The 60,948-nt window shown below is 38.0% G+C and overlaps 4 protein-coding genes and 1 long non-coding RNA gene across 7 annotated transcripts in view; 3 read left to right on the top strand and 2 right to left on the bottom strand.

The window, feature by feature from the left end:
- The first annotated feature begins 20,819 nt into the window (after positions 1 to 20,819).
- Positions 20,820 to 21,627, top strand: LOC133716182 (dnaJ protein P58IPK homolog B-like). The gene is made up of 2 exons (XM_062142903.1): positions 20,820 to 21,369; positions 21,614 to 21,627. Exons 1-2 carry the CDS (start codon positions 20,820 to 20,822, stop codon positions 21,625 to 21,627), a joined length of 564 nt encoding a protein of 187 aa, XP_061998887.1.
- Positions 21,628 to 23,827: 2,200 nt separating this feature from the next.
- On the bottom strand, positions 23,828 to 25,975 carry LOC133716181 (dynamin-related protein 4C-like). Its single transcript, XM_062142902.1, has one exon. The coding sequence runs from the start codon at positions 25,973 to 25,975 to the stop codon at positions 23,828 to 23,830; it is 2,148 nt and encodes a 715-aa protein (XP_061998886.1).
- A 17,170-nt stretch (positions 25,976 to 43,145) lies between these two features.
- Positions 43,146 to 45,394, top strand: LOC133717289 (uncharacterized). Of its 2 annotated transcripts, XR_009849506.1 has the most exons (4): positions 43,146 to 43,292; positions 43,450 to 43,487; positions 44,051 to 44,612; positions 44,707 to 45,394. It is a non-coding gene; the product is annotated as an uncharacterized LOC133717289 (long non-coding RNA). The 2 variants fall into 2 exon arrangements; XR_009849505.1 differs by having other exon boundaries at positions 44,051 to 45,394.
- A 12,759-nt stretch (positions 45,395 to 58,153) lies between these two features.
- LOC133716180 (uncharacterized) lies at positions 58,154 to 58,675 on the top strand. Its single transcript, XM_062142901.1, has one exon. The coding sequence runs from the start codon at positions 58,154 to 58,156 to the stop codon at positions 58,673 to 58,675; it is 522 nt and encodes a 173-aa protein (XP_061998885.1).
- Positions 58,676 to 59,565: 890 nt separating this feature from the next.
- LOC133715655 (thioredoxin-like protein CITRX, chloroplastic) overlaps positions 59,566 to 60,948 on the bottom strand; it is a 2,582-nt gene continuing 1,199 nt past the window's right edge. For both annotated transcript variants that reach the window (XM_062142253.1, XM_062142251.1), the window contains exons 3-4: positions 60,349 to 60,429; positions 59,566 to 59,971 (exon numbers count right to left, since the gene is read on the bottom strand). In XM_062142253.1, the coding sequence (XP_061998237.1) occupies positions 59,855 to 59,971; positions 60,349 to 60,429 (198 nt within the window). In that variant the 3' untranslated portion in view covers positions 59,566 to 59,854. The remainder of the gene's footprint in view (positions 59,972 to 60,348; positions 60,430 to 60,948) is intronic.

Genomic DNA, 60,948 nt, shown 5'->3' with positions numbered 1-60,948 from the left:
CTTGAGCAGCGACAAACAGACCACTCAACATGCCGTGAACATCACATCTGAGTTCACAACCTTACGCGAGGAAGGTTCCAGCTTGGCTAATTCGCAGCAAGGCGAATTGGGACGTCAAAAACCTGCTCGCGAAGAGGTCGTTTCTGAGACTAACTTGCCTATAGGTGGCAATCAACCTAAGGGTCTCACTGGTGAGTCACAGCCTTACACAGAGGTTGTGCATGGAAAAGGTCATCAACAAGATTGTTCTTCTGACAATACATGTCAGGACCCACCCCGGAATTTCCCTCCTAACTCCGAGATGGACCTGCGGGGCCCACTTTTCGGGAAAATTCGACAGAACCTCCCCTAAAAATGGACAACCCTAAACCTGCTGAAAACACTCCAAGTATAACAATTTCTATGCTTGAAGCCACCCTGCTACCAAGCAACAATCCGCAATTTCCAAGTGTAAACATCGAACTACTTATATAGATTACAACCCAGCAAATCAAGTCATTCAACTTCCTCCAATATTATACAACTCTCATACACACATAATTATACAAATGTATAAATCCACCCTTTTAAGTAATCAGAGCAATCTAAAGATCATACTCGAAATATAATACATAAAGTAGGTTAATAAATAACCTACTGAGGATAGATGGCAAAGGTGGTGCTAGCCTCCACTCCTAAGCCGGTCAGCAACGCTGCGATCTGGGCAATTGAAACCAAAGGGCCCAGGGGGAAAGTACATAAAAACGTTAGCGTGAGTGGACAAAATAAATAAGTATAAAGGAAGATAAGTTTATACTTTCCCACAAATTTAAATTATAAAATCTCGATGCATGCAACATTAATAAAACGTATTTCTTTAAATTTAAACTCGTGAAAAACATACCAGCCCCGCTGGTTAAAAGAAATCGGACTAGCCCCGCTAGTCAAGTAATGGTAAAATATGGGGAAGAAATTTCACCATACGAAAGAAGGGAGCCTTCCAGGCTCGGGTCGGAGTGTCCCACACTCTGGAGCATCCCATGCTCTGCTCTTACTCACCCACAAACACATAGTAAGCAGGGAGGAGTACTAATAGGCTAGCTAGCAATAAAATATAACGACCCAGGTATGGCGGGTAAAAACTATTAAAATCCAATAAATCCTTAAGGCTTCCCCATGTCCCACGAATAAAGAAAACACGGGTACGATTCCCAACCGTACCCAGAAATTCTCGTAGAATCGTATAAATTAACAGCGCGTCCCACACGCTAAAGGAATAAGTAGATGGTCAATGAGGCATTCCCAATGCCAAAATCGATAATCAATAAATAAACATGGAGATTTACTCCAACCAAATTCAATTTGCAAATAAAGTCTCGAATCAACGAATATAAATATAATATAAATAATATAAATCCGGAAATCACATCGAAAACAATTCGTCGAAAGTCCACATCAAATATAAATTCGAATCCGAGTATAACAACTTAATAACCGAAACTCACAACCGGTATAAATCATAATACTTCACAAAAATCATCATTGGAAACAAATCCACGAGATAAATCGTAATCAAATTCCAAAAATCAATTCATATGCTCGGAAAATAATAGGTTAATTAAATAGAAAATACTTTAGTAAAATAAATGCATGCATCACTTATTTAAAACAAAAGTCCACTCACAGTGTACAGCTAAGCCTGTCGTCGATCCGAACCCTCCTCGAGGGAATCCTCCTCACGTCCTGTACAATATAACGCTCGTAAATCCATAATTACTGGATGGAAAACTAAATTACGATAAGTAAAACCAAACCCTAACATTAAATATATTTGCCCAAAACCTCCCAATCTTCTTCACTAATGTTATTCCCTTAATGTATGGGCTTTAGGGCCGAATCGAGGAAATCCGATGGATGGATTCCTCGCAATTCAATTAACAATTCCACCATTGAACAACATCAAAATCCATGTTCATTCCATCTCCAATTCTATCCCAAAGCTGCAATTATGAAACTAAATGTATAATTAACTATTTAGCTCAACAACAGAAGTTAAAGACTGGCCAAACACAGTCTCACGTGCCACCAACAGTGGCGGCGCGTGGCACCCACGCGCCGGTACCAACCTCCACCACCGGCTACCAAATTCCATGTATAGCTACAACTCAACCCACTGATTAATTTCTTCAACTACAACACATCCAAATAACAATTAAAAACGGCCGAAATCATTTGATGAACACAAACCCAGAAATTCCTAAGAACCCTAGAATTTCATTTCGTCAATTCGACTCCTACACAATAAATCACGATACAAGGCCATAGGGGAAATGATCAGTGATGAAAACCGAACCTTCGACGCCGGTTTGGTGGCCGGAGATGGCCAGTATCGCCGGAAATCGCCGAAAAACCAAAACTGCTACAGTGATCTTCTTGGTTCAGTTCCGAGCTCCTCCGGTCGAGACACCGTGAAATACCACCATGGGTGTGACCAGAAGGAAGAGGCGAGCCTAGGGTGTCTGGGTTTCGTCGTGGGGTGGCCGGAAACGGAGGAATTCGGAGGAGGAAGGATCGGGCCGAAAGGGGGAGGAAGAATCGGGGGAAGAAGAAGAAAGAGTTACCGGGGCTAGGTAGATTTCCGAAAATGGAAATCTACCAACAGTAACTTCCATTTATATATTAATTACCATGAACAGTAACTCTTACATTTTCGGCCATAACTTTCACATACTAAGTCCAATTTTTACGCACCACATATGCACGCGCTCGGTTTAACGTCCCCTACAACTTTCATGATGAACATTTCTTCAAATTTTGACCCGAACAAAAAGTCAACTTTTAGGGCCACTAAATATCGATAAAAAGAAAAGAAAATTGAAAGTATTCGACAATTACCGTCCAAATAGTGCGTAAACCGTTAATTCTAGGTTCGGGACGTAACAATCTCCCCCCCTTAAGAAAATTTCGACCTCGAAATTAACATACCTGCTAGCAAAAAGGTGTGGATACTGCTGTCTCATTTGCTCTTCCGGCTCCCAAGTAGCTTCTTCTACCATATGATTACTCCAAAGCACCTTGACTAAGGGTATTGTCTTGTTCCTGAGTATCTGCTCTCTCCTATCAAGTATTTGAACCGGTTTTTCTTCATATGTCAAGTCTTCCCTCAATCGGATAGGTTGCTCTTGTAGAACATGAGAGGGATCAGCAACATACTTGCGAAGCATGGAGACATGGAAGACATCATGAACTCTGGATAATCTTGGAGGTAGTGCTAAACGATAAGCAACTGCACCAATCCGCTCCGTGATCTCATACGGTCCGATGTATCTAGGGCTAAGCTTTCCGCGTTTCCCAAATCTTACAATACCCTTCCATGGAGATAGCTTCAAGAATACCCAATCACCTACTTGAAACTCCAAATCTTTCCTTCTGTTATCTGCATAACTCTTTTGTCTACTCTGAGCCGTTTTAAGTTTTTCCTTGATCACTTCAACCTTTTCAGTCGTAATTTGTACCAATTCTGGACCAATAAGTTTCCTTTCCCCTACCTCATTCCAACATAGAGGGGTACGACATTGTTTGCCATAAAGGGCTTCATAAGGAGCCATGCCAATGCTGGAGTGATAACTGTTATTATACGCAAACTCTATCAATGCGACATGATTATCCCAATTCCCCTTGAATTGCAAAACACAAGCTCTCAACATGTCTTCCAGTGTTTGAATGGTCCTTTCCGTCTGTCCGTCTGTTTGCGGGTGAAATGCGGTGCTAAACTGAGACTGAGTGCCCAAAGCCTCCATCAGCTCACGCCAAAACTTTGAAGTGAAGCGAGGATCTCGGTCAGAAGTAATAGAGACGGGTGTGCCGTGGAGTTTCACTATCTCATTCATGTATAATTCTGCATATTTATCCATTTTATAAGTCTTGCTGACCGGTAAGAAATGTGCTGATTTAGTAAGCCGGTCCACAATTACCCAAATGCTATCATGACCATTACGACTACGTGGTAACCCTGACACGAAGTCCATAGTAATGTGCTCCCACTTCCATTCTGGTATCGGCAATGGCTGTAATAAACCTGAGGGCTTTTGTCTTTCTGCTTTCACCTGTTGACACACTAGACATCTTCTTACATAAGCTGCAATTTCCCTCTTCATGTTAGGCCACCAATAGTATTCCTTAAGAGTCCGATACATTTTGGTTCCACCAGGATGCATGGCATAAGCAGAACTATGAGCCTCCTCTAGTATTTCCTGTTTAAGATCATCCTGATCGGGTACACAAATTCTATTCCCGAACATCAAAGCTCCATCCCCTCTGACAATGAAGTCTTCTCTAGCTCCATTCTCCACTGCCTCTCTCAATTCTTGTAGAGCTTCATCATGCGGTTGCGCCTCTCGTACTTTGTCAATAAGGGTTGGCCTCACATGGAAACTGGCTATTAAGGCTGCAGATTCGTTAGTCCCTTCCAAATTAACTCCTGTAGTGCGCAATTCATAAAGAAGTGGAACTCGGACTGTTCTCAAATGTGACAAGGAAGGGGAGGGTAACAGGGAAGGATATGATTTCCTACTAAGAGCATCAGCTACCACATTGGCCCTTCCTGGATGATACTCGATCGTACAATCATAATCCTTAATCAACTCCAACCATCTTCTTTGCCTCAGATTTATCTCTTTTTGTGTAAGTAAATATTGAAGACTCTTGTGATCCGTGAAGATTTGACATCGAGCTCCATATAAATAGTGTCTCCAAAGTTTAAGTGCAAGTACTACCGCAGCTAATTCAAGATCATGTGTCGGATAATTTAACTCATGCGGCTTCAATTGTCTAGAAGCATAGGCAATCACTTTTCCATGTTGCATCAGAACACAACCCAAGCCTTGCCTTGAGGCGTCACTGTATACCACATACTCCCCACTATCATCAGGCAAAGCTAGGACCGGAGCACTAGTTAAACGCCTCTTGAGCTCTTGAAAACTTTGCTCACACTCTTCTGACCAAACAAATTTCACACCCTTTCTAGTCAGCCTAGTAAGAGGAGTTGCAATCCTTGAGAAATCTTGTACGAATCGCCGGTAATAACCTGCCAAACCCAAGAAACTGCGAATCTCTGTCACGGTAGTAGGTCTTTCCCAATTTAACACCGCTTCTATCTTCTGAGGGTCCACACTAATACCTTCTGCAGAAACAATATGACCTAAGAACCCTATACTGTTAAGCCAAAATTCACACTTATTGAACTTCGCATACAGCTGGGCCTCCCTCAAGGTTCGCAATACAATTCTTAGATGTTTGGCATGTTGACTATCGTCCTTAGAGTACACCAAGATATCATCAATGAACACAATCACGAAACGATCAAGGTAAGGACGGAACACTCGATTCATGAGGTCCATAAAAGCTGCAGGAGCATTAGTTAACCCAAACGGCATTACTCTGAATTCATAGTGGCCATAACGTGATCGAAAAGCAGTCTTGGGTATATCAGACTCCCTTATCCGCAACTGATGATAACCCGATCTCAAATCGATTTTAGAAAAGACCTTGGCTCCCCTCAACTGATCAAATAGATCATCAATACGAGGCAAAGGGTATTTATTCTTCACGGTAACCCTATTCAACTTCCGATAATCAATGCACAACCTTAAAGAGCCATCCTTCTTCTTAACAAATAAAACCGGGGCACCCCAAGGAGACACACTAGATTGGATAAATCCTTTATCCACTAGTTCTTGTAACTGAGTCTTCAACTCTTTTAATTCAGCTGGGGCCATCCGGTATGGTGCCAAAGATATGGGTGTGGTGCCAGGGAGCAAATCGATAGTAAAATCTATCTCCCTAACAGGGGGTAAACCAGGTAATTCGTCAGGAAATACATCTGGAAATTTCCTAACCACCGGTATCTCTCTAATACTCAACTCCTCCCTGTTGGTATCCACCACATGTGCCAAATAAGCCTGACTCCCTTTGTTCAAAAGCTTCTCAGCGGTCAAAGTGGAAATCATACAAGAAGCTAGAACATTCCGATCACCCTGAAAGGTAATTATTGGCTTCCCTGGACTTTGAAAGACCACAATCTTACGAAAGCAATCAATATTGGCCCGGTGAGTAGCTAAAAACTCCATCCCCAAGATTACATCAAATTCAACAAGATCTAAAGGAATTAAATCGACTTCCAAATTAACACCCTCAATCAAACACCACAACCTCTAAAAACCCACTCTATCTTAAGTGACGCTCCCGCAGGCAATAATACATACCACTCACCAATAAGGAGCGATGATGGCACATTCGCAAAGCATGCAAATCTACTCGACATAAAAGAATGTGAAGCACCAGGATCAATTAAAGTATAAGCAGGCTGACCAAAAACAGACAACGTACCAATAATAACATCTGGTGAGTCGCGACCCTCCTGCTGAGTCATGGCATGTAACCTAGCATGAGTGGTGGGACGTCCTCTCTGACCCCTACCCCGCTGCGGGCTGCCACGAGCTGCTGAATTGATACGGGCACCGCTAGTAGAAGCAACGGTACCACCAGTAGATGTACCGGCAAATGACTGACCAGCGGTCTGAAAAGGGGTAGATGCAACTCTCTGGGTCAATAGAGGGCAATCCCTCCTAAAGTGGCCCTGCTGTCCACACTCAAAGCACCCAACTGGCTGGTATTGCCCAAACTGGGCTGGTTGACTAGCTGGAGTCCTGTGCTGACTACTAGAACCAGCCCTGCTCTGCCCAAACTGGCGTCCACCAAACTGTCCCCGAGTGAATCTCCTGATACGCCCCCCGCGTCTAAAACGAGATCCGGCACTAGATCCACTACTCTGTCCACTGCCTACTGAAGATCCGGACCCAGAGGTAGAAGCAGCCTTCTTGGATGGACCCTGACTGGGACCACCCAAATCTCGAGGTCGGACACCAGACAGATACATGGTCTCAAGTCGCAGAGCAGCATTAACTGCATCAGAATAATTATCAAATGGCACTCCTGTCAACTGCTCACGATACTTACCCCCCAATCCATCAACAAACCTATAGATCCGCTCTCTCTCAGTGCCAACTAGATCAGGCACAAACTGGGCTAGCTGGGTGAACCGCTGCTCAAACTCCATCACAGTCTTGTCCCCTTTCTCTAGATGTAAGAACTCATACTTCATCCTGTCACGGATAGCTGTACCATAATACCGCTCAGTAAAATGTCCCTTGAACTGTTCCCAAGTGATTGGGCCATCATTCTCTAAATCCCTGCTAATCATATTCCACCAATCAAAAGCCACACCATCAAGAAAATCCACTGCTAAACCCACCTTTCGGTCCTCTGGGCAATGAATCTGAGTAAAGACCCTCTCCATTTTGTTCAACCAATTTTGGGCATCCAAAGCATCAGGAGCATGGGAGAAGCTATAAGCTCCATGCTTCTTCGCTCGCTCCATGGTAAAATCGGTTCTGGAGCCCGGCAGCGCTGCAGTCAACTGTTGAACAATACGACCCAAGGCTTCCGCTATTCCTCCAGGAACATTCTCATCTCCTGGAATGGGAGGGGTCTCCCCGCGATTTCGGCGTCTAAGAGGCATAGCACCTGAGATTGAAAAAGAATTAGATAGCTCACATCAAAGACACTAAGATAACTACCCTATACACTTGAAGAACATACTAGCATCGAAGAGCACATGATGGGGATCCGCCGCGGTCGGGCCATCACTCGGAAGATACTAGACGTCCTCAAATATATAAAGTAGTATAATTGACAGGAAACGGAAAACCTAATGCTCTGATACCAACTGTCAGGACCCACCCCGGAATTTCCCTCCTAACTCCGAGATGGACCTGCGGGGCCCACTTTTCGGGAAAATTCGACAGAACCTCCCCTAAAAATGGACAACCCTAAACCTGCTGAAAACACTCCAAGTATAACAATTTCTATGCTTGAAGCCACCCTGCTACCAAGCAACAATCCGCAATTTCCAAGTGTAAACATCGAACTACTTATATAGATTACAACCCAGCAAATCAAGTCATTCAACTTCCTCCAATATTATACAACTCTCATACACACATAATTATACAAATGTATAAATCCACCCTTTTAAGTAATCAGAGCAATCTAAAGATCATACTCGAAATATAATACATAAAGTAGGTTAATAAATAACCTACTGAGGATAGATGGCAAAGGTGGTGCTAGCCTCCACTCCTAAGCCGGTCAGCAACGCTGCGATCTGGGCAATTGAAACCAAAGGGCCCAGGGGGAAAGTACATAAAAACGTTAGCGTGAGTGGACAAAATAAATAAGTATAAAGGAAGATAAGTTTATACTTTCCCACAAATTTAAATTATAAAATCTCGATGCATGCAACATTAATAAAACGTATTTCTTTAAATTTAAACTCGTGAAAAACATACCAGCCCCGCTGGTTAAAAGAAATCGGACTAGCCCCGCTAGTCAAGTAATGGTAAAATATGGGGAAGAAATTTCACCATACGAAAGAAGGGAGCCTTCCAGGCTCGGGTCGGAGTGTCCCACACTCTGGAGCATCCCATGCTCTGCTCTTACTCACCCACAAACACATAGTAAGCAGGGAGGAGTACTAATAGGCTAGCTAGCAATAAAATATAACGACCCAGGTATGGCGGGTAAAAACTATTAAAATCCAATAAATCCTTAAGGCTTCCCCATGTCCCACGAATAAAGAAAACACGGGTACGATTCCCAACCGTACCCAGAAATTCTCGTAGAATCGTATAAATTAACAGCGCGTCCCACACGCTAAAGGAATAAGTAGATGGTCAATGAGGCATTCCCAATGCCAAAATCGATAATCAATAAATAAACATGGAGATTTACTCCAACCAAATTCAATTTGCAAATAAAGTCTCGAATCAACGAATATAAATATAATATAAATAATATAAATCCGGAAATCACATCGAAAACAATTCGTCGAAAGTCCACATCAAATATAAATTCGAATCCGAGTATAACAACTTAATAACCGAAACTCACAACCGGTATAAATCATAATACTTCACAAAAATCATCATTGGAAACAAATCCACGAGATAAATCGTAATCAAATTCCAAAAATCAATTCATATGCTCGGAAAATAATAGGTTAATTAAATAGAAAATACTTTAGTAAAATAAATGCATGCATCACTTATTTAAAACAAAAGTCCACTCACAGTGTACAGCTAAGCCTGTCGTCGATCCGAACCCTCCTCGAGGGAATCCTCCTCACGTCCTGTACAATATAACGCTCGTAAATCCATAATTACTGGATGGAAAACTAAATTACGATAAGTAAAACCAAACCCTAACATTAAATATATTTGCCCAAAACCTCCCAATCTTCTTCACTAATGTTATTCCCTTAATGTATGGGCTTTAGGGCCGAATCGAGGAAATCCGATGGATGGATTCCTCGCAATTCAATTAACAATTCCACCATTGAACAACATCAAAATCCATGTTCATTCCATCTCCAATTCTATCCCAAAGCTGCAATTATGAAACTAAATGTATAATTAACTATTTAGCTCAACAACAGAAGTTAAAGACTGGCCAAACACAGTCTCACGTGCCACCAACAGTGGCGGCGCGTGGCACCCACGCGCCGGTACCAACCTCCACCACCGGCTACCAAATTCCATGTATAGCTACAACTCAACCCACTGATTAATTTCTTCAACTACAACACATCCAAATAACAATTAAAAACGGCCGAAATCATTTGATGAACACAAACCCAGAAATTCCTAAGAACCCTAGAATTTCATTTCGTCAATTCGACTCCTACACAATAAATCACGATACAAGGCCATAGGGGAAATGATCAGTGATGAAAACCGAACCTTCGACGCCGGTTTGGTGGCCGGAGATGGCCAGTATCGCCGGAAATCGCCGAAAAACCAAAACTGCTACAGTGATCTTCTTGGTTCAGTTCCGAGCTCCTCCGGTCGAGACACCGTGAAATACCACCATGGGTGTGACCAGAAGGAAGAGGCGAGCCTAGGGTGTCTGGGTTTCGTCGTGGGGTGGCCGGAAACGGAGGAATTCGGAGGAGGAAGGATCGGGCCGAAAGGGGGAGGAAGAATCGGGGGAAGAAGAAGAAAGAGTTACCGGGGCTAGGTAGATTTCCGAAAATGGAAATCTACCAACAGTAACTTCCATTTATATATTAATTACCATGAACAGTAACTCTTACATTTTCGGCCATAACTTTCACATACTAAGTCCAATTTTTACGCACCACATATGCACGCGCTCGGTTTAACGTCCCCTACAACTTTCATGATGAACATTTCTTCAAATTTTGACCCGAACAAAAAGTCAACTTTTAGGGCCACTAAATATCGATAAAAAGAAAAGAAAATTGAAAGTATTCGACAATTACCGTCCAAATAGTGCGTAAACCGTTAATTCTAGGTTCGGGACGTAACAATACAATTGGGCAAATTCTACAAAATGTTAACGTATGACATGCATACAATTGCCTTAAAAGTGGTAATTTGAGTCCTCAAAATAGTAATATTAGTCCTCAAAGTGGTAACATGAGTCCTTAAAGTGATAAATTTTCTTAGTTACCACATGAGTCCTCAAAATAGTAATATTAGTCCTCAAAGTGGTAACATGAGTCCTTAAAGTGGTAAATTTGCTTAGTTTACCATATGAGTCCTCAAAATAGTAATATTAGTCCTCAAAGTGGTAACATGAGTCCTTAAAGTGATAAAAATAGTTGATGTATGAGAACTGTTAACATACTATAGCTTTACCCATACAATTGTCTCTGAACAAATATCTGATTTCTCCACTGATCAAGCCAAATACGTGGCTACTGATCAGATGCATGGGGGGCAAGATATGACCCATGATCATCCCTTTGATCAAGAGAAGTTGGCGACAGTTGGCGACAAAGCCGATCTTGGGACACCGTCATCTCCCAAATTACAATTGAAGATCATGCCTCGTCAACCAACAAAGATACTTGGGGGGCAAGATGACTCCTCTCACGAGCCAAATTCCTCCAAATTCTTCAACGAGAAGTATCTTTGTTCTTTTCCTACAAGCTCTCACAGGAGGGATTTTTACCCTACCAATTTTGATACATCGGAGCTTGGAATGAAGCATAGATGGCCTCCCCCGTGGTCTTCTAGAGGTTAGCCAAACATGGTGCTGCTAGCTTCTTTCTTTCTTTGCTTTTAATTTTCTGTTAATTTTTTCGTTTCTAGTTTTCTTTTCATTAAAAAAAAAAATCAGTTAAAAAAAAAAAAAAAAAAATTTGAATTTGGTAAGGGGTTGTGAATCATAACGGAATAGGTGAAGTCTCTTTTGTTAATATTGGCCTAAACTCCTTATTGGTGCCTAGTTCAGGTCCCTTAAGGTTAAGGGCGGCTTTTATTAACACTTGTTGAACTGTCTTCACACTTATGACATTTCTCATCTTAGTAAGTATAGCCTATGTGAAATGATGTCTAGAAAGGGGACAACGTTCATGATAGGTTCTTGAATCCAGAAGTGCGTGCAAATGGGCCTAAACCACTATGTGGGAGTAGCTCATGCCAAAATGGATTCTGCCTCTCTTGTTCGCCCTCCCCCACCTGGCCATTTCAGTAAGGTTGCCCAAAGGATTTGAAAGAAAATTTGTGTCTAGACGACTATACTTGGGCCGCATGTCTAAACCTTGATTCACAATGTCTTATTAAAATTAAAAAAAAAAAAAAATACAAAAATACAAAAAGAGTTTCAAATTTGTGCGTCGCGGAGGATGCAAAAAATTGTGTTCTTGCCTAATAGTGGCTGGAACTTGCTAATATACTTCAGAGGCCGTTGGTATTGGTCTGGGCACATATACAAGAGGCATTTAATATGCCTAGTATGGTATTAGCAGTGGAGGAGGTCAAATCAATATTTTTGCCAATAATTGTGGCGAAAGCTGGGTTGCGAATTGTTGGCAGCGAAGTGGTTTTAATTACATGGCCTCGCAAAGGATGGTTCGCGAAGGAAGACTGGCGATTAATATATGTATGCTCACTATGTATAATTAAGAGGGAGAGAGGCTACTGTTCAAGTAATTTTAGTCAAGCCAATACAAGTGGCTTTGGAGCAACGACATTATAAGAGGAGTGCTGATTCAAGACCTCTTTAGTCAAGACGAGGACCTTTGACTTCGAGGTCTGGGGGGCAATGTTTGGACCCAAAATGAACATTTTGGCCTGACAAGGCATGTGTTGGAGAAATTGAGCCAATGTCAGTGGCTCAAGCTATATATTGTCGACAAGCTCGAAATATATATTTAGAGGCTAAATAAAGCCTACTATGGAAGCATGGAAGCATGAAAAGTTAACTTTAGCACATTTTCCTACTTCGGCTAGGAGAAACCGAGCTAAACAAGGAAGGAGGGGTGGCAGACTAACCAAATGAAATCGAAATGTGCTGAAACTTTCCAGATCCATTCTAGACAGACCAAGGATCATTTCTTATGAAGAGTGCAAGAGCGTTTTTTGAGTGGAAGGCCTTCAAACAATCAGCCCAATTTTCTACAGAAGCAAAACTGGAAAACTGGACCTGTAAGAGGTCCAGCAGTATTTTCGGCCCAAAAACATGGAATAAAAATCTGAAAATTTGTCAGGATGATCTACACTCATAGTGGAACATTTCATATGAAGAAGTCGAAGGCATATAATGAATTCTTGTTAGAGAAATAATTGAAGGAATAAAGGGGCAAAAACTGACCTAAAACCAGCTCAATATTCACATGTTCATGTTTCCTACCCACATGAAGAAAGCTAGATGCTTTTCTCTTTTTCCTTGGATATATTTTTCTTCTACAATATCTTTAATAGATCATCACCACTTCCATGTTGCTGCACCTTCATGCTTTGCTTTCATTTTATCTTTTCTCTATCTTTTCCATATTTTACAAGTGAACTTAGATCTACTTTCATTATTTTTCTTCCACTCATCATTTCACTCTTCTTTTTCTTCCCTATATAAACACCTTCTTCTCTCATTCTAAGACACACATTCACATTCAACAACAACATCTCTAAGATGATCTAAGTTCTCTCTAGAGAAAACCTCTCTAAGAGCAACTCCTCTCCCTCTCTTTCTCTTTCTCTTACCGGTGATCACACTCCTAGTCCTAGTCTTCTCAGAAGCCGACTTTCAGTGCCACCAAACCCTCTGTCAACGTGCTTCGGTCCTAGTCTCCTCGGGAGCCGACGGTAATGCCGCGACCACAATGGTTACAGAACCAGCCAAGCAAGGGTAACGCCCTAGCAACCCAGCCAAGCTAAAGTCACGCTTTAGCAAGTTCTCCTCACTTCCCAGTGGTTCTCGCTCTGCTCGATCTACAACATCGAGTATCGATTGTGATTTTCAAGAAGCTCAGCAAAAGTCCTCGCCACGTGGCACAAAGAATCCCACGACGAGGTTGGTGCTCTCCTCGTCCACAATTGCTTGAAAGAAGTCAGGTCAAGGGACACCCCCGACGACCGCACCCGAACGGTGCTGGCACGCCCGCGCAGAAAAGAGACTGTTGACCAGCTGCAGCAAAATTGGAGCCAAACACCTAGCATTAATTACTTGATAGTTCAAATGCAGGATGTCCTTTCAATTTCTCTTCAGAGTTTAGAAGGAAGAAGACGAGAGGTGGAGAGGGTTAAAAAAATATTATAAAATAAAAAGATAAAGAGAAATTTTATTCACACACATCTAGATACTAAATACACATCCTTTTTTCCATACATCCAACATCAGATTTTATGGGTACATCAAATTACCAAAAGAGCCATTTATATCAAAACTAAAGAAACATAGTTGGATTTTACTAGCTCGCTTTAGCGTTTTCTTCTCCACTACATGAATGAAGATGCAAACTTAGAGCCCTAGTTACAAATAGTTAACAACTCATCTACAACACCATACAAACATAATCAAATGAATTCTGAGTTTTTGATCTCTAAAGCACTTATGCATAACATTGGGTCCTTCTCTTTCTTCACCATCTGCTCATGGTAGAAGAATCATGAAAGTTGTAGATGTGGAGAGCTTAATTGATTTTCGTTTCCAAATTGTTTTTCCTCTTATGCCCATATGACCATAACTATCATCTGGGTTGTTGGAGTTTGCTTGAAATCAAGACTACTTTATTTGTGATATCATAGATTTGGGGTTTCATGGATTGAAAATAGTCAAATAGAGAAGTATACATATTGCTCGTCTCATTCCATGGAAGATTGCTCATGACCGCTCACGATCCATGTTGTTTGATATTTGATAGTGGATCATGGAGTAGATGGGACAGAGGACGACCTTGATGGAGGAAAAACATAGTTCTTTTAATTAAGAAGTTTAATTTCATAAGAAAAAGAAAAGGTGTCGATAATTGATTAGGAATGTGGGACACAAGATTTGAACCTGTGTATTTACAGAATATGTATGGTGTATTGTGAATGAGGATAGTTTAGGAAGTTTGGGGTTGTGCTTCTAGTAAAATTTTAAAATAAAAAAGTTAATAGGTGGTGTGTTAAGTAGGGGATGTGTATCTAGTATTTAGCAATGTGTGAATTAAATTTTCCCAGTGTTCAAGTAAATCCAGAATATGTGTTTGGCTAACCACTGCAAGTGGCCTAGTGGTTCTTGCCTAGTTGGGTGTGCTCCCCAACCTAGGTTCGAACCCCAAAGCTGTCAAAGTGGCAAGGCACTGTGCTGCAATGCACAGTTGGAGCATTTCACATGCGCCGAAGAGGTTTATCTTGGGCCTAGGAAGCCTTTGGGTTCCCCTTGACAAAATCAAAAAAAAAAGAATATGTGTTTGGCTCAAACTCGAGGTTACTTGCTCTAGTTGAAATAAGGTTTATATTAGAGATATTCTCGGAGAATTTTAGGAGATATCCAATCAATGTACGATTATGTTTCCATGTACAACTCTATCCCTATGCTTGTAATCCTCTATATAAAGAGGCCCCTATTATCAATGAAAGCACGACTCAATTTTCTCCCAATTTCTGATTCCCTAAAACAGCACGAAGCCCTAACCTTGAAACAAATAGCCAAACCCTGATTCAAGAAGCAAAAACCCTAAATTCGAATACAAAACCTTGAAGCCTTTTCTGCCTCCACCTCATACCTTAAAGAGCTTGATCCCAGGAGTCCAGAAACCGGCGGCGCCACCTCAAGAACCGGCCAAAAACTTCCGAACCGGCCACCGGAAGCTCCAAACCACCCTTAGCAAATATTCCACCGGTTCACCACATTCAAGACCTCCAATTGCTACCAACTTTTTCCACAAGTAGCGTCTCAATCCCAGAGTCCGGGAACCGAAAATTTTTTCCCCGAAACCGGCCTAAAAAGACGTGAACCGGCCACCTGAGCAGCTGCATCTTGAACCGGCAGAAAAGAAGAAAAGAAAAAGAAAAAGAGAAGAAAGGAAGCCCAGCCCAGAAAAAAAGAAAGAAAAGGGGAAGTCAAAGCCCAAAGGTCAACGGCCTAGAATGAGTCAAAGCCCACTGACATCAGATCCGCCATGTCATCAGCCACGTCAGCACGGAGCTCACTGCCACGTCAGCACGGAGCTCACTGGCACGTCAACTTTCTGGTAACTCTTCCGGCGACTTTTTCGGTCACTATTCCGACAATTTTTCGGTCACTATTCTGGCGACTTTTTCGGTCACTTTTCCGATCACTATTCCGGCGACATTTCCAGCCAATTTTTCCGGCGACCTATTTCGAGGTATTTTTTACTAAAAGTTCCCGTTTTCGAGTTTTTATTCAATTTCTCTTATTTTTCTCGGGGACTTGCAACCTCCCTTCTTCTACCCCCCTTTCTTCTTCATAGGGGAGACCAACAAAAGTCGAACTGTGGGGGTTCGTGCTCACTCCAAGCTTGGAGCTTGTAGAGTCCTCCAACAAAAGTCTTCGATTTCAATTGTTCTTAATATTTTATTAGTGAATTAGTGTTCGAAATGTGGTTGATTTGATTATCGGAGTCGGGCGGAGTGAAATGGCCACCAATCTGATTTTGTCTTTGATTTTTGGTGCATTGCAATTACAGAGCTTTGTTTTGTATAGACCTTGAAATCATTTAGATATTATATGTGCCTTATCTTCTTCCACTGAACATTTGTAGTTTACATTTTATTCATGATTTGCCTTTCTTTTTGTTTTAGTGTTTACTGTTTGCTATTCATGGACATTTATAGTTTATATTCTATTCAAGTTATCCATGTCTAAATGTGTATCAACTTAAACGGAGCAGCTTCCTGTGTGTTACTTAAGTAGCTTTTCTCTGACTTGGTTGATTTATATTGATTCTCAATGTAGATTTGGAAAGGAAAAGGACATAGTATTAGATTAGGCATGCATTCGCTTTGATTAGCATTTCCAAATCATTATTATCTTATCAGTAGCATTATTGGGTTGATAAATGATGGTTTGAAGGAAGAAAGGCTAGTACATTGAGAGTAGGTTTTGGTGTTAGTGAGAGTAGATTTCGTTGTTAGTGACAGTAGCTTTTTAATGTTGGTGAGAGTAGTTTTCGGTGTTGGTTAAAGCAACTTTTGGCATTTTGATGAGTAACTTTTAGTTTTGGTGATAGTAGCTTTTGGTGTTAGTGACAGTAGATTTTCGGTGTTGATGACAGAAGCATTTGTTGTTAGTGAGAGTAGCATTTGTTGTTGGTGATGAGAGTAGCTATAAGTGTTAGTAGGAGTAGCTGTTGTTGTAGGTGACAGTAGCTTTTGTGACCTCACCGAAGGCTGTCGGAAATCTTACAGGAGTAGCTTTTGTTGTTAGTGAATAGTTTTTAGTGTTGGTGGTAGTAGCTTTTGTTGTTAGTGATTGTAGTTTTTGTGACCTTGCTGGAGGCTGCTGATATCTCACCGGATTAGCTTTCATTGTTGGTGACATTAGTTATTGGTGTTAGTGGGAGTAGCTTTTGTTGTTGGTGATAGTAACTTTTAGTTTTGATGACAATAGTTTTTGTGACCTCATCGAAGACTACTGGAAATCTTATAGGAGTAGTTTTTGTTGTTGATGAGAGTAGCTTTTAGTGCTTGTGGCAGTAGTTTTTGTTACCATGCTGGAGGCTGCGGAAATCTCACTGGATTAGCTTTTGTTATTGGTGACAGTAGCTTTTGTGACCTCGCCGGAGATTGCCGGAAATCTCACCAGAGTAGCTTTTGTTGCTAGTGACAGTAGCTTTTGTTTCTAGTGATAGTAGCTTTTGTGACCTCGCCGGAGGTTGCCGGAAATTTTATCAGAGTAGCTTTTGTTGCAAGCTACAGTAGCTTTTGCTGTTAGTGACAGTAGCTTTTGTAGTCGCCGGAGTTGACCGGAAGTTGGCCGGAGACCCACCGGAGTTGACCGGAGACCTCGCCGGAGAGGAGAGAGAGAATGACTGTTGATTTTGTACTCTAGTGGTATTTATGTAAATATATTAGTTTTTAACATCCAAAATATAACACATTTTTTAATCTAGTGGCCTTATGAGGGAAAAAAAACTAGTTGGTGGCCTTATGGCTAAAAAAACATTCAAATATGCACTTATATGTAATTAACCCAAAAAGAAATAGGTCGACAACCGTCTACTCTAAAGAAGAAAAAGAAGAACCGCGTTGGAGAAAAAAAAGGACTATAGTTTACTTTCTTATGGGATTTTATTTTTATTTTTTAATGCCATTACCCTGATTTAATGCCACTAATTTAGTATAGAAAAAGAAAAAAGAGCATCAGTTTTAGGTTTCTCAATGCTATTATCCTGAATTTTCAACAATCTCATCTGGACCAATGATACTACTTGGTAATAATGGCAACAAAAAGGTAATGAGTTCCTAGCAATTGTATTATTTCTAAAAATCATATGTACTATTGCTAAAAAGCAGATCCTTAAGATCAGTAGAACAAAGTTCAAGACAGTGCTTGGAGTGGCATTGTCAATGGCTTTTAAAAAAATGTTAAATTGAAAGACTATGATTTTTGACATGAAATGATTTTAACAAATAAAACATCAGATTGCAAAACAAAACTTTTAGCCTAATTGAAATCAAATGCAGATCAATACATAGCTGAAATAATTTCAAGGGTTAAATACTATTTACTCCCTGAACTTTTATCCAAAAAACACTTCCGTCACTGTCCTTCTAATTTCACATAATGTTTACTCATTGTACTCTCAATTTTAGACCAATAGGACCATTCTGTTACTCTTCGTCCAAAAACTCTGTTAAATTGTTGACGTGGCAATTCTTTCACTTCAAAAAGTCTATTATACCCTCGGTTCATCTTTTTTTGTTTTCTTAATTATTATTATTATTTTTTAATCTCTTCTTCCAGCTATCTCTCTCTCTCTCGAATACAAGTTTATCCCTCATCACTCTCCATAACCTGCTCAATCTTCATCACTTCCGCTTCATCTTAATTAAGAAGACAAAGATAACTTTGCCAGATAAAATGAAAACGATGAACAATTTTATATTCTCTTCAACAATAGCATGGCTGACGCGCAGCGGCGTAAACCTGCAAGTTAAAAAGGAAGCAGCAAAACAGCGAAGACCCAAAAATCATGAGCTGGTGGTGGGCTGGAGCTATTGGCGCTGGTAAGGTCACATTAATTTTCATTTATATTTACTTATAGCTATTCTCTCAAGACACCCAATTAACCAAATTTTAACTCAAAAATTTACAGAAAAAGTACGAAGAAGTTGAAGTGCCACAAACACCAAAGAGCGTTGGGTTAGTGACCGGTGTGATAGGCCAAGTGGGCAATAGCCTCGCCGAAATCCTATCAGTCTCAGACACACTCGGCGGTCCATGGAAGGTCTACGGCGTCGCGTGCCGTCGCCGTCCAAACTAGGACGTCGACCACCCAGTCTAGTGCGTCTGGTGCGACATCTCCGACGCCGAAGACGTCAAGACCAAGATTTCTTCTTTGACTGACGTCACCCACATCTTCTACGTCACCTAGACCAGCCGATCCCCTAAGGCCGAGAGTTTCTTGGTCAACGGCGCTGAGGGGTTGCCATTGAGATTTTCAGGGAGGAGAGAGGGTTGGGAATCTTATTCGTTTCGGATACGGATCTGATAGAAGAGCAGCAAATCTGGGCGGCGGTTGACCCGTATGCGTGGAACGAAGCATTTAGCATCAACAATAGGGACGTGTTCAAGTGGAAACATATGTGGAAGGTGCTGGCGGAGCAGTATGAGATTGAGGAGTATGGTTTTGATCAGGATTTCAGCTTGGTGGAGATGATGAAGGATAAAGGTAGCGTGTGGGATGAGATAGTGAAGGAGAATCAGCTGCGGCCGACGAACTTGGAGGAGGTGGGAATGTGGCCCGAAGAGGTGGAAGAAGAAGAGATTAAAAAAAAATTTAATTAAGAAAAAGAAAACAGATGAACTGAGGGTATAATAGACTTTTTGAAGAAAAAGAATTGCCACGTCAGCAATTTAACGGAATTTTTGGACGGAGAGTAACGGAATGGACCTATTGGTCCAAAATTGAGAGTACAAGGAGTAAACATGTGAAATTAGAAGGACAGGGACTGAAGTGTTTTTTGAGTAAAAGTTCATGGAGTAAACAGTATTTAACCCTAATTTCAATCAACTACTTAGAAACATTGGACCTTGAATTAGCTATGCAAAAGAAAACCTAGCAAGAATTTCAATCAACAAAGTTGAACAAATCCAAATCTACACGAATACTAGACTACCATTCTCAGTCAAAAGAACACCCTGAAGATCGATTATCTCCCTCAATTTACAAAAAAATCCAAGCGCATGCAACAATGAATCAAGCCCTAACCATAACAAATTAGCAATCAAATAACAAATAACATAACAAAATTAAAGATCCAAAAAGATATAGATCATGTATATCATACCTAGAAGTGAGTAGACTCAGAGGCAGAGCTACATGCAATTGAGAGCGAGGGAAAGGAAAAAATTCGAGCACATGCTGATGATGGGTTTTTATGTCTAGAGTGAATGACAGGCAGTAATTAAAAGAAGAAAGGAGGACAAAAACGTCTTTTCAGCACCGACTTGGCTCGAGCCGGCACTGTTACTAAGCCGATGTTGTAAGGTGATCTGTTTTATATTTTCTCTTAATTAAAATATTATTATATGCATCCAGACAATAGACACGTGGTGGTTCGGATCAATCTTATTGGCTCATTTGTCTACAATTTTACTTTCATTGTGCCACATCTCTACTAATATAAAGGGAAGCCAAAGTTTTGTGTCAAATGCTTCACCAAATTTTGAAATATTTATAATAACCTTTAGAATAAAAATAAAAGTTCATTATAAAATTATCTAAAAGAGTTATTATGGTAAATTCAAAAATTCAAAAACATAAAAGACATAAAAAGAATTAGATGAGAAGAAAACTCCCACGTTATTTCAGGAATAATAATGCGTGCATCGCAAGGATATGAAGCTAGAATATTTAAGTTATTCATTTTTTTCACTAAATGTACAAAATATTATACACTTACTCACCCGGGATTAATTGAGACCACCACATGTTTATGCTCCAGGACAGTAAAATAATTTAGCTTCCACAACTCAAATTTCTAACCAGCGGAAAATAATTGGGTTAAAAAAAAGAAGAAAGAAATTAAAGATGTGTCCTTGATCCAATTACGTTTTGGGCAAGTTTTCATTTTCTTTTCTTCATTAGATGTGTAACGTATTGCTCAAGTTTCAGTCAAGGGTTAGTATAAATAGGGTTAGTGGTCCACAATATCTAGCGTCAAATCCCCAATTTCTTGTCGGTTACTAATTTTCATTACCATCCTCTTCTTCCAAATTCATCGATCAAGAGTAGTACTATCATGGCCAGCAGTAGCACTTACCCGTTTCCTCATGATCCCCTCGTTAACCTCGCCAAGATGGCTGCTGTGAAGGCACGAGATACTGCAGAAGCGTTTTTCAAGCTTCAATACTTCGAGTTGGCGATCAAGCAGGCTATGGTAGCCAAACAATTCGACCCGGATTTGCAAGACGTCGATCACTTCATCCTAGCATACCAGATTCATAAAGCTGTGTCAGAGAAGAAAGATTGGTATCATGTTCTTGGCTTCCAACAGGTTACTGACTATGTAACCATCAAGAAACAATACAAAGAATTGGCGCGCTTTGTGCACCCAGACAAGAATAGCTCTGCTGCTGCAGAAGGGGCTTTCAAGCATGTCAAAGCGGCATTGGACTTTCTCTCTGACTCTGCCAAAAAGAAGGCTTACGACAAGTTGTTAAGTACTGGGCAGTTTCAAGGGTCTAAGGTCAAGAACACTCGCAAGAGGGCTTGCCCACAGGCTAAGACCAGTAGAGATGATCGGGATGTTTTCAAGAAGACTATCAAGATAATGAGGAAAACGAACCCAGGTCAAAAGACATGTTGTATGAGGATTTCTGTATGTAGGGTTGCTTGATTGATCTTTCAGTTTTCTGTACGTACGTAGTTAATTAATTATTGCCTCCATCAGTTTTTGAGTACGTGCTTTTTAATTAAGTAATAACCTACGAATCATCTCAAGGTTCCCTACTTCTAAATTGTATGTAAATCATTATCAAACTCGAATTTGTTCCTCAGTTCAACTTTAAAAGTTTCTCCTGTTTTTACGTGCAGTATCTGAATTATAGACAAATTAATTAATTCTCTGCACTCTGCGGTTGTGCTTAGGGTTTGTACTCGCTATTATATCAGAAAAGGAAGTTTTTGTTTACAATTACAATTAATTAACATCAACATAGATTGAATTGTAGTAGATTCGAACTCAGATTAACAGAGGGAGCTTGGGGTCAGTGTACTACAATCTATCAATTTCAAAGAATGGTTACTAGAACAGGCTATGCACCTCAAATTGGAAATTTTTAAAAGGTTAATTATGATCTTATGGGCTTTATATATAGAATATATAATCAACACAACAAGTTATGTTACATATCTGTATACACAGATCTGTGTATATGGTTATGGAGAATACGGTAGCGGAATTGGAAGAATCCGAGGCGAGATCCGGAATGTTGTTGCTAATGAGATCCGGATCGTTGTTGCTCCTATTTAAGATCGGCCACCTATTGGTTTCAGAATAACAAAAGCAGTCAAAGAAGGAGTTGCAAAAAATACAGAAAGTAGGAGAGTACACAAGAATGAACTCGAATATTTTCTTTGACAACTTCATTAATTATTTGGATCCAGTTGCAAGGCTGCATGAGTAAAATCCCCCAGTTAGTATGAATATGGTTACTACCACCTTCGTTTAATAGATTTGCTTCCCATTTTTCAGTACACTATATAAGCTTTGCATTGGGATGTTGCTCAAAAGAGATTTCGTTACTAACCTTTCTTAAATCCCATATCAAAAGAGATGCCTTGCTATAGTTTTGGCCGATCCCTATACATTTAAGGCAATCTATGACTGCTTCAGAATATATGTGTATCTGAGTGTAAGCAGCTACCCTGAAGTATATACATCAGAAGTTGAAGTTTTTAGACAGTACCCCCGGGATCTTTTCTCTTGTCATTAGCTATGGTAACTTTAAGTGGACATAAGCGTCCTGCTGCAGTTGCAATGGTCAGATCGAGTAAGAAGATGCTTGCTTTGCAACTCCGGCTTTTGTTGTGAACGATGAAATGGCTTTGGCCATTCCTCAAAAGAATGGGAGGCTAGACAATTTCACCTCATAACAAGAAACTTGGAAAACCGAAGAGAGTAAAGAACAAACCTAAGATAGAATAGGAACTTCTCAAGCTAAGACAAAAGAGACTCGACTTAAACTCAAAGGAAGAAAGCAGTTTCTTAAATTGTTGGAGGATAAGGTTATTTCTGGGGAGGAATCTCCATTTGGTCAAGGAAGCTGCGGCTTCTACCATTTTTTCATGAGAGTGAAAAAGATCAACATGCAAAGAAGATAGAAGTTCCATTATTTCATTTATTCCTCTTCAGAGCTCTAATTTTCTTTGTTTTAGGTGTAATCCTAAAAGGTAGTAATGACTCTTTTTTAACAATCCTCAGAGGCAAAGGTAGTAATGACTCTTTTTTAACAATCCTCAGAGGCAAGACATTATTATACTGCTGATTGAATTGTATAATAGATACCCTTTTCAACTCAAAAAAAAAAAAACAGTTCCCAATAATTATTGCAAGTTTAATGAAATAGTGCATTAGTAGAATGTAGACCACCAGCTTGAATCATAAAACTTCAATTGTGGAATTCAGCTTAATCACACCTTGCCAAATCTTTTCTTTTTGTGGTCAAAAGACTCAAAACAAGTGACTTGTTAAATTGCACTTTTCGGTGTTTGAGGGCAAGATCGAAGCTCCATTTTGATGCTACCAGCAATTATGTACGGACGGATATGATAAAGAAGACATGCGATTGTTATAGTTTGCATTTCAATTGTGCCACATGATGCCATTAATGATGCAGAGAACACAGTCAAATACTTGCTCGCAAGAAGAAAATTACTTTTCTTGTGGAATCAATTACTGAAGCTAGTTGATACTAACATCGGCCGGTGTACTTGATGGATTATATTTTCACGCATAACATCAGCTATCAAGAATTCAAGATTATGAAAAATAACAAGATAATCTAATCAATTGAAGAAAGATTATTCGTAAAAAAAAAAAAAAACCATTCTCAAGTAAGTAGTTGGAAACAGATACTATACATACCATCCAGATCATACATGATACACAAAATGCCTTGCCTAACTAGCTGGAAACAGGCTACATTACCAAAGTTCTTTTTCACACAAGTACTTTCAATTAGAAATAGGCCATAAACAAAATGCTTTGTCTAGAAACGGCCTTATCAAAAACCATCACACAAGTACTTAATCACCATACGTGATAATGCCATCCATAATCTTACCCACAACCTCCTTGGATTCTTTAAGCTTGTTGATGCTCTTTTTCAGCTTCTCACGCTTCAATGCTACTGCCGGAGACTCTTCCAGCATCTTCTCAATTCCACCTGCATTATTCGGTCCCATTAATTCTGTAACAATCTTCATCTCCATGTCCTTGTTCACAAGATTGGCAATACTTAGCTGCAAATGCAATGCCATGGAATCAACGAGCCTTCTCAGAACGACCTTCCAATATGCAATCATCCGCATTTTCAAGTCAAAAGCTTCAGATAAAAGATCCCGCGGGTACTGCCTAAAAACTTCAACTTCAACCATGCCAATATCGTCCACAACAAAGCTAGGAGGTTTATGCTCATCCCCCAGGACTCCATGGAGAAATCCACCCAGATTATTCATAAGCTTTTGCCATTCAGTAACATACTCCGGATTACATGTATAATCAGTTTGCTTCTCCATTTCTACAATCTCCATCATCCACTTAACTGATCTTTCTTTCATCTTGGCGATCAAATTATGACCAGCTCTTTTAGCACACAACTGAAGCTGAAGATAATTTTCTGAATGTTTCATTAACACAGATATCATCACATCCTCGATGTAGCCCCATATCTTCTCAACAAATCGAATTGGAATACTCGAAATTCCCTTCACTTTTCCCTGCAAAATAACCAGAAAAGCACTGCGGGGAAGAAAATTTGGAAGACTCATACGTTTTGCCTCCCCTAAAACCCTAATCTCCTGCATCAAGAAATTACTTGCGACATCAGTTCCATCACACTCGTGCAGTTCTTCAGAATACTGATTAAGCAATTCAACCAGTCTAGCGGTCCCATGCTTGTGCTTCTCTTCTGGGTACTCATCAAATTCTCCTCTCACAAGAATTTTACTAAGCGATTCTTTCGACGATCCAATTATCTGCATGAAAGCCGTTATCGCCTCAGCAAAAGATGAAAGACCTTTAGGCAGTTTGTTCAGCTCCGAAAGACAAAAATTCAGCTTGTCATCTATCTTCTTCACGATCTCAGGTAAGCTCCTGGCTATACTTGTAGCTTGAATTTGCACCAACTTCTGTGCTAAAACATGAACTCCAACCATGGATTTATCAATTTTAGAAAGCAGAGGATGAGTTTGGAATAGTTGGTCAGAGAAAGCCCTTGCCTCCTCATAGGTTTCCTCTCCAATCCTATTCCTGACACAGACATAGCCAAGCCCTATGTTGACATCATCACCTGTTACTTTCTCTACAAGTCCCTCCGGTGCCTTGTCAACTTTTGTAACCACAGCAAGAGTCCTCTCACCAGTTTTGTCCACACTCTGTGACATCCTAATTGATTCACAAGTGGTAAAATCGACAGTAGCCGATAATACATTCAGAATGATACTCTGTTCAGGATTTATATATTCCATGATCATATCTTTGATCTGGTCATAGATATTCTCAGGCTGACCATGAACAGGAACTCTGGTGATTCCAGGGAGATCCACCATTGTTAAATCCGGAACACCATTCTTCTTCACTAACAGAGTTAAAGGCGTGTTAGAGATACCCTTACCTCCACCTGCGATATCATCAGTCGCTTTAACAATATCTTCAGCAACTCTGGCCTCATCAGTGCGCTCAACTTTACCATTGTATTCCAAGGAAAGCTCCGGTTCTGAACTTGAATGGTGTTGAAGCCTCATTATAAGAGGCACCCTGGTGCAGATACCTTGTCCACGTGGCAAGCTGATGCTCGCGAGGGATTCCAGGACGCTAGACTTTCCAGATGATTGGTCTCCGACGACGACAATAGTGGGGAGCTGGATCCCTTCTTCCATAACCATCAGGTTACGGAGCTTGTCAACGGCATCTAGGAGGGGACGGATTTTGTCGTTGTAGGAAGACACAATCGGTGCCTCTTTGACGTTGAGACTCTTGAGAGATACGGCATGTTGTTGTTGGTCTGCTTCATTACGTGCTCGTGGTGCAAGTGAAACTGATGATGATGATTCTTCTTCAAATTTTGCGAAGACGGTGCTTGATGGTTTGACGCCTAAATCAGTTTGAGCATGCTTTCCTCCCATTTCTGAACTACTACTGCTGGTGTTTGATTTGTTTTTGTTCTTTCCCATTTTGTGATGTTGAGAAAAGTAGTATGGGCTTGTGAGGAAGGAGGAGAGACCGAGAGACTATATGATACGGTTTAAGAGGGATAGAGTATACAGTTTCAGAAGATGCTCTGGACGTATGTGCTTTGGACCTCAAACATTTATCAAATGGAGTGGAATACTTGATAAAAGTGAAGCAGTCATTGCTCATTAATGTTAACTGACAACACAATGGCTAAGGCCATCTTCTCAAACCTGAGTGATGTCTTCGACATGACGATGCCTACAGTAGCCTACAACCCTCTGTGACACCAGCCTAAATTAATTTTTATATGTTAGGTTTTTGTTTTAGGGGAAATGACCTTATGTCACGCCCCGAATTTTGAATAGCAAATTTAAATCCGAAACATGAATTAAATAACTTAAACAAATAAACGTTCTGAATTTTTTTTTCTCAGAAACAACCTCGCCACTCACGCTCAAATTCAAAACTCGCAGACCTCGAGTTAATTATTACAACTCACTCGTACAAAGTAAATTGTAAAGCTCTAATGAGCATAACAAACCTCACAACTGAAAATCAGAGTATTACAAAGCAGCTACTCTACACGGTTCGATCACCTTCCTGAATTCTCCAGTCCTGTAGGATTATCCGCTACACCGTTTGAATAGTGTACCAGGATTGCAACAACACAAAACCCGGTAAGCTTTTGACAGCCAGTATGAGTAAAAGAAAGAATGGTTGATTTATTATAACACAGTACTTTTAACTCAAGTAACAACCAACAATTTCAACATCCACAAAGAAAACCACAATCTCGATAATCGATCACCAAAATCATTAACTCCAAATCATTTGAAATCACACACAAAGAAATCAAATGAATCACTCATCTCTACTCTTAACAAGATGTCTTTATCCCCACAATACGGAATAATATTTCTCAACTTTCTACAAGTCTCATCCATCACTGCACTTCCCAATTAAACTAATAAGAACATTAATCATGAATAGAAAATTAATTCAGGAAATAACCAACACGCATAAAATCAGAAGTCATAGTAATCCCTGCATATAATTTAGTTCAGGAGATTACATTAAAATCAAACAATAAAATGAAAACGAGAAATAAACGGGAAATCGAACCATAGAAATGATCAAGGAAATAAATAGAGATAATAAACAATATAACCGAAAAAGAAGAAAAGAGAAAAAGAATAGAAATTTAAACAAAAGAATTAACAAGGAAATTAATTAAAAACATCATCAACTCACACTAATAAATCCATCCAAAACTCAACACCTTTTACCAAAAGGACTCTTACAAGTCACATCGTGACAAAATCATAGGAAATGTTAACCTAACAAATCATTATGAAAATCCGGTCCAACCTGGACACGTTGGCAGACAGACTAGAGCTCTAACTGATCGAAATCACTAACCGGGCCAAAGGCGTAATTACGATATATTGCCTGAGGATGCAACCTGCAAACCCCGGATCTTTAGGCCAACCTGACCCTTAGATCAAAACATTTAAGCGAGTCGCACTGGACCCAAAATGTTAAAACAAATCAAACGGAGAAATCACAACCTGTGACTCTATCCTCAGACCACCGGTCGTCAGATTAAAACATTTAAAATGGTCATACCGGATCTGAAAATGTTTCCCAACCCAAAAGGAGAAATCACAACCTGCAACTCCCCAAATCCTCAAACACTTTTCAAAACAATAGAAATACCATTTCCTACGACATATTGTTTCCCGAAAAGTCATACCCAAAAACAATATATGAACTCACTCACAAATATTGTTTGCATCACAACAATTCTACCAATACATATATGTTTCCGACATATGTAAATATTCAATTCAATAATCCACATACCACAATGCCACACCATCCATATATATATTCCACATAAATATATATATACGTAATTATCCGCTCAGGGATAATCACTAATACCAACTATAGTCCACACAATAAAATCGTGAAATTCATTTTTATAGTTTAAATACATTTTACTTACCTATGGACCGTAGTTGATCAAGCCCATATGATTTAAAACAAATATTTATTTCATAAATATTTTCACACAATTACGACAAAATAAAGTAATTAAATTTATTCGGTTCGTAATATGAACCACGTGAGGTTTACTCACCTCTGATCCAGCTGCGTCTTCTTAACAGCTCAATTAACAATCTCACGAATCGTCCGCCAAATAAATCCATCGATCACCTAATCCAATAATGATCTTAACTTAGCCAACAACTCAAAAGCACACATATACGGGAATCTGACGGTCGGATTCTAACTTATATAAAAATCCGACGGATGGATTCTCACAAATCGCCTCCCGAATCACCATTTCTCAATTATACGAAGATCCAACGGTCGGATCTTCGTCCGTGACCACACAAAGTCATCGGGACAGTCATACGATCAACATATCAAATCTACAATTCCATCAGACGGTCTGATCTTCACAGATCACAAATCGAACGATCGAAATCGATCGAAACTTAAAAATTCATAACTTAATCATACGATATCCAAAAATTACGTGTAATATACCAAAATGATCGTATTGAAATATAGAATCTGAAAATGTACAGAAACCATATTTTTGATCCCCGGAGGTGGCTGGAAAGGGCCGCCGGAGTTAGTGGCAGAGCCGCCGCCGACCACCGCCAATGGTGTCGGGGCCGGGCTGCTCTTCTTCCTCTCATCATGCTTAACAAAAAACTCTAAAGGCTTGCTATCAGAAAACATCAAGAAGAGGTCGAAAATTACCAAACTCAGTCACGGTGGCCGGAATTTTTCCAGAATCCGGCGAGAGCTCCGATCAGCGTGAAAACGTCCACCACTCGCTTCGATTCCTTCTGGAGTCTGGTTCAGAATCTCAAGGCGAGTTCATCAAGCCAAGAATCACAAAGAAAGGTGGCCGGAAACTCAAGATATCGGCGTTGACTCAAAATCGGGCTTAAATCGGAACAAGCTTTCCGCCGCCGCTACAGGCCGCGCCGCCATGAAAGGCTGCCACAGACAGGTGCGCAAGGACCATACGAAGCCAATGGAAGAAGTTTGGTGAGGATCGGTGGCCGGAGGAGGAAGATATGGCCGGACGAAAAATCAAGGCGATTTCCGGCCGAGAGCGTTTTCTGCAGCAGATTTTCCATTTTTGGAAAATCTGTTTTTATTTTTGGAAATTTCCAAAAATGGAAGCTTTATACCAAATTGGAAACTTTTTCAAAAAAATCATAACTAATTCATACGAACTCCGATTTTTGCGTTCCACATATACACGCGATCGTATCGACGAGCTCTACAACTTTCATGAAGGAAGTTTTCCCAAATTCTGTATGTATAAAAAGTCACTTTTTGAGACCCCCTAAATAACGTTCGTTTTCGAAAATTAAATCGTTCGAACTAATTCCACAACTTCTTCAAGCCTCGTACTCGCTCCCACAATGGTGAAATCATTTCTAAAAATCCACGGAATTAAATTTGAATTTTTTTCGGGGTATTACACCTTAGGAATCCCATCTCAACACACACACACAGGGCCGGTCCTGAAAATTAAGAGGCCTAGTGCAAAAATTTAAATAATGTCTTATTAATCACGATCTCAATTAGCATAACTAGGAAAAAATGTTTGGTGTAAATAGGATAAAAAATGGTGGAGGCCCAGGGCCGGTCCTGACATTGTAGAGGTCTGAGGCGAATAAATAAAATGTGGCCTCATGAATAGTGTTCGATCAACCAAATTTGTTTTATTCAATAATAAAATTTAATTTTCATATAGTATTTTGTTACATCTATATTTATTTTCTTAAATTATATTAGCAACAAAGAAAAGGAATTAAAGGTGATTATACCAAAAGAAACCAAAAAAATAAAAAATAAAAGAGTAGTAAGGTAAACCAGAAAAAAGAATAAAAATAAAAAAAGCAAAGTGAATTGAACAAGCTCAAAAATCGAACTTGGGTGGGGTGGCTCATAAATGTAAGCCACTAGATTACCTACCAACTGAACTACAATGGCCCATCAATGTAACTAGTGCGAAGCAAAATATATAACCTTTGTTGAAATCTATATTTATATATATAAAAAAAAAACTGACGGAGGCCCACCGGAGGCCGGTGGCCTGAGGCAGCCGCCTCAGTCGGCAGCCCTCAGGGCCGGCCTTATGGAGGCCTAAAAACATAAACAAGGAAGGAAAAATAGAAAGAAAGAAAAAAAGAAGAAAGTCAATAAACATAACACAAGATCGAAGAAGAAAGTAGAGAGGTCTTAGGAATGAAAAGAACAAAAAAAAAATATTAAAAGAAGATAGAAGATCACAAAAAAGGCAAAGGAAAAATTAAATAGAGCTAAGCACCCATGGGTTTTGAACCCGAGACCAATCAAGCCTGACAATTTAAGATAGAGTTGTCAACTGAACTAAACAACAATTATATAAGTTTCAGCATTCTTAACATATATATTTATCTAAAGCCATTATAAAATTGAATTAAGAGCCTTCGAAAACCGGAGGCCTTGTGCAGCTGCTCAATTTGAACACCCCCAGGGCCGCCCTTGCACACACATGTATTATATATAATCCTTCCAAATAATGTATATGTTTTTTTTTTCTTGAATCGTAACTGGTCAGCTCGATTTTATAATTCAGTAAATAGTACCAAACTACACTTTTAAAGAGCTGTCATTTAAGACTTACAAAAATCATATTTTTGACAAATAGAACTCCGCAATCCAGAGTACACCCACCTTTTAGGAATTCCACGCACCATTATTCTAACAAAAACTTAGATACTCAGAAGTAATGAAATGAAATAAAGAGACCAACCGAGTATCTGGTTTTTGCGATCTCTCTTCACTCAAAGGAAGAAAAAAGTAGTCATAACTTCTTTCAAAAAAGAAAGATGAGAGACTAAAATTAAAATGTAAAATAAAATAAACAAAGCCCAAAACAGCCCAGTCCAGCCTAAGCCCAAAGCCCGAAGTGGAGCCCAACATTGCAACTTTCCTGAAACCCTAGCAGCCGACAGGAACACTCCGCAGCCGCCGCCGACGTCTTTACTGCCCTACACGGACGGGTCAACGTCTTCTTCCCTACCATGTCAGACGCCGACGCTCGCCATCCAGCCTGATTTTGAACTGAGAAGCTTCCCCGCCAAACCACGAAATTGAATGGACTCTGCTAGCAGCCATCCAGTAAGACAAGGCACCACCGTATCTGCAGGGAAGATGAAAACCTTCCTCGTCCCAAGCCTTGGCTGTCGTCTCTGCCCATCCCAAAGTCTTGACCCCAACGCCGCCACCAAGAGTAGGATCTTTTACATCTCCACAAAACCAGATCCGGTCACATCTTAGATCACTCACACCGCCACCAAGATTGACCATCACCGCAAAGGGGAGAAGGTAGACAAACGCCTGAAAGCATGGAGCGTTCAAGGAGGAGCCCACCATCACCACCAAGATTTGGACCATAGAGAAGGGCGATCCCTTCTTTTCTGATCGAATGTACATCGCCGCCAGCGAGAAAACTTTCTCTCTCTCAAGAGAAAGGCATAGGTTTTTTTTTTTTTTTTTAAATGTATATGTATAATTCGTCCAAAAAAAATTATACACACACACATATGAGATGCAAAATTAATACGGTCACAGATCCTTTTCCTTTTCTTTTCGAGATCTTCTTTCAAAATCTGTATGTATCCATTAACAGCATGCAAGTTTTTCATCATCAATATATATATATAATATAATTTGATCTAAGTCCAAAACTCACACCCTGTATTGGATCTAATCCAGATGAATTTTTTTTTGTTAATTGCGGTCCTATGACTCAGCTGCTACATTGAATTTATTTCATTTTCTATCTTGCTGACTCAACACCTAAATTTTTCATACCTAACATACCCTTATTTAGTATATTTTACACAATAAACAGTAAAAATCAATATATTAATTGTAATCCTAAATTATTGTAAACTTGTTAATGAAAAATTAGCAAATTTAATATGTTGACTTTAATTTATATTATTAGTTTCTTGATCTAATCCAGATGAATTTAATATGTTGACTTTAGTTTATAGGGTTAAATACTGCTTAAGTATAGGGTTTCATCGTTTCAGTCTCTGACCTTCGAATTTCACCTAAAAAGTCTCTGAACTCCCAATTTCCTCCCAATTGGTCCCTACAGTCAAGCATCCGTCAAAAACTCTGTTATCTTCCCCTAAAAAGTCTATTATACCCTCATTTACTTAAAAATATATATATATATATATATATATATATATATATATATATATATATATATATATTTCTCTTCCTCTTTTTTTTCTTTTTTTCTTTTTACCTCTTCTTCTTCTTCCGGCTCTCTCGCCTCCTTCTGTTTCATCTCTTCATCAAGATGGTTCCAATCCACAGATTTTTTAGAGGTGAAATGAAAAAAAGAAATAAAAGAGAGAGAGAGAAAATAAATTAAAAAAAAAAAACAAAGTAAGTGAGGGCATAATAGACATTTTTGGCAACTTTAACAGAAAATTTTGACGGCAGGGACCAATTGGGAGGAAATTGAGAGTTCATGGACTTTTTAGGTGAAATTCGAAGGTCAGGGACTGAAACGATGAAACCCTATAAGTATAGGGAGTAAACAGTATTTAATCCTTTATATTATTAGTTTCTTTATAACACATACTTCTCATTTCTTTGTTTAAATGCAATTAAAACTGCCAAAATAGTCATACAAACATATTAGCAAATCTTAGCTTTTCAAAATTTTAAAGTTCGGCCAAAAAAATTGAAAGGATCCGCCCCGGATTTCACCCTGAAATCCTAGGTCGCCCTGCGGGGCCTACTTTTGGAATAACTCTAACAAAATTTGGCAGAATTACTCTTAAAAATGGACTACCCAAAACCTGTGAATAATAAAATCATACTTCTAGAGATTTCACAACCAACCTAAACTCCTGGAGCATACCTCCTCCCCATTCCACAAGAAACTCCACAACAGTACAATAAGTCTACATCTACTCAAATTCCAAAATTTATACAAAAAGGTTGGCTATCAGAGCAATCTAATTAATATGGTGCAAGAATATAAAAGTAGGGAAAGTATTTGAAAAACACGTCAGCGTGAGTGGACAAAAATAAATATTCGTATGAACTGAAATTAAAGAAACTTTAATACTTTCCTGCTTTGATATTTTAAAATCATTTATGCATGTAAACTTTTATAAAGCATTTCTTAAAGGAAATCTCGTAAAAATAACACCAGCCCTGCTGGTTAAGCATAAACCTAAAACATGGGGAAGGAAAAGTCACCATATGATAAAGATAACCTCCCAGGATCATGTCGGAGCCTCCTAGACTCTTGTAATATCCTCCCAGACTAATAGCTCGACTGTAACCCACAAGCAAGGTATTGTGTGGAGGAGCAATAAGCTAGCCAGTAGTATAAATACAACCCAAATATGGTGCAGAAAGCAATTCAAAAACTAAGATAAAACTCTTCCCCAAAAATATCACATAAATCCATAATTGCAAAGGTAAATAAATGCAAGTATGATTCCCCGTCACACTTGAAAAATCTCAAAATTCAATCACACTCAAGAAGTATATCAAGCCAATGTGATTAACTAAATCTCTTAAAGAAAAAACATAATCAAAAATAACTTGTGAGCTTAAATTATAAAAAATATGTCATAAACAATATCCAAATCCCACTGCTGACAGAACTCAAGGATATCATCGCTAAAGCATTCCCAATGCCAAAATCAAAAGCTGGTAATAAATATTAGACAATTATAGTTTCCATCGAAAATCTATCATTTTCGAAATTCTTTCAAAAAGCTCATTATCAACGAATAAAAAAATATATTTCATTTCCGGAAATAGCCTCGGAAAACAATTTGCCGAAAACTATATATCATAAATAAAAAATCGTACTTGATTCCAGAAATATTCCTCAAAAAATATTTTCATAAAATGCATGTCACGGCTCAGCTCAAATCCCAAATATAAAAGGAAAACCTTAAGTCATGACTAAAGTTGCCATTTTAAAATTCGAGCATAGGAAATTCATCAAGGTAATTCTTTATTCTGAAAGTCAAACCAAAATGCTCAAAATGACAAATAAAATCATTCATTTAGAAAATTAATTGCATGCATATTATTTAAAGCAAAAGTCCACTCACAGTACAGCTTACGCGATCACACATAAGGATTCATTCGTCGAACAGTGGCTCGGTATGTCTTCCTGTACACAACAGTGCATCATAAATAACTGAATGGAATTCTGAAATAAATTACGTTAATTACACTGGAAACTCAGATTTCATCAACCCTCGGAACCTAAAAGTTCCAAAACTCCTCAGAGTCAAACCAAATTTTACCAACATCATCGTTTCATCAGTTAGAATAACGAAGGAAATCCAATGATCGGATTCCCATAAATTAACACCCGAAACTCCAAACTTTGGAAATCTCCTATCGATAACAAGCCTTCACCAAAACTATATTCACAAGGTCCGTATCTCAAGCCCTATCCAATGGGCTAAATAAGAAAGCCAGAAGAGGTGGCACACACCACCAATCTGACCACCAATTTGGACCATGAAACTTATATCAAAATCTTCCTCTCTACAACCCAAACAACTTTTTTAACTATCACAAATCGAAATAACAAATGGATTGGCCAAAATTTGCCTCGAAAAAGAAAAATTGTAGAAATCTTTCTAAACTCGATTCTCCTTCCTCGTTGTGATTCGTGCTATGCCACTTGAAGGATTGCTAGACGTTGGAAGAGCTTCAAGACCTAACTTGTTTCGTCATTGGAGGTGGATGGAGTTAAGAGTTCTAGATCGGTCGAGCTTGTGGACCCGAAATGTCTTCAACGCTTCGATTCTTCCTCCCAGGTGTGATTTGGCGTAAACCAAGGGCTAGGATGGTGCAGCGTAGAACGATGGTTCCAACGCTACTGGTCCATTGGCCTAGGTCGGTCTGACAATGGAGAACCCGTCAGATCGGCCCCCTCAGGTCGAGTCATGCCTGGGTCGACGTAGAGAGAAACTAACCTAAGGTTTGGGTAATTTTTCAGGAAATGGAAAAATACTAAGGGTAACTGGCTATTTATAGTCAGTTTCCCAAAACAATAATTTTTATTTTTTAGACTATAACTTCTTCATACGAACTCTGATTTAAGGGTGCCATGTATCCACAGAATCTGTTTAACGTCCTCTACAACTTTCATGAAAAAATATTTCTAAAAAAAGTGAATGAAATAAAAGTCAACTTTTAGAACTGAAAGCTCGAAACTAAGTTAAAAAGTAACGACAGTTGTCGTTTACCATCCAAATGACTAGTAAACTGGTAAATTGAAGTACGGGGTGTAACAACCACCCCACTTATAAAAATTTCATCACTAGTACAAATCTATAGATAGACATCACTTCATAGGTATCGGATATGTTAAAAACCGATGTTGTTAATTTTTTAACATCGGATTAAAAAAATTTTGATTTTAAAGAAGAATAAAGACAACAATCCGAAGTACAATATTCGCGGGGAAGGTATCAAGCCGATCATATGAAAGTGATGATGTCGATAGTGTATAGAACAGAAGTGCACGTCTATTAAGGCCGAATCAAAAGTTGGTCAATAGAGTCTAAAAAGACTAACACTTGAGAAGAATGGTCCTAAAGCTGAAACTTGGTCAGCCTCTGGAATTTGATCAATTCCCACAGCTTTCCCGCTGAAATTGATTGCCCAAAGAGGTAGATTTACTTCTAATTGCTACTTAACTTCTTTAACTACTGAAGAAGAAAATGTGTGACCAAATACAAATTGTGGAATCTCAAAATTGAAATGCTCAAAGTTATACCGATGTCAGTTGCTTGAACGAATAACACTTTGAATACCACAAAAAATGAGGATCGACTTCGTAATTCAGAAAATAAGAACCTAGATGAGATTAGAGGTACCCCCAGATGAAGTTTCTTGTGGTTAAAGATTGAAATGCTTGGACCATGGACTAAAAGATCATAGCTTTGAAGATATTTTCATTTACTGCTTTAGAAACATAGTGGCCTGTGGCATTAAAAATTAATATGCAAAACCCAAATAGCGATTTGAGAAAACTCGAGCTCAACATGCATATTAAGAGAATGCAGGTAGTGGCGGGGAAGCATCTTTGAAGAGACAATAATGAGGGGAAGAGGCAAAAGGTATTCATTGTTAGGGCCGGCCTTAGGCCTAGGGCCTCCAATTCAGGGCGCCTCATATTTTTAAAAAGGTATATATAATATTTTGTGTCAGCATATACGTCTTGAATGATTTTGATGTAGTGGTAAGTGACATGCTACAAGCAGCACGCAATTTAACCCTGTAAAATGTCATCGTTAGTATATGGTAAATAGGGATCGTTCTATCCGGGGATTGAGGGTACACCTGTAATTGTGTAAACAAATAAAGAATTTAAACAATAAGAAGTATTATTTATAAAAATAAAACAAAGAACAGGAATATAAGTAAATACAAATAAATATAGCAGAAACACAAAATCTAAATAAAAACTAATTCTAACACAAAAATAACTAGAAAAACACACATGAACTGAAACTAACATCCTAAAAACTTAAACAAAGTTCACGAGTTCTTTTAAGGTATTTTCAGATTATATTTGAAATATTCACAAGTACGAAAAGCTAAAAACACAAATTTATATACAAGAACACATATCACGAAATCAAATAAAGGTTTTGGGGAGTTTTGGAATGAAAATTTTGGAAAACAAAAATAAAGCAAAAAGTTGAAGATGAATGGAATCATGAACATAAACTTTTGGTAACAATTCATCCACTACAATTCAAGATCAATTTGTTACATGCATCCTTAATCCTTTACTAATACCATGAAAAGTTATCAACCAAGAAACAAAGTTAAAAGCAAACAATGTCTCTTATTTTACTTCCCTTTACACAATTGATCAAGCAAAGCAACTAACCAATATATTTTGAAAACAGGTTTCACACAATCAAAGCAATCATGCAAACTCAAGTTTCAAATCATTAAGTTCATGTGAAAGTTTGGTTAATAATTATGCAAATCCATGTACACAAAGCATGTCAATTCAATGCATAAACAATCTGATTTCGACTTATGTTCTAAGCCTTTACTACTCATTTGAATTAGGATTACAAAGCATAAACCTAATTGCTAGCTCCAATTACATGCAATCACTCTATGTTTCGAACCAAAGAACCAAAAACATGTAAACGTTTTCTTTAAAACAAAATAAGATTATCTTTTCATATAGATGAAACACACAAAGATCAAGAACACATAAACTAATATTACTTTGAAAAGAGCATCAAAATTGTTCCAAAAATAAGATTATGAACTCATAATTTCAGTTTATAAAGAAAATAAAAACAGAATTCTCTATCTACAATTACACATAACCGTGAAGATATGATGATAATGATGGAATGAACAACCCTTGATTACGTCCCAAAGATCCAAAGCAGCTCTAAGGTGGGGCGGTACAAGGTGGTGATCACAGTTAGGAGGGTGGATGGCACAGCTAAGCTCCTTGAAGATATGAAATCTGCTATGGTAAGAAAATTGAGAGAGAAAGAAGATGGAAAATTGATGAAGGAATGTCTGTTTTTATATTCTCACAAAAGAGGGTATTTATAGGAATACATTGTAGTGTGAATGTAATGGTAAGAAGTCCATTATAGTGGCTTCAATGATCATAGCTGCAACTCCACCTGGTTGCTGCAATTATGAAAGCTGCCATGCTTGTTGCTTCCCCATATACTTTATTCCACACAAGTCTTCATACCTATATTTACACACTCAAGTACTTATCTATACACTCAAGTACCTATCTATACACTCAAGTACCTATTACAAGATATAGATATTTATACTATAATAGTCTAAATGTTCTGTCTAAATGGTACTCAAGTTTGAAAACAAACTAAGATAGATGATGAAGAAACAAAATTGTTAGAACTCCTTTGACACAAAACAGATTTCCGGCAGACTTGACCTCAGTGCACTAAAATGATCATAACTTCTTCTCGAAAATAGATATCGACGAGATGTAAAAAGTTCTGGAAACTAGACATCCGTAGCTTTCCAACCATATAAAGATCATAATTTTCTGAGCTCTGAACGATTTTTGACACTCCGTTGAAGTTGACTGATCTGCACTGGCAGTTTTCCGAATCTGTAATAGATTTGATTTTTAAAGAACAATTTGTGTCCAATTCGGTAATGATCTTCTTGAGACTTCTGGATGCTTCCACATGTCTTCCACATCTTGTTTGAAGTAGAAACATCAAGAACCTTCAAGAATCTTCATTTCTTTCCATTTTCTTGCTTCTTACAACTCATTTTCTTCGTTTGTAGCTCAAATGTACCTAAAGACATTAAACTAAGTTAAAATGATTAAGTTAAAGGAAATAACATAGCAAAATGTGAGTAGAAAAACACATAAAACGTCGCATAAAATGCTCCTATCAGTAAGTGGCTAATGTGGCCCTGAAAATACCAAGGTTCGATTCCCACCTAGGCCTGTTTCGTTTTTGATTTTTGATTTTTGATTTTTGATTTTTGATTTTTAGTTTTATTCTTTTATTTGGTCATTCATATAAATTTTTAACACTTTTTACTTTTTCTTTTTAGTTTTTTATTTAATTTTTTTATTTTTGTATTTGGAGTTGTTAATACTTTTAATTGATATGCTTTTTTACCTAATTTTTGGGTATTTGACACCCAATTTCTTTTTTAAATTTTATTTTATATGATTTTTTTATTATTTTTCGTTTTACTTTTAAGTAGTTATATTTGAAGAAGAATATAAAATTGTATTTCAAGTTTCATGTGGAGGCCTCATTTCAATTGTTCGCCTCAGGCCTCTCAAAAGTTAGGGTCGGGCCCTGTTTGTTGTTGGTGTCTTTATGCCTCTTCTTCCTCAGTAGGAAAGACTCTTCTTTGAGATGGACGTCTTTGCTTCTTTAATGCCCCCACCCAGTAAAACAAGAACACCAACAAACTTAGGAAGCTACAAATTGGGGAAATGTGAGGTGGGTTTATATAATAGAACCAGGACTATATTGATGAGAGTTGCAAGTCTACCACACCACATATTCGACGAAAGTTCCCCGTGAACTTTGGCATAGCTCTTTGATCTTGCCGTTGATCTTCAAATTGGCTTTCTGAGCCTTCGTTGTTGCTGGTGATGGTGTCGCCGAAGCAGTTGAATTGGAGGAATAGTGGGTCGTAGTTATATGGGTCAGAATCGGAATTGAAAGAGTTTGAGCACTTCATTGAGGGCTTTTGATGATACCTAGCATTAATTACTTGATAGTTCAAATGCAGGATGTCCTTTCAATTTCTCTTCAGAGTTTAGGGGGAAGAAGACGAGAGGTGGAGAGGGTTAAAAAAATATTATAAAATAAAAAGATAAAGAGAAATTTTATTCACACACATCTAGATACTAAATACACATCCTTTTTTATTCAAAAAAAAAAAAAAATACACATCCTTTTTTCCATACATCCAACATCAGATTTTATGGGTACATCAAATTACCAAAAGAGACATTTATATCAAAACTAAAGAAACATAGTTGGATTTTACTAGCTCGCTTTAGCGTTTTCTTCTCCACTACATGAATGAAGATGCAAACTTAGAGCCCTAGTTACAAATAGTTAACAACTCATCTACAACACCATACAAACATAGTCAAATGAATTCTGAGTTTTTGATCTCTAAAGCACTTATGCATAACATTGGGTCCTTCTCTTTCTTCACCATCTGCTCATGGTAGAAGAATCATGAAAGTTGTAGATGTGGAGAGCTTAATTGATTTTCGTTTCCAAATTGTTTTTCCTGTTATGCTCATATGACCATAACTATCATCTGGGTTGTTGGAGTTTGCTTGAAATCAAGACTACTTTATTTGTGATATCATAGATTTGGGGTTTCATGGATTGAAAATAGTCAAATAGAGAAGTATACATATTGCTCGTCTCATTCCATGGAAGATTGCTCATGACCGCTCACGATCCATGTTGTTTGATATTTGATAGTGGATCATGGAGTAGATGGGACAGAGAACGACCTTGATGGAGGAAAAACATAGTTCTTTTAATTAAGAAGTTTAATTTCATAAGAAAAAGAAAAGGTGTCGATAATTGATTAGGAGTGTGGGACACAAGATTTGAACCTGTGTATTTACAGAATATGTATGGTGTATTGTGAATGAGGATAGTTTAGGAAGTTTGGGGTTGTGCTTCTAGTAAAATTTTAAAATAAAAAAGTTAATAGGTGGTGTATTAAGTAGAGGATGTGTATCTAGTATTTAGCAATGTGTGAATAAAATTTTCCCAGTGTTCAAGTAAATCCAGAATATGTGTCTGGCTCAAACTCGAGGTTACTTGCTCTAGTTGAAATAGGGTTTATATTAGAGATATTTTCGGAGAATCTTAGGAGATATCCAATCAATGTACGATTATGTTTCCATGTACAACTCTATCTCTATGCTTGTAATCCTCTATATAAAGAGGCCCCTATTATCAATGACAGCACGACTCAATTTTCTCCCAATTTCTGATTCCCTAAAACAGCACGAAGAACAAATAGCCAAACCCTGATTCAAGAAGCAAAAACCCTAAATTCGAATACAAAACCTTGAAGCCTTTTCTGCCTCCACCTCATACCTTAAAGAGCTTGATCCCAGGAGTCCAGAAACCGGCGGGGCCACCTCAAGAACCGGCCAAAAACTTCCGAACCGGCCACCGGAAGCTCCAAACCACCCTTAGAAAATATTCCACCGGTTCACCACATTCAAGACCTCCAATTGCTACCAACTTTTTCCACAAGTAGCGTCTCAATCCTAGAGTCCGGGAACCGAAAAAATTTTCCCCGGAACCGGCCTAAAAAGACGTGAACCGGCCACCTGAGCAGCTGCATCTTGAACTGGCAGAAAAGAAGAAAAGAAGAAGAAAAAGAGAAGAAAGGAAGCCCAGCCCAGAAAAAAGAAAGAAAAGGGGAAGTCAAAGCCCAAAGGTCAACGGCCTAGAATGAGTCAAAGCCCACTGACATCAGATCCGCCATGTCATCAGCCACGTCAGCATCTCTGCCACGTCAGCACGGAGCTCACTGCCACGTCAGCTTTCTGGTAACTCTTCCGGCGACTTTTTCGGTCACTATTCCGATGACTTTTTCGGTCACTATTCCGGTGACTTTTTCTGTCACTTTTCCGATCACTATTCCGGCGACATTTCCAACCAATTTGTCCGGCGACCTATTTTGAGGTAATTTTTACTAAAAGTTCCCGTTTTCTAGTTTTTATTCAATTTCTCTTATTTTTCTTGGGGACTTGCAACCTCCCTTCTTCTACCCCCCTGTCTTCTTCATAGGGGAGACCAACTAAAGTTGAACTGTGGGGGTTCGTGCTCACTCCAAGCTTGGAGCTTGTAGAGTCCTCCAAACTAAGAGTTTGTTGAGAAGTTATGATCAACCACAAACACATCATTGTTTCGATCTAATCCAATACCTCTTGGAATCGGATTTCTTGGAAGCGACTACGCTCAGAAATTTTATATGTTTTCGTGGTAGCCTTTTACGCTCCGAAACTAACCCTAATTTCTTGTTCTCTTTTAGGATAAGTAACCTGAACAAACTGGACTTCGCTCCATTGGGAACAATTGGCTTTGGATATTACAAGTGGATTCGTGATATCCACCAGCATCTCAAGGCCGATGGAATCCTTGATACGATTCTCAAGCCTAGCTTAAAGAGTTAAGGGAAACCGCTGAACACTAGAAATCCGAGTTTGAGATGAAGGATTTTGGGAGAACACGATTATGTCTCGGTTTGGAACTTGAGCATCGTGTTGATAGATGCTTAGGCATTTTGACAAGGTCAAACCTTCAAGCACCCCCATGATCGTCCGTAGTCTTGATCCTGAAAAGGATCCTCTTCGTCGAAAGGATGATGACGAAGATGTGCTAGAGGCCTCTATTATCAATGAAAGCAAGACTCAATTCTCTCCCAATTTCTGATTCCCTAAAATACCCAACAAGATAAATAGATTATTTTTTTTATTAAATATAGGTAAAAATGTTGGATATAGGCAAAAAAGTATTTTTACCATTATTTTGTGCATTAAGTGCGTTACACATGATAAAGTTAACGGATTCATGACAGAGAATGGACGGAGCTACGATATTGATGAGCAAAAATAAATCTATGTATCACATTGATAACATTGTAAATTCGGGTGTCATCCTAAAAGTCATCTTAGTGTTCAGACACTGTTAATAAAAAAAAAAACTCTTATTTAGTTTATAAAAGGGTGGTTCTAGTTGGACCTCCAAATTTGATATTTGGATCTCCAACTTTTTTCAATTATTAATAGACTTTGTCAAGTCATATGAAAAGACAAATAAGGACAAAGAGAGAAAAAGAGAAAAAAATAGAAAAAAAAAAATACTCTTCATACCTCCCTAAATATAACATTCAACTTTTTTTTTTTTATTTCTTCCGGAATTTCCTTATATTACAATATAGTTTTATAATTTACCTAAAATAATTAAGTAAAAATAATAATTTCTATACATGGCCCATTATTTAATACAAAAATAAATTCAAAACAATCTGATTTAGAATTACCTTAAACTAACACTAGTACATAGACAACATTACCTAGATAACGGTTCAATAAAAAACGTTGTGGTTTTTTTTTTTACAACGGTATAGTTGAAACTATTATCTATAGATATTAAAAAAGTGTTGTTCCCTTGGTTAGAAGTTTCTCATTTAACTTGTACAACGGTGTGGTTGAAACTGTTATCTATAGATACTAATAAAGTGTTGGACCCTCGTTTAAAAATTTGTAAATTTAACTTATACAACGATACAGTCAAAACCGTTATGGATCTACAAATATTAAAAATTAAAAATGTTGGGGATTCAAATTAAATTTGATCTCCTATTTTCGGACTTTGCAAATAATTGATAAAAATATAAGCGGTTACGGGCTGAATTCCAATTTTGAACGAAAAGAAGTACCGCGAAATTTACCAATTTTTTTGGCGCTTTTTTTTTTTTTAAGTTTTTATTTGGATGCGATTTGGCCAAAAAATATTGCACAGCGGGAACAAAGCAGAACAATTGAGATAGATCTTACATATAACTAGCCTTTTAAGGGGAAAAAAAAAAGCTCTCGGTTTCAGTTCTTCAACAATATTCGACTCACAGCAATGCGACTTCCCCATAAGAAACTCCGAACATCATTACCTCCCAGCAGCGGTATCTCTGTCATTAATCCCTCTCATCCATCTCTCCTCTCATAGTTTCCCTTATCCTCGTTTATTACCCTAAATCTCGAATTAGGGTTTTTCATGTTGGTAGAATTTCAGTCTATTTTTTCAGTTTTGATCTGCTAATTTTTGTTTTCTGGTTACAGTATTGCAGCTTAGTTTCATTGGATTGGGGTCATATCTGGTAATAATCATTTTCATAGGGCTTGATTAATTGAATTTTGATTCATTTGGAAATTTGCAGTTTCTAGAATTAAATTACATATAAATTTGGGTCATATCTATGTGTGTGTCGAGGAATGGTATCTTTGTTAGCAAACTAGAATTGATCTTGGCTTAAATGCATAATCTAGAAAGAACTGAACTTGGCGGTTTTCTTTTTTTTTCTAGTGCACACCACCTGTTCGATGAAATGCCTCATAGAACCCTTCAAATTTTAATTGGGTGGGAAAGCAGTATCTTTCAGCTTTCTGTTTAATTGAGTGCTGGAAATTGAGCATTTTGGGTGTGAAAGTTGCAATCTTTACATCGGCTTTTAGGTGGTGGTGTAGTTGAAAGCTAGATTTCTTTTGAGTTTATATTATTGCACACCCAACAATAGTGCTGAATTTCTATACCTAGGGTCTGAAATGGTATCAGGGGTAACTGTTTCTCACCAGAAAAGCTACATGATTTGTTAAAGCAGTCGAGCATTATGCCTCTGATTCTCACACCAGGTCTTTTTTTTTTTTTTTTGAATCACATCAGGTTTGTTGCACTCAGTATTTCTTTGCTGGAGAGGAGCTGACTCCAACATAGATAGATGTTCCAGAGGCCAGCCAACAGTATCCTCTACTTAGATCAGAAGAGCTCCATTTGCAAATTGCAAGCTGGTAGTTATTTTGTTACTAAACTAAGATGGATAAGTTCAACTGACTTGTCAGTGATGCCCATTTATGATGCATGTTCATCTTCTAATATGTTTCCATTTCATTTTATTAGTTAATTTGGATTTTTTCTTTCACCTTTTAAATGTTTTATCATTTACTCAATGCTTATGGCTTATGCTGCTCAGGTTTTCATTTTATTCAGCGATAGTTCAATGTACATCCTTTGTCCAATTGTTTCATTTGAAAGGTACTTTATTCCTCATGTCCTGCCCTTTTGCATTCTAGTCCTAATTTATTTATTTTTTAGTCTTTGGATTTTGTCCCTCTAAATCTGCCTCTGTGTGTGTGAATATATATATTTGACAGATTAGCATGGTCTTATAAACAGATCAATCAAAACAATTTGGCCAATTTTCTCTTCACCTATATCTTTTGTCTGTGTGAGTAAGATGTTTTGATGTTTTGTTGTAATTTATGAGGTTCTGAATTACATGTTAACTGATATTTATATTGGAGTGTTTTATTTTATACTAGGAATCGATAGTAGATATATATAATGATGCCCAGACTTTTGGCCTAAAGTCACTCAACTCAACTGCTGTTAGTAATTCAAATCTAGCTATTTCTTGGTTGGAAGCAACATTTCCAGAATTGCAGGGCAAACAGATGGCGCTAATCTATATGTAATAAGAGCTAGTCTTTATGCTTTTATTTGATACCACTCCCTATGCTAGACCGAGAGACTGGTGGATCATTCAGAGGCTAGCCATGTAGTCCGTAATCTGTGGGGATAGGTTGTATAGAAAAGTTAACCCGGTTGCATCACTCATTGCAGGTAACTGTATTTTCTTACATATAGCAGATCTATGGATGTTGTGTGTGAATTAGCAATGTCAAGCAAGGCATGACATATCCATGTAAAACAAGCCAATTCATGATTCACACACTATTTTGTGTCAGTTCAGAATTTCCAATTGCAAGGAGAGACTCTCTTCAACGCTCCCTGTTTGGGAATATGTATCTACCACCGCCAGCACTCTTGTGCTTAGGTCTGATATGATTGGGAATAGTTTTTGATTTCTTTTTGTTACTAGAACTGCATGAGAATCTTTATGGCAGAATGTTTGCAAAGTCATTCACTCAATAAATTTCAATTATGAAAGCATTGTAAATGTGATTACTTGAAGTAGTTCTCTATTAATATATTGCAATTTTATTTCAATTTCCTAAATTGATGCACTAGATTATGGTTGAAAAAAATCGTCATCTCTCTAGCTAGTAGATAATGAATTTATCCTAGAAATCGTTGTAAAATTTACTCTCCCTTGTCACCTACAACGTTGTCAATTTAGAAACCGATGCAATAGCTCCTCGAAACCAATGTTTTTGAAGCGAAAATGTTGTGTAATGAAGTTGGAAAACACTTTTTTAACTAAAAATTGATGTATAGAATCCTTCAAGCCAACATTTTTTTGGTTAAGAACCGTTGTGTTCTAAAATTGTTGAAGGCCAAAAATAATGTATAAATTATATTACCACATCGATTTCTAAGTAAAAACCGTTATTGAATAATTATATACACAACGGTGTATTTAGTGCTAACGGTATTTGCTGTGTATAACTACAACGACTTCTAACTAAAAACTGTTGTGCTTTATTATATTAGACATCAGTTAAGTACCGTTGTGGAGTGAAACATAAAAAGACAACACCCACCTAGACAACGAATATATATTTTTGCAGATAACGGTGCGTAACCGTTATCTATTTAGAATATTGTACTAGTGTAAATTCATTAAATATTATGCTACAGTTATTACTCGATCTTCCAACTCAAAACCCTTGAAATCTTTCTTTTAACAAATTCAAAAGGATTCTAGCAACAGATCAAGATCGAGAACCTCTGATTAATTTTGATGGAGGGGAGACTTACTCATAAGAAAGAAATATCATGTGATTTTGATTCATTCTTCTTTGAAGATATAGATAAAAAGTAGAGTAACAAATTGTTGTATGTATCTCATGTTCAAAGGTGTTTTGGTAAAAATAAGGAGGTCTACTTAACTTTTCAAGTATTCTAAAAAGTAAATTAGATGTGTACTAAGTATGAGAGGTCCAAATAGCAAATTTATATAACTTCAAAACGTCTATTGCCCCCCAATAGAACTTTCGTTTGCCGGAATAGGAACTAATCTCCCTAAGTTTAGACAAATAAAACTTTAATTAAAGAAAAAAAATAAGGAGATTACATCAATTCAAAACGTCTATTGGGAGCCAATAGACGTCTATTGCCCCCAATAGATATTTAATAGAGCTGTATTGCCCTAATAGAACTTTTTTTTTTCTTTTTCTTTCCTTCTGGGCCTTCTGCCCACAGGTTACCACAAAAAAAAAAAAAAAAAAAGTCAGCGACTCGAAGTGTGACCAAGATTAAGCACAGAGAAGAAGAAGTGCTCCAGTAGTCGTCGTTTGGGTTGAAGAGGTTGAGATTCTCCGGCAACCGAATCTTGGTGTAGGAGAGCACATCGTAATTGGTCCACTTGTGGAGAAATATGGCGACAGTGGCCTCATATCCAGTCCATGCCACTCTCTTCTCTCTTTCATCCCTCCGATCCACCACTTTCTCACTAGATTACTCTCTCTCCTCTCTCTCTCTAGCCGAGATATCAACTCCGGAGCTCCGACAAAACCACAATGATATCATTACAGAACCAAATCTATTGCATGTGCGCGGGTCATCGCCGTCATCTCCCTCGTTCATTCCGTCTTCGCCGAGATCCTCTTCGTCTACGACGACGTTGTCTTCAAACTACTTCTCCTCCCTCACATCGTCGCTCTGTTCTAAGAGGTTCTCCGGCATCTGATCATTTCATGGCATCGCACCAACGACAAATACAACATCGGTGCCACTTCTCGAGCTATGACATGTCGCTATGAGGCTCGATCTGCATTTGGAGGCTCTCGTCGCCGTTGCTGTAGGCAACTTCACTGGTGACAACGTCGTCGATAGTGGAGCAACGAGGAGAGAGAGAGTTGCCGGCGTCTTGCTGGAGTGAAGAGAGAGAGAGAGGAGATTGAGTGGCATTTCATGTAGTTGTTTAATTAAGTTGAGGGTAAATTTATCATTTCTCTCTAAAATAGGTTAGTGGGAATAAAAATCTGTTGTTGGGATAAGTAAGATAATTTTGGCCAATTTTAGTGTTTTGGGTCAAGAACCTTTTATAAAATAGGCTTTAAAAAAAAAAAAAAGTTTCTTTCCTACTTGTCCTAGGGAGACGACTCCAATTGAGTCATGAACAGTTTTCTTATAAAATAGAATTGAGTGTAGGGGTTCGATTTATTTTAATATTATTTTGTACACTTCATAATTTTTCTGTGAACTTGGGCGCCTAGACGTATAAAATGCAGTATTATGCATAACAGAATTATTTTATCGTGGTCATTATACGTGGCAATTCTCTTTGTTATACTGCTGACTTTATCAATAGATGTTATCATTCTCAAATTATTATATGGTGGTAAAACACACTTTATAATCGTATGATTTTTGTATTCTGTTTTATGAGTTGTATAAATAGAATAACAAGAAGTATTCTAAATAAATAAAAAAAATTAATAAGAAGTGTATTTTAATGAAATTGGTATGAATTGCATTGTCTTTTTTTTTTTGACACTGTATCAGTGTGATACACATGGAAAATGTAGGGGACAAAAAACATTTGTAACCTTTTTATTTTTTTACGTAAGAAAGGCAGTCAACAATATTGGGTTTGTGCTAATTCATGCACTAGTGTCTGTACAAAGATCGTCTTTGGATATGGAAAACAGGAAAAGTAGGTACGTGTTCAAGTTTCAAGCATAAGTGTTCATACATTGCACTGAGACGCACTGTGAAAAATTCCTGGCTTCTATAATGATTTTTATTGAAACCCCAGCATTCTTGGATTTCGAGAAGCATCTTTGAATCCTTTTCTTTATCATCAACACTTTTCAACGGCCGGGCCTTTTCGATCGTATCTGCTCTGGTATGGGGGAAAGATTCTACACAAAAACACACACCTCAATCTTCTATTAAAACAAATTAGTTATCTGTCACAGTTTGTTCATATTTCATCATTGATATTGCATTGTTTGCATATATAAAGAAAATTGCTGAGTCTGATAGAACGCATAGAGTGATAGAGGGTGTGGCAGCCAGACGAAAATGTTGAGAGTAAACAGTATTGTAATGGTTCATTGAATGAGTTATGCCCAACCAATCATCACCAGCAGTGATGGTCTTGGTTTGTTGACTTTATCGCTTTAGGCATTTCTCTAAACTCTTGAACTAGAAGTCTAGAAGGGTCCTGGACCAGTATATGGGAGTGGTGGAAATCACAAGTGAAAATAGCGCATCTTATTCCAAAATGATAAATATACCGAACCTAATATTTAAATTTGGATCAAATAGGAAATTTAGTTTTATAATTTTCTAGAGTTTCAACTTTTTTGTTGGAATAGTTATAATTGTTGCATTAATACATGTGAATTTATTATTTTTTCACAGTTACGCTAATTAAATTACTCAGGATAACTAAAAGATATGAGTCAAACTTTAAAATTTCTCTTCAATTTTAACTAAAGTATGAGCCGGTTGTAATGATGTTTTCATAGCTAAAATTGCCTCGACTCATGTCAATTTTCTCAACCTTAAGAAATGTTAAACAATAGAAAAGTACAAACAAATAAAATAACTAAAAACACAAACTAAGAATAATGAAAAGTGATTTTAATACTTTTACTTGACTACTTGCGCTCTACTTTTAACTGCATGAAAAATTAAAAATATAGTAACCTTATCTAGTCAAGCTGTATCAAGCCCATTTTGCAAATCCAAATGGTTAAATTATTTTCATTAGGTTTTCAAAAAAAAAAAAAATTCTAAAAAAAAATTCTTTTCATTAGAAAACAAACGGTTCCATTAACATATCAAAGTTGTTCACAAGTTGTACTTGTACCATGTATTGAAAGTATCTGCATTCATACCTTAGGAGAAAAACAGGATAATTTATTTAAAAGGAAAATAAATTATGAGAACACCTCTGTTAAGTTAAGAATTAATAATAATTAAAATCAATTTGCAGTAGAAGTTGCTCAACGTATCAGCCGAAATATCTTGAGTCTGACGCCTCTGATTCTCCCCGATTCGGACCATCACCCCAAACTGGATTTCCAAACAAGAACCACCATTTTTTTAATCCCCAGAACCAACGGCTCCGATCACATCTTCCTCATTCAACTCCATGCACACGCATACACCAGATATCTAACCCGCCAGCCTATATAAACTAGTAAAACCCTCGATATATTCCATTGCCATTTGCGCGGAGACATCAAGAGTAACCTTCTTTCTTATTGCCATTGCGAGGTTGTTGTCGTTTGCTGACGTGGCATTGCCGTCGGTGAGAGAAATGGTCGGAAGGTCATCGTCAATATTATCATCATGGTGCAATGTATGAGCTTGGGGTCTGTTATGGTGCTGGCGGGTCTAGCGGCTTTCATGGTGGTGCTGCCGTTAATGCTGCCCCCGCTGCCTCCTCCGCCGCTGATGTTCTTGTTCTTTCCGGTAGGGATAATGGCCGCCCTCATGTTTCTGGCTTTCTCTCCTGCCGAAAACGTTATGGTTTCTTGTTCTGTATAAAGATGATTAGATTAGATCCATCTCAAGACTCGGAGTCTGCTGCAAGTGGGACATGATGGAAATATTTAGTGATACATGCAGTTATTTTGTTACTGATTGTAGTGAATCAGTTAACTGTGGTGATAATCTGGTTGCATTAAAGCCATACCAATGCTAATTAATAGAAACCAAGAACTTTCATGAATGCAATGAGATTTTCGTAACTGGTGTTTTTCCTTTTAACTATTCAAGTTTATCACTCTGATGGCCTTATCCCTTATGGGTGTCCTTATCATTTTCTGCTATTTGATTCCTGTGGGTGTTTGTAGTGTTGGTTATGGTTTTGCAAAACGGAGTAGAGATTGGCTGGCTGGTTCCTGCTGTAGGATGGGTGCTTCCTTTTTTCTTTAATCCTTTGTTGCTCAGCTTTACAGCTTCAAAGCTTTTGCTGCTGTCCGGCTTTTCTCCTGTGGTCTCTGAGTGTCAATTGTCACTGTTATTTTTTTTTTCCCCGTCAATTATCACTGTGATGCTTCACTGCTTCGGTTTCTTGTATATATAGGTATATATAGAAGTTTGTGAATAATGGCAATGACATGATATTCTATTTTCTCAACAAAAAAATTACATGATATTCTAGAGATAGCTCAATTATTAAAAAAAAAAAAAAGTAATGACCAAAAACATATAAGAGATGAGTTCTCTAACTCAAAACCCTTCTGATAAAAAAAAAAAAAAGGAACTGAATACCCTTATTCCAGCTGCTCGGTTAATGTTAATTTATGGAGATTGAAGCTAAGGTCTTAAGCTCCACGGTTATATTTATAGAAAATTACATATCACTACCAGATCAAACATTTAAAAACAGAAAAACCATATGTGATCAGATTTAGACACAGAAGGACAGAAGCCCAGGCCAAGAATGAATTGGAGCAGGCCGGCTTGGCTCCGCATTTCAAGAGAAATTGACCAAAAGCCTCCATTTTTAAAAAATATTACAGCACTGCCACTGAGTGGATCAGATAACCCCAAAACAGAGGTCTATTGTTGCCAAACATGAACACTGATACGTAAACGTTGAATCTGAGAGATTCAGAAATCCTAATTGTCTTAATCTCATTAAATTCGGTCATCGGCAGCTGAAGAAGTCGGGTCCATGGCAACGGCTCTGGAAAATGCAACCCGCAACTCCGGAAAATGCAAAACTCGTCGAAGCTGCTATAGACTTTCTTGCGTTCGATTCTCTGTCCAAGGTGCACGATTAGATGAACCAAAACCACAGGCATGACGGCGACTGTGTGAAGGACCGAACCCGACAGGTTTCGCGGCCGAAGGTGGTCGGAGCGAAGAATTCCTGTCGGATCTTGATTCGGGTTGGTGGGTCGTCGATCCGGGTCGAAGAAGCTCGAAGCTTCTGGAGAAATCTGGTGTGCTCAGTCCTATTCCAGTCATTATATTTGATCTCAACGGTTAATATCAAGCGATGGAGATAATGCACGGACCAGAAAATTTCTATGTAATTTTCTGACTAATTGCTAGGAGAGTTAGGGTTTTTTGTTTTTGATGATGATTGGGTGATTGATTTGACTAATTGCTACTAGTTTGGTAATCTTGCTGTGGGAATAATGCGATTTTCTATGTTTTCAATTTCATTCATGGATTGACATATCTAATTGGTATTGCTCCAGCTCCTGCTACTGCTATTACTCTTGCTTCTGCTAGTCTGCTACTGCTCCTGCTCCTGCTACTGCTACTATTACTGCTCCTGCTCCTGCTACTGCTACTATTACTGCTCCTGCTACTGCTCATGCTCCTGCTCCTGCTCCTGCTACTATTACTGCTTCTGCTACTGCAAATGAAGCTGCTACTGAACCAAGGACATGTTTAGCAATAAAGAAGAAAAGAAGTTTGACGAAGAGCTCTGAGATTTTCTCTCTAAGCAACGTGTAAAATGAAGAGTTTTTTTTTTTTTTTTTTTGCTTTTGAGAAGTAACATAAAAGGATTATTCTCAGGAAAAAAAAAAGTAACATAAAAGGATTAGAAGTCAAAAGAAGTAGTTAAGGGTAAAAAAAAAAACCCTAAGCGCCGCTCTCTAACTCTCTGACAGCGACACCCTATCAGCACACCTGCATGCCAAGTAGTGCTCGTCCGGCAGTGGCTTGTGTCAGCGTCGGCCTCTGGCCACGCGGATTATGGCTATAATTTCTGCTTGCATGGTGGATGTGGCTATCAATGATTGTTTCATTGTTTTCCAAGCCACTACACCACCTGCCAACATATATACATAGCCACAAGTAGACTTCATTGATGCAGGATAATTGCCTTCAAAATCTGAGTCTGTGAAGCCTACAAGTTCAATTTTCTTCACACGCTTATACACAAGCATGTGACTCTTAGTCCTCTGAAGGTATCTCAATACCTTTTTGCCAGCAGTCCAATGCTTGTGTCCAGGATCAGATTGAAATCTAGACAACATGCCAACTGCAAAGGATAAATCTGGCCTAGTGCACACTTGTGCATACATGAGACTGCCAACTAATCTAGCATATGGTACAGACTCCATTTCCCTTTTCTCAACACTTGTTTTAGGGCATTGATCCTTATTTAATTTATCTCCCTTAGATATTGGAACCTCCCCATGAGCACAAGTAGCCATATCAAATCTCTGAAGTATTTTTGAAATGTAGGCTTGTTGAGATAATCCCAATAAACCTTGTGCTCTGTTTCTCTTTATCTCAATTCCTAATACATAAGAAGCCTCTCCTAGATCCTTCATATCAAAAATTTTCGACAGAAATATTTTGGTATCTTTCAGTAACTTAATGTTACTGCTAGCAAGGAGAATGTCATCTACATATAGGATAAGAAAAACAAACTGGTTTCCAACAACTTTAAGATAAACACATTCATCTACTAGATTTTCTGTAAAACCAAAAGATGCAACCACAGAATCAAATTTTCTATACCATTGTCTAGATGCCTGTTTAAGTCCATATATAGATTTCTTAAGCTTACAGACTAAGTTTTCTTTTCCAGTTTCAATATAGCCTTCTGGTTGTGACATGTATATCACTTCCTCCAGTTCACCATTTAAGAAGGCTGTTTTTACATCCATTTGATGTAACTCCATATCATAGTGAGCTACAAGAGCCATTATGATTCTAAAAGAGTCCTTAGTTGAAACTGGTGAAAATGTTTTTGTATAATCTATACCCTCCTTTTGTGTGAACCCTTTAGCTACAAGTCTTGCTTTGTGTCTCTCAATGTTTCCCTTGGCATCTCTCTTAGTTTTGAACACCCACTTGCTGCCTATAGGCTTGTGATTTGGATCTGGCTTCACAAGCTCCCACACTTCATTATTATACATGGATTCAAGCTCTGCATCCATGGCTTTCTTCCATTATTTTGACTCATTACTTTCTGCAGCTTGCTTAAAAGTTACAGGGTCATTATCATCTGCTAAAGTGCTCTCAACTTCTTGCAGATAAACCTCATAAATATCATTTTGACCACCAAAAGTTGGCTTCCTAGTTCTTTGTGATCTTCTTGGTTTAGCTACATTTTGTTGAGGTTGAGGAACATTTTGATCTGGTATAGGTTCAGCCACTTCAACATTTTGGTTTTCAAGTTCTAAGTCACCACCTACTGCATTGTGAACTTCACTTTCAGTTTCTGCATTATTTTTAAAGTTTGGCATTTCTATTTCTGTATCCTCACTTTCTGCAATTTCCTCAAAATCATCAGTTAAATCTTCAAATTTTGTATTGCAAATACTCTCCCCCAGAAATTTAACCTGATGAGTTTCAAAAATTCTAGGTGAGTAGTGAGGTGCATAGAGTTATAACCTTTAGATTTTTCACAATAGCCTATAAAATGACAAGTTACAGATTTAGGGTCAAGTTTTCCTAAATTGGGATTGTAAATTCTTACCTCAGCTTTACAACCCCATACATGGCAATGATGCAGACTAGGTTGCCTACTACACCAAGACTCAAATGGTGTTTTATCCACAGACTTGCTTGGGGACCTATTGCAAAGATAGTTTGCAGTTCTTAAAGCTTCTCCCCAAAACATTTTTGGCAACCCAGAAGTACACATCATACTTCTTACCATATTCAACAGAGTTCTATTCTTTCTCTCTGCAACACCATTCTGTTGGGGATTGTATGGTGTTGTATATTGAGCTTTTATACCTACATCCTGCAGATATAAAGCAAATGGACCCTTTTGTTGTCCTTGCTCAGTATATTTACCATAAAATTCACCCCCCCTATCAGACCTCACAGTCTTAATTTTCATTTCTAGTTGATGTTCAACTTCAGTTTTGAAAATTTTAAATGCCTCAAGTGACTGTGATTTTTCTGACAATAGGTAGATGTAACAGTACCTTGAATAGTCATCTATGAATGTAATGAAATAAACATTTCCACATATTGTTCCATGCCTGAAGGGACCACATATATCTGTATGAATTAACTCTAGCAATTTTTCACTTCTGCTAGCAGTCTTTTTTCTTAAGTTTGTCATTTTACCCTTAAAACATTCAATGCAGTCTGCTAGGTCTGAAAAGTCTAGTTCTGGAAGTGTTTTGTTCTTTACTAATATTTGCAGTCTTTCTTTTGAAATGTGGCCTAGTCTCCTATGCCACAAGTAAGCTGATTTATCATTGAACAATGTCCTTTTAACACCTGTGATGGTGTTGTTACTTAATGTGTTATTTCTGTCTTCAACAAGTGAGATTACTTGTTGAGGTTTTGAACAATTCAATTTCATATAATTATCCAAAATAACACCAGAACCATATAACAAGGAACCTTTAGAAATTTTTATTCCATCCAAATCAATGTAAAAACAGCAACCAGTCTTAGCCAAAAGAGACATAGAAAGCAAATTCCTCTTAATCGAGGGAATGTAATAAACATCATCCAAAACTAAAAAATTTCCAAAACCTAGATCTAGTCTTAAGGTTCCTATAGCCTTCACTGCAACCCTCATGCCATTTCCCACACAGACATTGGTTTCCTCACTTCTTGGTGCCCTCTTCTTTGTGAATCCCTGTAAAGAATTCGTAATATGCAAGGGTGAGCCAGAATCTAACCAATAAGTGTGAGGTTCAATATTGACAAAATTAATTTCTAAAGAAAAAGTTTCTGTAGTACTTAAGAAATTCTTACCCTTCTTCACCAACCAAGCCTTAAAACCTGAGCAGTCCTTCTTCATATGTCCTACTTTCTTACAAAAGTAGCACTTGAACTTAAAAGCTTTGGTGGTGTTAGGTGTTGCAGTGTTTCCAGATGGATTAGTGATGGTTTTGGTGACTTTAAGCTTGTTATTCTTTTTCTTTGGCTTTTCCACCAGGTTCACAGAGGTTGTAGGCTCTCTCTCTCTTTCTTAATTCTATCTTCTTCATCAGCACAGATAGATATGAGCTCATCTATGGTCCAGGTACCCTTTAGAGCATTGTAGCTAGTTCTAAGCCCACTGAAGGTATTTGGAAAAGAATGCAGTGCAACTTGCACCACTTGGCTATCATTCACTCCCATCAGTAACTCCCTGAGCCTAGCATTAATGTGGATCAGCTTCATTATGTGCTCTCTAACTCCCCCAGATCCTTCATACTTCATCTCATGGAAAGTCTTAGACAATCTTGCAGCCTCTGCTTTCTCACTCTCTTTAAATTTTCTCTCAATGGCCTCCATATAGTCAGTAGCCAAGTCAGGTTCTTCTACACTACCTCTTACAGTGTCAGACATAGTGTTCCTAATGGTGTTCTTGGCCATTCTATTTGACCTGTGTCAGGCTTTAAATGTCTTAACTTCCTCAGCTGAACTATCTTTAGTTAATGCATCAGGTTCATCCTTATGAAAGACTAGGTCTATATTCTCATGCATCATCATATAACGCTCTCCCGAATCTCTCCAGGCTCTAAAGTTTGTTCCAGTGAGCATCAAAACATTGTTGAGGTTCATGTAAATACTTCCTAATGAGCAAAGTCAAAAAGAAAAATTATGTAAGTTTCAGTTTCAAAACTCAAAAAATACAAAGTTTCAATTTATCAATATTTCTGCAGATTTATGTGTTAGTTCCAAAAGCAGTTCAAAAACACATAAAACACCAAAACAAAATATCAACCATAATGGCAACAAGTACCACAAGATACTATGTCAATGAAAATACCCCAAATCTGAATCACATTAGGCAACACTTTTGTAGCAGTAGACATAATGTACTTAAGTTTCTGAATCTTCACCCCATAATTAGAGAACTCAAGTTATCCAAAAAGACAATCAACATCTTATGACAGTAGAAGAGTCTTTAAGTATCAAAATATGAATTCAAAATCATATGTGAAGCTGTTTGTCACCAAACTATGCTATATTAACACTTCTTTGGAAGACACAAGTAAGCACAGTTTGAAAACAATTAACACAAGTTTCCAGGTCATTTTTATCTTAATGATCAAATGCAAATAATAACAGAAATTGCTTTGTGCAACATGCCTATTTTTATTTGCAACAACCTGTGACCTAAATAAAGTTTAACTAAATTCAATTCAAGACATCAAGGCACTTGAAAAGAAACTTTACTCAATCTGCAATTTTCTCAATGAAAATATGACAACATTTATAGGGAGACAGTGAACTTCTTAACTCAAACATTCATCAATTTATCATATAATCATTGTTCAATCACACATATATATTAGCAGAATGCAAAATATTAAGCACAACCATCCATAAGCAATCACAGAGAAAGCACAAAATAGTTTCAATTCAATTCAGAGACACAAGCACACCAAAACTTAAATTTCATCCGGTCACCATCTACTCTAGCCTAGGTGCACGCCGGGAATGCTTCTAGTGTTCTTGTAATTCAACAGAAAACGAATTAAAGCTTTGAATCGAAACATGGTTCTCAGAAGGCCTAACCTTTGCGACTGCAATTCTGCAACAATTTTAGCGGAAGCAATAATTCCCAAAAGCGATCTTAATCCGAATCGAATGATGTGGTTTTTGAATCCACTTCGAGTTTTTTTTTTTTTTTTCTTGGCCTGTTAACCAAAACCCTAATTTCCCAAAACGTTTTGCAATTCAACATAACACAAAACTCTAGTTCAAAATACAATGAATTGATCTTCTAAAAATGATTTATGAATTGTGAAATTTGGCTCTGATACCAATTTGTTAACTTAATGAGCAAACCAAGATCGTTTCACAAAATGCATAAACACAACCAAATGATCAATACAATATGAACTAGAATACAACAAGAGGAGATGCATCACCTGCTTCATGCACAACAGCCATTCCTTCAAAAGCAGTAGCAGCAACACAACTATTCAACACAAATAATCCGAGCTCCAAAACTTCAAGCAGCCACACGCAAGAAATCTTCTACTCAACTGTGTGTTTAACTCCTTTCTATGGGGCAGGACTGAATGTTTTGTCACACAGTGAATAGGGACTTCAAGCACTTATATATACAAGCTAGATAGGTCTTCCCATAAAAGAATCCTTTATTCTAGCCAATGAGTTATTTCTGAAAGATGCTATAATTATCATATCAACTAATTAGATATTTATCTTTATCAAAATGGATTCCTAACCATATGAGTGACATACCAAAGCTCATTAGGTGTCTAGGTAGATAATTCATATATTTCCCATTTATTGTAATAAGTTTAATCAGTTTGTTATTTACTTAATGTAGATAATATTAGGTCCAAATAATATTTTACATCTGTAAGAACTCAAAATCTGGTGGTTTCCATCATAAACATTAAAGGATATATCCATGCAGCTCAAACACCTTCCAATATGACAACTACATGAAAAGCCACTAAGGCTCGTCACTTGAAAACAATTCAGATAAACACATAAGAACTTGGTTCCCTTTGCGATGATGGCAGTATGATGTAGACCAAACTTGTCTTTTCATTCCGTTAATTAGCATATGATTGTAACTGGAACTAGTTGAACTTTAGTTTAGGAACTAGATCCTAGGATGACTAGGGGTTTGGAAATCCCTAGTATATATACCAAGTATATCTTAGCTGCACTTGACTAGGAATCATAATATGTTTAGGATTTGAACTAGTCTATATATATAGTTAAGTTGTTCTTGTAGGAATGAATGAAGTCTGAATGTGTTTAGGACTAGGGTCTGTTTCCTGTTATAGCTGAGTTCTCGTGTGATTAGGAATAACGGATTCCTTATTAGTATGTATAAATACCTTCATGTTATAGAGGAACCAAGACCTAGTTGTTTTATTGTAACTCTGCTGCTTCTTGTTCACTTTTGTATTGAATTACTTTGAAACAATGGGCAAGGGCAAGGACAAGTACAAGAGCAAGGCCATTGGCCGTCAACGCCAGTTCTCTAACACCGAAGATCTTCTTATTGACAGTACCTGCACCTATTCAAAGCCAGAAGCTGAACATTATGAAGCCGATGAAGTAGAATTTGCAGAAGGATCAGAAGAGGAGGCGTTGAGTGAAGAAGAATCTGAAAACAAGAAAAGCAAAGGCGTTGAAGGCATTATTGAGATTCAAAATCCTAATTTGCTAAAGCAGAAGAAGGCGTTGAAAGCTAGAGACATTGACATTGGAAAAACAACTGAACTGTCAAGGCGTGAAAGAGAAGAAATAGAGAAAGAGAGAAGCCATGAGAAATATATGAAGCAGCAGGAACAGGGAAAGACTGAACAAGCAAGGAAAGATTTAGAGCGCCTAGCGCTTATACGACAACAAAGGGAGGAGGCTGCTAAGAAGCGAGAAGAAGAAAAAGCTGCCCAAGTACAGAAGAAGATGGTTCAACCCCGCAAACCATTACCTAAGAAGTGAAGTGCAGGACAAGTTGTTGTGATGCTATGGCTGCTGTGAACATATGTTAATTTTCCGTTTCAGTTTTTACAATAGATTTTTGAAGCTTCTTATTCGAGTTGAAATGTTTTCATTTATATTTGGAGCTTATAATAAGATTTATTTCAATATGAACAGTAACAATCCAGTAGTGTTCTACTAATTACCAGTCAGCCAGTAGTTCTCTCCTTCTTTCTATTTTGTAGCAAAAGTTCAGTAGGAGTTGCCGACTAGATCCAAACATGAAATAAAGCAGCTAAAATTTGTAAGTATTTATGTTCATCGCTTGGACCATGAATGTCTGTTCAGTACTAAGAAAACGTTACTACGAGTAATAAAGAATCAAATATTCATGAACATGTCTGATCAGTACCATATGATGGTAAAGAACTGCAGCAACCCAAATGAAAGGAGAGGTAGTCTTCTGTTTCCTTCTTCTCACTGTTCAACTGCAACTGCTTGCCAGTTGCCAGAATGTGCTCCATGTTCAACTTGTTAATATCAATTAGTAGCCGTATGTAATCAGGGGCTTAGTGCAAGGCAAGATTTGATTTCCAAGATGAGGAGAACTTGATACAGACTAATTTCTGGAGATGGCTGAAATCGAATATAGTTGCATCTGTGACATCAATCTTGCTACATGAAAAGGTTTACCCAAAAACAGAAGTTGATGCAGCAATACCAGAGAATTGCGTGTACCAATGCAATCACAACAGCCAACAGCAGGACTGCAGGAGCGTTTATGCACAAAACAACAGAACATACAAAGGCTCATAGTTTTCTCTGTAACTTTGCTTCCTATAGTACCTTCAAAGTAAGGAAACGCTCCAAAAACAAACAACAAAAAATATCAAATTGTAGAGACAACAGGATATCATAATTCAACATTACTGCTTCACTGCCATGACTTATCATCCATTAATGTTCACATCTACGAAAGCTCTTCACTGGACACACATCCTCATATTTGAATTTGTCTACAATTACATCTATTCCATATCACACGGCTACAAAATTGTTGACTTTTGAATAGTGTTTCAGTTAGTACAGTAGGACATAGCAAATCTCAAATAGTAATGGGAAGCTTCAAGCTTGTACATCACCAAACAAAACCATAGCCCCCAAATATATGCAATCCAAGCAAATCTATCTCAGACTCCTTCACAATTCGTTGTCAATGATATCCCTCATCATCTGTAATGGAATGAGCCCTTCAGTCCGGATGGCATCTTTACTTGGGTCTGGACTTATAAACAGCAATGTCGGCAATCCTCGTACCTGAGTCAAAGAGTTTATGAGGCATTTCTTTAATTACTTCCTAGTCATTAGTTGCATTGATGTTTTCAAATAGTAACACATCTATCACTAAATCTAGATCACTTCATGAAGAGATAATAACAGAGCAAGACATCCATCAGTTTTTTTTTTTAAAACTCATTTCGATTAACAAACAATCAGGAATGAGGTATAATTGATTTGTAATTGAATCTAGCTACAAAGATCAAACTCATATATTTTGTACATGGCTCGTTACGGTTACTAGAGGCCACAAAATCATAAAGAAATTTCAGTGCTACAAGTAGGCCTTGGGAGTACAGGAGAAGATGAGGGAACAGTGATGATATAAATGTAAAAATAAAAAGAGAAGCAATTACCTGCATGTCACGTGCAAATTCGTACTCATCATCCGTATCAACCTTAATAACTTTTACGTTGCTCTCATACTCCACAGCAAGCTGTTTTCAAAATTCAAATTTCACTGAATATCATGTCTAGTTAGGTGTAAACCCAAACATTCTATCTGCTCGCAGCATGCAACCCCTATAACACACTTTAATACTGCATGAATTGAAGTGTATTTTGAACTTGGAAAGTCATCATAATAACAGAGCTAACTTAGAAAACCATAGAGTAACAACTAACAACTTGTTAACAAAATCCCGTGCTTTATATCAACCACAAAATGTTTTAATCAAGTCAAGAGGTCCACAAAATAAAGAAACGTGCATCAAGAGCTGCAGTTCTGCAAAAGCTGTAGCATTTCCCATATTCCATTAACCACAAAAGCAATCAGCTATTAGGTCCATGAAAATCAACTGGCATCCACACTTCACTACAGTTTAATGCCATTACAATAGGACCTAACTGTGAGCACATGAAATGATCTAGGTCCTGACCAGATCCCACATTAGCCCTAAAATGTGGTCTCTTAACTCGACAAGTAATGTTACATCCAAAATTTCCACTTTAGATTC

This window comes from Rosa rugosa, chromosome 6 (genome assembly GCF_958449725.1).
Source record: "Rosa rugosa chromosome 6, drRosRugo1.1, whole genome shotgun sequence".
Lineage (NCBI taxonomy): Eukaryota > Viridiplantae > Streptophyta > Magnoliopsida > Rosales > Rosaceae > Rosa > Rosa rugosa.
This window is presented reverse-complemented; position numbering and strand designations above follow the sequence as displayed.

Coding starts and splice junctions, on each gene's coding strand:
- LOC133716182 (XM_062142903.1), top strand. CDS start 20,820: ATGGCCAGCAGTAGCACTTACCCGTTTCCTCATGATCCCCTCGTTAAC.
- LOC133716181 (XM_062142902.1), bottom strand. CDS start 25,975: ATGGGAAAGAACAAAAACAAATCAAACACCAGCAGTAGTAGTTCAGAA.
- LOC133716180 (XM_062142901.1), top strand. CDS start 58,154: ATGGGCAAGGGCAAGGACAAGTACAAGAGCAAGGCCATTGGCCGTCAA.